The sequence below is a fragment of the Nomascus leucogenys genome, chromosome 12 (genome assembly GCF_006542625.1).
Source record: "Nomascus leucogenys isolate Asia chromosome 12, Asia_NLE_v1, whole genome shotgun sequence".
In the NCBI taxonomy this organism is placed as follows: domain Eukaryota; kingdom Metazoa; phylum Chordata; class Mammalia; order Primates; family Hylobatidae; genus Nomascus; species Nomascus leucogenys.
The window spans coordinates 7973631-8044700 of record NC_044392.1 but is presented as its reverse complement, the minus strand read 5'-3'; the positions used below and the strand labels follow the sequence as shown (position 1 = coordinate 8044700).

General features: G+C 45.6%; 1 protein-coding gene, 1 non-coding gene and 1 pseudogene across 3 annotated transcripts; 1 reads left to right on the top strand and 2 right to left on the bottom strand.

Moving 5' to 3' along the window:
• Positions 1-4457: 4457 nt before the first annotated feature.
• Positions 4458-5366, bottom strand: LOC100603001 (annotated as a pseudogene).
• Positions 5367-15143: 9777 nt separating this feature from the next.
• On the top strand, positions 15144-67867 carry RHBDL2 (rhomboid like 2). 2 transcript variants are annotated; one of them, XM_030823480.1, is made up of 8 exons: positions 15144-15292; positions 39217-39587; positions 42833-42981; positions 47062-47174; positions 57280-57380; positions 60049-60109; positions 65530-65591; positions 66848-67867. In XM_030823480.1, exons 2-8 carry the CDS (start codon positions 39342-39344, stop codon positions 67025-67027), a joined length of 912 nt encoding a protein of 303 aa, XP_030679340.1. In that variant the 5' UTR covers positions 15144-15292; positions 39217-39341; the 3' UTR covers positions 67028-67867. The 2 variants fall into 2 exon arrangements, with proteins under 2 accessions (XP_030679340.1, XP_030679339.1); XM_030823479.1 differs by lacking the exon at positions 15144-15292 and adding an exon at positions 27480-27604.
• Positions 30027-30134, bottom strand: LOC115837712. The gene has a single exon (XR_004032772.1). It is a non-coding gene; the product is annotated as a U6 spliceosomal RNA (small nuclear RNA).
• Positions 67868-71070: the final 3203 nt, after the last annotated feature.

Below are 71070 nucleotides of genomic sequence, written 5' to 3'. Positions count from 1 at the left end.
TCCTTTTTTAACGTATTTGACTGTGAATGAAATAGCACTAGAGACATAGAAAGAAAAGGTAGTAAGCAGAAGCCATGAGATAGTTGCATCTAGACGAAAGAAGAGATCAAGACGAATTTAGAAGGAAAATAGAGAGAGAAGCTACCAGTAGATGCAAGAGGAAAAAGTAGGGGCAAGGACAGAGCTGAACTGTGTCAGGACACTGAAGGAGTGGCTCTGGCAGGGAGTAATGGATAAACACCTATGGGTTGGGGTGGGGAATGATGATGGCAATTGCTATTCAGACACTAGAGCAGTTACTCCATCTTGATTGGCAAGGGTCCAGCATTGAGTTCTCCCCAACTTAGTTGTTCAGCTAGAGATGATAGTCACGTTGCCTCTTCCTCAATGCCTCTGGGGTCACATTGCCTCTTCCTCTGTCTGTATCTAATCTCTCTCTGCCTCCCTCATAAAGATATTGTGATTGTATTTAAGACTCACTTGGATAATTCAGGATAAACTCTCCATCTCAAGATCCTTAGCTCAATTACATCTTTTGCCACAGAAGGTAATATTCTTATACCAACTGGTGTACTACAATAAAATTCTAGCACTAACCACTTGAAGTTAGCACAGAACCCACAAATTATAGGTCATGGTCCCCAGTAAGACTGCCCTCATTTCAGATGCCAGCCACACATTAGGCATCCCTAGGTCACCCACATTTCTGACCAACTGGCTACAAATCTGGGGGTTCCCATACCCACTAGGGTTTGATAATTCACTAGAATTACTCACAGAACTCAGGAAAGTGATATACTTACAATCACAGTTTTATTATAAAGAATACAAGTCAACCAAATGAGGAGACAGGGTAAGGTCTGGGAGAGTTTCAAGAGCAGAACTTTAAGACGTGCCTTCTCCCTGTGGAATCAGGGCATATCAGCCTCATGACACATTGATCTGTACCAACCAGGAAATTCCACCAAACCTTATTGTCCAGACTTTTTTTTTTTTTTTTTTGAGACAAGAGTCTCGCTCTGTCACCAGGCTGGAGTGCAGTGGCGCAATCTTGGCTCACTGCAACCTCCACCTCCTGGGTTCAAGCGATTCCCCTGCCTCAGCCTCCCGAGTAGCTGGGACTACAGGTGCTTGCCACCATGCCCGGCTAATTTTTTTTTTTTTTTTGTATTTTAGTAGAGACAGGGTTTTACCATGTTGGCCAGGATGGTCTCAATCTCCTGACCTTGTGATCTGCCCCCCTCGGCCTCCCAAAGTGCTGGAGTTACAGGCGTGAGCCACTGCGTCCAGCCTGAGATTAAGTTTTCAACACATGTTCTTTGGGGAACATATTTAAACCATAGCATGTATCATATATACAACAGTAGAGGAAGAAGAGGGTAATCTTTTCATGGGCTTAATTATGTCCCTCCAAAATTTGTATGTTGAAATCCTAACCCTTAGTGTCTCAGAATGTGACTACATTTAAACGTATGGCCTTTAAGGGGGTAATTAAGGCAAAATGAGTTCATTAGAGTGGGCCATAGATCAATATGACTGGTGTCTTTTTTTGTTTTTTTTCTGAGACTGAGTCTAGCTTTATCACCCAGGCTGGAGTTCAGTGGCACGATATTTCGGCTCATTGCAACCTCTGCCTCCTGGGTTCAAGCGATTCTCCTGCCTCAGCTTCCTGAGTAGCTGGGATTACAGGTGTCTGCAACCACGCCCAGCTAATTTTTGTATTTTTAGTAGAGACAGGGCTTCACTGTGTTGGCCAGGCTGGTCTCAAACCCCTGACTTCAGGTGATCTGCCTACCTCGGCCTCCGAAAGTGCTGGGATTACAAGCATGAGCCAATGCACATGGACTTGACTGGTGTCTTTATAAGAAGAGAACCAGGCCAGGCTCAGCGGCTCAAGCTTGTAATCCCAGCACTTTGGGAGGCTGAGGCAGGCATATCACCTGAGGTCATGAGTTCGAGACCAGCCTGGTCAACATGGCAAAACCCCATCTCTACTAAAAATACGAAAGTTAGCTGGGCGTGGTGGCGGCTGCCTGTAATTCCAGCTCTTCAGGAGGCTGAGGCACAAGAATCTCTTGAACCCATGAGGTGGAGGTTGCAGGGAGCTGAGATTGCACCATTGTACTCCACCTCTGGGCGACAGAGCAAGACTCCATCTCGGGGGGAAAAAAAAGCTGTACCTAGCCTGGGCGACATGGCGAAACCGAGTCTCTAAAAAAAATACAAAAATTAGCCTGGCGCGGTGGCTCACGTCTGTAATCCCAGGACTTTGGGAGGCTGAGGCTGGCAGATCACGAGGTCAGGAGATAGAGACCATTCTTGCTAACACTGTGAAAACTCGTCTCTACTAAAAATACAAACAAACAAACAAACAAACAAAAATTAGACGGGCGTGGTGGCGGGTGCCTGTACTCCCAGTTACTCAGGAGGCTGAGGCAGGAGAATGGCATGAACCTGGGAGGTGGAGCTTGCAGTGAGCCAAGATCAGTGCCACTGCACTCCAGCCTGGGCAACAGAGTGAGACTCTGTCTCAAAAAAAAAAAAAAAAAAAAAGCCACGTGGTGGCGGGCGCCTGTAGTCCCAGCTACTGGGGAGGCTGAGGCAGGAGAATGGCGTGAACCTGGGAGGTGGAGCTTGCAGTGAGCCAAGATCGCGCCACTGCACTCCAGCCTGGGCTACAGAGCGAGACTCTGTCTCAAAAAAAAAAAAAAAAAAAAGAAAGAAAGAAGTCAGACAAGTTTGGGAAGTGCTAGGTGAAGCAACATTGAACAGACTTGTTTGTTGAAGGAATTCTTAGAAGCTTAGAGGCCTCATGATGCTGACATGTGCTGTGATTTTATAAGGCAGGGTTATGATATACAGCATTTTATATACTTACTCAAACAAGAACCTTGCCTTCAAAGATTAGCTAATGAGACCAGAATTTACGGAATATACTTGGACTACTTGAACTAAGAGAAATGACCCATGGAGTAAAATCTTCCCAATGCAGAATAATTCCCTGGTACCCCATCAGTCTTATCACTCAGTGATAATAATCTCTGCTCTCCACTTAGAGCAAACAGAATAAAACACTGTAGCAAATTGAGGCTGGTCTGAGTTAAGTGGTGTTCACAACTGATTGATCACAACCAGTTATAGATTTACTTGGCCTTTTCCACTTCCACTGCTTCACTTCACTAGCCTTACACAAATTTTAAAAATCAAGTTGTAAATTAAAGGCAAGTATAAACATAAAATTGTGAAAACTTGTAATGGCTTGCAACCATTTGAGGAGGTGTTCAAACTCTCACATTAGTCCGAGAAATTCGATGAGGCAAGGAACATCAAATTAAAATTCGATGAGACAAGGCATAGTGGCTCACACCTGTAATCCCAGCACATTGAGAGGCCCAGCGGGGAGGATTTCTTGAAGTCAGGAGTTTGAGACCAGCCTGGGCAACAAAGTGAGACCCCATCTCAAAAAAAAATTATTTATTTATTTATATTTTTGAGACAGAATCTTACTCCGTTGCCCAGGCTGGAGTGCCTTGCTGCTATCTCAGCTCATTGCAGACTCTACCTCCCAGGTTCAAGTGATTCTCCTGCCTCAGCATCCCAAGTAGCTGGGATTACAGGCGTGTGCCACCACGCCTGGCTAAATTTTTTTTTGAGATGGAGTCTCGCTCTGTCGCCCAGGTGGGAGTGCAGTGGCGCGATCTCAGCTCACCGCAACCTCTGCCTCCCGGGTTCAAGTGATTCTCCTGCCTCAACCTCCTGAGTAGCTGGGATTACAGGCGCACACCACCACGCCCAGCTAATGTTTGTATTTGTAGTAGATTCAGGGTTTCACCATGTTGGCCAGGCTGGTCTTGAGCTCCTGATCTCGTGATCCACCCACCTCAGCCTCCCAAAGTGCTGGGATTATAGGCGTGAGCCACAGTGCCCGGCCTGCCTGGCTAATTTTTATGTTTTTGGTAAAGACGGCATTTCACCATGTTGGCTAGGCTGGTCTCGAGCTCCTGGCTTCAAATGATCTTAAAATTTTTTTAAAAAATTAGCCAGGCATGGTGCCATAAGCATTTAGTCCCAGCTACTCAGGAGAATCACTTGAGCCCAGGGAGATTGAGTCTGCAGTGATCCATGATGGTATACCGCCCTTCAGCCTGGGTGATTGAGCAAGATCTCAATTCTAAAACAACAACAACAAAAACCCCACAAAAAAACAAGAAAACTTCAACGTGATTCTACTTTACACCCATCAGACCTGCAGATTCTTTTTTTTTTGTTTGAGACAGAGTCTTGCTGTGTCGCCCAGGCCGGAGTGCAGTGGCACCATCTCGGCTCACTGAAAGCTCCGCCTCCCAGGTTCACGCCATTCTCCTGCCTCACCCTCCCAAGTAGCTGGGACTACAGGCGCCCGCTACCACGCCTGGCTAATTTTTTTTTGTATTTTTTTTTCAAGTTCTATCAATTTTTTAAAATTCTTTTTGACTTTTTCTCCTGTCTTCTGTTATCCTTTCTGCAGGTCGCTTCTTCAACCCCTTCATTTTCCTGGTTTGTAGTTTGCTTAGGTCTTGCTTCTGCCTGTCAATCCTTCCATAAGTTGTACCAAAAGTATCATGGGAAATATTTTTCTTCTTCTTTGGCTTGAGAGCTTTTGGCATTTTCATAGATAATTTATAAAGGTCATCCGATGCCAGGTGTGTCCTCCTCAGAACCAGATCCAATGAGGGTCCCATCTCTTCCAATTCAATCCGTGGTGTTCTGCAACCAGATTTCTTCAACAGCAACTTACAGCTTCGAAAGTAAATCTTCCCATTCAGTGCAGTGAAGTGCAGAACATACTCTAATCCAGCCAGGTGGATATTTGATACTGTGAGGCCTCTGAAGAAATCAATAAGACTTTTTAGTCTTCTATAATCTTCTGTTACATCAAAATCATCACCAGCAAATATTAGCATGGGTTTTGTTCCCTCAGGACATTTACTGTTCTTATTGTCTTTTAGAGAGACAAAATTCTCAATACCTAATTCAATCATATCCAGCACATGGTAGTCATACATATGACCTATTACTAGATTATTTGGCCGCTTCTTATTATGGGAGCCAAACATGAATAAAGAACAATCTGACTTGTTTGAAAAGAATTCCAGTGATGTCTGATCCTCAAAAGGTCTTGTAATATTTTTCTTTTTATATAGTACAGCGTATGGTTTTTTCAGTGCATACACATCTTTAAGTACTTGTGTCATTGTTGCATTTGCATTTCCCCCTTTAATCAGCATGGCATTTTTAATATTTTCATTGAGTTTTGGTTCTCTCTTCTCAAGGAATCTCTTGGCTCTTTTCGTTTTGGACTTTACAACTCAATCCAGAGTGTCCATCGCTACCGCTACCTGCAACTCTTAACTAGGTGGATCTTTTTTTTGTACTTTTAGTAGAGACAGGGTTTCACCATGTTAGCCAGGGTGGTCTCGATCTCCCAACCTCGTGATCCACATGCCTCGGCCTCCCAAAGTGCTGGGATTACAGGCATGAGCCACCACGCCTGGCCAGATTTTTTTTTTTAAATGTTTTATTTACATAGGTTAATGAGGAACAAGTGTTTGGTCACATGAGTAAGTTCTTTAGTGGTGATTTGTGAGATTTTGGTGCACCCATTACCTGAGCAGTAAACACTGCACACAATTTGTAGTCTTTTATCCCTCACCCACTTCCCAGCCTTTCCCCTTGAGTCCCCAAAGTCCACTGTGTTATTCTTATGCTTTTGCATCCTCATAGCTTAGCTCTTACTTATAAGTGAGAACATACGATGTTTGGTTTTCCATTCCTGAATTACTTCACTTAGAATAATAGTATCCGGTCTCCTCCAGGTGGCTGTGAATGCCATTAATTCATTCCTTTTTATTGCTGAGTAGTATTCCATCATATCTATATCTATATATACCATAGTTTCTTTATCCACTTGCTGATGGACATTTGGGTAGACCTGCAGATATTAAGAAGACCCATAGTACCTATCACTGGAGGGGTTGTGGAGAAAAAGGAACCTCTCATATTGCTGATATAAAGGCAAATTTTTTTAGCATTTTTGGAAAGCAACCTGGCAGCGTCTTTTTTTCCTCCTTCCCTCCTTTCCTTCTTCTTCTTCTTTTTTTTTTTTCGAAACAGTGTCTTACTTTGTCACCCAGGCTGGAGTACAGTGGTGCGATCTTGGCTCACTGCAACCTCTGCCTCCTGGGTTCAAGTGATTCTCTTGCCTCAGCCTCCTGAGTAGATGGGATTACAGGTGTGCCACCAACACCAGCTAATTTTTTTTTTTTTTTTTTTTTTTGAGACGGTGTCTCTCTCTGTTGCCCAGGCTGGAGTGCAATGGTGCGATCTTGGCTCACTGCAACATCTGCCTCCCAGGTTCAGGCAATTCTCCTGCCTCAGCCTCCCAATGTGCTGGGATTACAGGCGTGAGCCACCGTGCCTGGCCATCTCTTCTTCTTACAAGGACACCAGTCCTAGCCCCCCACCCTTATGACTTTATTTAACCTTAATTTCTTTTTTCCTCCCTCCCCTCCCCTCCCCTCCCCTCCCCTCTTTCTTTCTGACGGAGTCTCACACGGCACTCCAGCCGTGGCACGATCTCAGCTCACTGCAACCTCTGCCTCCTGGGTCCAAGCAACTCTCCTGCCTCGGCCTCCCGAGTAGCTGGGACTACAGGGGCATGCCACCATACCCGGCTCATTTTTTTTTTGTATTTTAGTAGAGACAGGGTTTCACCATGTTGCCCAGGCTGGTCTCGAACTCCTGACCTGAGGCAATCCACCCGCCTCGGCCTCTGAAAGTGCCAGGATTACAGGCATGAGCCACTGCGCCCAGCCTAATTACTTCTTTAAAGGCCTTATCTTTGACCAGGTGTGGTGGCTGAAGAAATAAATAAAATAAAATAAAAGACAGGAATTGCAATAGGGAAAGAGTTTAATACACATAGAGCTGACTAAATGGAAGTCTGGAGTTTTATTATTACTAAATCAGTCTCCCTGAAAATTCATAGGCTAAAGTTTTTCAAGAATAATTTGGCAGGCAGGGGTCTAGGGAATGGGTGCTGCTGATTGTTTGGGGATGCAATCACAACCGTGGAAACCAGTCTTCTTGTGCTGAATTCGCTTCCAGGTGGAGGCCACAGAGGGTCTGATCCAGCTGGAATCATCTGCTGGTCAGAAATACAAAAGTCTGAAAAGCATCTTAAAAGGCCAATCCTAGGTTCTACAATAGTGACGTTATTTACAAGAGTAATTGGGGAAGTTGTAAATCTTGGGACCTCTGGAACAATGGCTAGTTATCCTTTAAGGAAGCCTATATCTTAGTGGAATTCAGGCCCCCTCATCATCCTAACCTGGTGGCCTTTCATTTTAGTTTTAGGAAGAGCTGTTAACATTTAAACTACATATTTCTCCCAAAGTTAGTTTGGCCCATGTCCAGGAATGACCAAGAGCAATTTGGAGATTAAAGGCAAGATGGAATTGTTTAGGTCAGTTCTCTTTCACTGTCATAATTTTCTCACTGTTATAATTTTTGCAAAAGCAGTTTCAGAACTCTACGGAGTTCCCAGGTTTACTACTTTTAGTTTCACCAAAAAGTAAGAGACAGAGTAGGGTTTTTCTGCCCCAGTTGCAAATTTTTAGGAAAGGGAAACTAATTGGCCCAACCTGGGTCAAATGTCCTGCTTTGGTCCAATCACTGTGACCAATGCTGGTCATTGAATGCATATATGGCAGCTAAAGTCCTGAGGGATGATATGGGGTAGGGGAAGCTTTCCAAGAGAGGGGGTTGTGATGAGCTGGAAATGTACCTGATCCTTGTCTTTCTGTAGCACCCAAACCTAAGTCAATCCTACCACTCTCCTGTTCTTTGCCTGAGCAGCCGAGAGCTGCTGGAGGGGTGGGGGAAAGCCAAACAACCATCTACAGAATTTTCAAATGGAAATTTTAAATGAGAAAAGCCATGATGTTGGTTGGATGGACAGGGATGGTGCTGGGTGGGGTAGCATTGCAAAGGACTGGGCTGGGTGTGGTGGCTCACCCCTGTAATGCCTGTACTCTCAGCACTCTGGGAGGCCGAAGTGGGCAGATCACCTGAGGTCAGGTGTTGGAGACCAGCCTGGCCAACATGGCGAAACCCCGTCGCTACTAAAAAATACAAAAATTAGCTGGGTGTGGTGGCATGAGCCTGTAATCCCAGCTACTCGGGAGGCTGAGGCTGGAGAATTGCTTGAACCTGGGAGGTGGAGGTTGCAGTGAGCCGAGATTATGCTACTGCACTCCAGCCTGGGTGACAGAGTGAGATTCCGTCTCAAAAAAAAAAAAAAAAAAAAAAAAAACAGGAAAAGGGAGAAGACTGGTTCTCTGGCCCCAAAGAGTCATGATCTTGGTGAATTCACCACAGTTCAGGGTCAAGCTCCGAATTTTGCAGGCTTAGAAATGTGAACTTGTGGCTGGCTGTGGTGGCTCAAATCCCAGCACTTTGGGAGGCCAAGGCAGGTGGATCACCTGAGGTCAGGAGTTCGAGACCAGCCTGGCCAACGTAGTGAAACCTCATCTCTACTAAAAATACAAAAATTAGCCAGGCGTGGTGGTGGGTGCCTGTAATCCCAGCTACTCGGGATGCTGAGGCAGGAGAATCACTTGAACCCGGGAGGTGGAGGTTACGGTGAGCCGAGATTGGGCCACTGAACCCTAGACTGGGCTACAGAATAAGACTCCGTCTCACATAAAAAAAAAAAAAAAAGAAATGTGAACTTGTCAATATCTCAGAACTGATACAATTTGTGGATACTGATTCACATTAATGAAATGTACACGAAACTCAAGTACAAATTCTAAATGAAAATTTATTTATTTTTATTTATTTATTTTTGAGATGGAGTTTCGCTCTTGTTGCCCAGGCTGGAGTGCAATGGTGTGATCTCAGCTAACCAAAACCTCTGCCTCCTGGGTTCAAGTGATTCTCCTACTTCAGCCTCCCAACTACCTGGGATTACAGGCATGCACCACCATGCCTGGCTAATTTTTTTGTATTTTTCGTAGATACAGGGTTTCACCATGTTGGTCAGGCTGGTCTCGAACTCCTGACCTCGGGTGATCTGCCTGCTTCGGCCTCCCAAAGTGCTGGGATTACAGGCGTGAGCCACTACGCCTGGCCTTTAAATGAAAATTTATTCATTTACAAATATTTAAGGGCATATCAGCCTCCTCCAGATATGTTTTGCAGACACCTTTTTGAACCAAACTCAATGCCAATCCCTGTTCTGGGTGCTGGAGACATCGAGATAAATAAAATATAGGGTTTGTTTTCTTTTTTATTTTCCTATTTCTGAATAGATCACAAGGCTTTATTTTCTGAGAGCTCCCTAACTTGTGAGTACACTGGGTGTGGGCAGACACCTTTTCTCTCTGAAATCACACAGCATAGAAAGTAGCTTGTTGAGCATCAAATCACAACAAGGGAGGCTGGCTGGAGGGCTGGAACAGTCAGTGGTGTCTTTGACAGCCAGGGATAACCAGATGTTAGAGTTGAGGTGGCCCAAGCACAACCCCGGTACAGTTCTGCGACCAAGCACTGCCTCCTGATACTCTTTGCACTCCCATAGCTGAGCAGGACCTTTATTCTGTAGACATTTTTCATCTGTTTTTTTTTTTTTTAGACGCAGTCTCGCTCTGTCGCCCAGGCTGGAGTGCAGTAGCATGATCTCGGCTCACTGCAACCTCCACCTCCTGGGTTCAAGCGATTCTTCTGCCTCAGCCTCCTGAGTAGCTGGGACTACAGGTACGTGCCATCACGCCCATCTAATTTTTTTGTATTTTTAGTAGAGATGGGATTTCACCATGTTGGCCAGGCTTGTCTCGATCTCTTGACCTCGTGATCCACCCGCCTCGGCCTCCTAAAGTGCTGGGATTACAGGCATGAGCCACCGCGCCCAGTTGACATTTTTCATCTTACGTGAAAGTTGTCTCCAGTCCTGGGTGCTGAATGATTGCTGGCGGCATTCGCCCGGCTCTCACCCACGCCGCATTGATCTTACTAACATATCACTCAGGACAGGACCTGGTTTCCCCAGTTTCTCACTCCTTGAGGGTCCCTCATTCTTGCCTGCTTGTTGATTTGTGCCATTCTGATGCGATTCTTGGCATCCCTCTGTGAGCTTCTACTTTGCTTTGGTCACTTTTCTCTCCTCTCAGCTGTTTTTTTTTTAAGCAGCTGTCAATTTCCTTCAATCTTCCACCCAGTCTCTCTCCTCCTAACTCGTAGCAGGTAACCTTGCCACCTGCTTTAGCTAGAAAATGCGGGTGAGGTGTAACTTCCTTATACATATGTAGGTATAAGCTCTCTACAGAAAGCCTCAGTGCCTGACATGAGTGCCCCAGGCGTCTCCCAGGTTCCTCCTTCTACTACTCTGTCCCTTCCAGTGCTTGGTTGCTTTTGTGCCATCTGAGTCCTTTCTCCCTGCCCTGTCCCTGTGGTGCACAGTGTGCTTGGCTCTCGGTTCTGCCCTTTCCTCTTATTTCCACTTGCTCTATACTCTGCATGGCCCCTGTTGGTGTGAAAAGAAACCAAAAATATTTCACCCCAAAATACACTTCTTTGACTTGTTTTGATGTGGCTATTCAGAGGGCCTGCAGACAGGAATAGCCCTGAAAAGCTGCTTTTTTGTGGAGGAGATTTATATCTGTAGAGGAAAAGCCACATTTGTGAAATACACAGGCTTTCCCTGAGCCCCACTTCCTTTCTCCAGATCTAGGAAAGACTAACTCAACCACAGGCTGCCATCTATTCTTTCTGAGATGACTTGAGATATTTTCTTTTCTTTTTCTTTCTTTTTTTTTTTTTTTTTTTTGAGACAGAGTCTCACTCTGTCACCCAGGCTGGAGTGCAGTGGTACGATCTCAGCTCACTGCAACCTCAGCCTCCCAGGTTCAAGCGATTCTTATGCCTCAGCCTCCTGAGTAGCTGGGACTACACTTACGTGCCACCAAGCCCGGCTAACTTTTTTTGTATTTTTAGTAGAGACGGAATTTCGCCATGTTGCTCAGTCTGGTCTTGAACTCTTGAGCCCAAGCAATCCGCCCGCCTTGGCCTCCCAAATTGCTGGAATTATAGATGTGAGCCACCGCACCCAGCTGACCTGAGATATTTTCATCTGCAGAATAAGATAACCTTTTCTTGCTTTCTTCTTTCACTCTCCCATTAACCTGTGTGGCCACCTCCCTCAGAGCCTGGAGCAACTTGGTCCCAGGCCATTGTTCTTTGGGCTTATTCATTTATCCTGAAAATAATTGACTCCAACAACCAGCCCTCCATCCATCTTTTCCCCAGTGAAGAGAATATTTAAGCGTCAACCATCTGGCCCTCCTTTGAGTTAATATCTTGTATGGCTCCCTTGCACAGGTGTGCATGTAATGAATCTGTTATGCTTTTCTCTGAGACCCTTTATAATGGGGAGGGAAGAACTCACCCTTTCTGCCCCTACAGCATTCCCTCGAGCCTTGTCTTAGCTCCTCATCTTTCTCTCTAATTTCTCTCCCCGAGTAACCTCACCCACTCCCATGGCTTGAGTTGTCATTTCTTTTTTTTTTTATTATTATAGTTTAGGTTTTAGGGTACATGTGCACAACGTGCAGGTTTGTTACATATGTATCCATGTGCCATGTTGGTTTGCTGCACCCATTAACTCGTCATTTCTATGCAACTCCTAAATCTCTTTTTTCCAGCTGTTTGCTGACTCCTCCCCCAACGCCCCCATCCATTCTCTGCCTTGTTCTGTGCCTTGGGGCACCTTGGCCTCTGGCTTCTGGTTGAGTTTAGCTAGTGAGAAGAATCAGGAATAGGAAGCCGGAGACTAAAGTGATTGGGATATTCCTTCCTCTGCTTCCTTTCTGCTCCAGTGGGGGCTGCCTTCTCCACAACTGTGGCTCTGCCAGGGGCCCTTATCCACAGCTGCAGCCCCCGCTGGACTCAGGGAATGTTGCATCTTCTCCTTGTCCCTTCAGGCCTAAGGCTTCCCACTGTCATTTATCCCTGGATATTCAATGTCTCTTAATGACTTCCTTTACCCTTCCCAGATCTTCAAATCTAGCTGAAGATGCCTTCTCCTTCCTGCTGGTACCCTGGCTGATACATAACTCCCATCTATCCCTGGAGCAACTGCTCCTTGAACATATCTCCACAGGTGCCCCTGACTCAACAAGTCCAGAACAGAATTCATTTCCCCCCAAATTGCTTTTCTTCCTGATCCTGAATTTTTTTTTTTTTTTTTTTGGAGACAGAGTCTTGCTCTGACTCCCAGGCTGTAGTGTAGTGGTGCCATCTCAGCTCAATGCAACCTCCACCTTCCGGATTCAAGTAATTCTCGTGCCTCAGCCCCCCAAGTAGTTGGGACTACAGGTACGTGCCACCATGCCTAGCTAATTTTTTGTATTTTTAGTAGAGATGGGCTTTCACCGTGTTAGCCTGGATGGTCTGGATCTCCTGACATCGTGATCCACCCGCCTTGGCCTCCCAAAGTGCTGGGATTACAGATGTAAGCCACCGTGCCCAACCCTTTTTCTTTTGAGACAGAGTCTGGCTCTGTTGCCCAGGCTAGTCTGCAGTGGCTTGATCTCTGCTCACTGCAACCTCCACCTCCTGGGTTCAAGTGATTCTCCTGTCTCAGCCTCCTGAGTAGCTGGGATTACAAGCGTGAGCCACCATGCCCAGCTAATTTTTGTATTTTTAGTAGAGACAGGGTTTCACCATGTTGGCTAGGCTGGTCTCAAACTCCTGACCTCAAGTGATCCATCCATCTCGGCCTCCCAAAGTATTGGGATTACAGGCGTGAGCCACCGCGCCTGGCCATTCTTCCTGATTTCTCAATCTTGTTTGTGGTCACCACTATCAACCTAGTTAGTTATTCCATTTGGAAATCTTAGAGTCATCCTAGATTCCTCCCTTACTCTTTTAAGTCCCATCAATGGTACTCCCTTAGCATCTCTTGAATCTGTTTCTTTCTCTCACTCGCAACCCCCACTCCCTAGCCAATGCCTTGATAAGGCCTGCATTATCACTTGCCCTGACTCATGCAAGCCTGACTGGTTTTCTTGCCTCTAGTCTTGCCTCCTTCAAACCCTTCTTTACATTGCAGATCTCAGTGATTTTTTTTTTTTTTTTTTGTAGGACAGGGTCTCACTCTGTCATCCAGGCTAGAGTGCTGTGGTGTGATCATAGCTCATTGCAGCCTCAACCTCTTGGGCTCAAGCTGTCCTCTCACTTCAGCCTCTGGAGTATAGCTAGGACTACATGTGCACACTACCATTGCCCGGATAATTAAAAAAAATTTGTTTTGTAGAGACAGGTGCCACTATGTTGCTCAGGCTGGTCTCGAACTCCTGGGCTTAAGCAATCCTCCAGCCTTGACCTCCCAAAGTGCTGGGATTACAGGTGTGAGCCACCACACCCGGCCCCAGTGATCTATTTTAAATGCAATCTGATAGTTTGTGTCCCTTGTTTAAGGCCTATCTGTGAGCTAGCAGGGTGTGGTGTAGCACCAGTAATCCCAGCGCTTTGGGAGGTCAAGGCGGGACGATCTCTTGAGGCCAGGAGTTTGTGATCAACCTGGGCAACAGAGTGAAATTCCATCTCTACAAAAAATTTAAAAACTGGCTGGCCATCGTGGTGGTGCCTGTAGTCCCAGCTACACAGGAAGCTGAGGTGGGAGGATCACTTGAGCCCAGGAGTTCAAGGCTGCTTCAAGGTATGACTGCACCACTGCACTCTAGCCTGGGTAACTGAGAGAGACCCCATTTTTTCTTTTTTCTTGAGATGGAGTCTCACTCTGTTGCTCAGGCTAGAGTGCAGCGGTGCAATCTTGGCTCACTGCAACCTCTGCCTCCCAGAGAGACCCTGTATTGCAACAAACAAACGAACAAACAAACAAACAAACAAACAAACAAACAAACGCCTTTCTATGACTCGCCAGAACCTATAGGACACAGTCCAAACTGTTTACCAAGGCGCACAAGGCCCTTCCTGATCTGACACTCCCTGCTCACAATTCTGAACTTTGAGTAGTTCCTGCTGAATTCTGTCTCTTCCCATGGCCTTTTCTGTCAGCCTGTGCTCCCCTTCTGTGTGCTCCCTGCTCACAATTCTGGAAAACCCCTATTCACCTTTCAAAACCCATCTTGTACGTCATGTCATCTAGGAGCTTTTCCAGAGCACTTCCACACAGGGGGATTCCTCCCTGGGCCCTTCTGCCTGAATTTTTTTTTTTTTTTTTGAGACGGAGTTTTGCTGTTGTTGCCCAGGCTGGAGTGCAATGGTGTGATCTTGGCTCACTGCAACCTCCGCCTCCCGGGTTCAAGCGATTCTCCTGCCTCAGCCTCCCTAGTGGCTGGGATTACAGGCATGCACCACCATGCCTGGCTAATTTTGTATTTTTAGTAGAGATGAGGGTTCTCCATGTTGATCAGGCTGGTCTCGAACTCCCGACTTCAGGTGATCCACCCACCTCAACCTCCCAAAGTGTTGGGATTACAGGCATGAGCCACCGTGCCTGGCCACCTTCTGCCTGAATCTTGAGCAGTGTCTACTTAGAGCTTCATTCTTTGTCTTCCTAGTAGAGTAGGAGGTCAGGGACCCCGTTAATCTACCTGTTCATCCTCGGGGCCTCACACAAGGCCAGTTATTCTCAAAATGCTTTGAATGAATAATCAGAGCTGGCAAAGCTATTTCACCAGGGGCCACGGTGTCACCAATTCTTCCGTGGACTAAATCTCTGCTGAGGATCATCAAGTCACCCACCCTGGTGCCCAGTACAGGCCTGGCTTCACACTGGAGTATAACCAAATGCAGAGTGATAGAGTCCACCCGGTTGAGGTGTCAGAGAGCTGAGAGTGGACAGCAGGGGACCCAGGCATGAAGCAGGAGGGCAGGACTTGGAGGAGGAATGGAGCTCAGTGCCCTGGAGAAAGAGCAGAGGCTGCCACCGGCTCCCTGGCTAAGACCCAAGCAGGCGAAGGGGAGGACTCATTCATCCAGGGCCAGCCCAGGAGCAAGACTGCCAAGCAGGCCGGCCCAGCCTAGCTGGGAGGGGATTTCCTCAGCCTCCCTCCTCCTGGGCTGGGCAGCTTTGGAACCTGTCTGGAGGATTTTCGTTTGGGGAGGGACGGAGGAGCGCCTGGCAGAGCGTGATCTTCAGGGCAGCGGGCAACCCCTTGGCCCAGGAAGCCTGGAACGCAAGGACCGGAGGGTGCGGCCTGGGACGCCCCTACCTTGGTGTTTCAGGGTAAGATGTGGGAGCTGGGAGGGAGTGGAGGGAGTACCATGTCAGGACAAGGGGGCAGCAGCAGGAAGTGCAGGGCCGAAGGGTGCTGTGCAGGAAGGAGGAGGGATGTGTGGGGTGCTTCCTTGGTAACCCCCCTTCTGGAGTGACCTCCTGGTGTGGCCGCTTTGGATCCTGCTACTTTCATTCTAAAAGTTGACAGCCTGTTGGGCCAGGAGTCAGGGGCTATCTTCCCGAGGGAAATGGCAGGGAAGGGCTGAGGATGAGGACAGAGTAATTCCATTCCTCTTCCCTGCCCTTCACACTGGTTTTCTCTCCAGCCATCACGTTCTCCCCAGCACCCCTCTACCCTCCTAAGTTTTTCTAACTCCACCTAAGCCAGTTCCTAGCCCTTCGCTGACCTGGACACTGTAGACCACAGCCAGGGCGACAGTCTCCACTTCTTCCTGCAAGGCGGCTCCTCCAGGGTTATTTGTTTCCTTCTTCCTGGTGTGGGTATCACAGAGATTTCACTCAATCTTTCATTTATTCATTAGTGTTCGTTTGTTTATTCATCACTGTTTGAGCATATACCTGGATTCTCTGGTGGGAGGGCTGCACAATTTCTGCTCCTCTTGGGAATAAGAAAACTGAAATTTATTGCTCAAACATTTGATGGTCGTCTACAAGCTGGTGGGCAGCACGGCAGAGTAGAAAATTATTTTGGAGTCACGGAGAGACTTGGCTTTATATCCCATGTCTCCTGTTTACCTCCTGAGCCTCAGCTTCCTCAGCTATAATTTTTTTTTTTAAAGAGACAGGGTCTTGCTACATTGCCCAGGCTGCAGTGCAGTGGCTGATCCTAGCTTACTACAACTTCAAACTCCTGTGCTCAAGCAGTCCTCTTGCCTCAGCTTCCCGAGTTAACTGAGCCAGGGGGGCCAGCACAAAATGATAGTTTTATGAAGATGACAGGGAACAATGCATGTTGAATACCAAGCCAGGTGCCAGGCTCCTTGTGGAGCCTTCCTAAACACCTGTGCTTTTCCCTTCCTCTTTGGCCGCCTTCTTGCCATGCCTCTCCCTAACCAGCAACTCCCTCACCTCAGGCTTGTAAAGATATGCTAGACAACCCCTGGCCTTGAATGCACGTAGGCAGCGTGTAAACAGAACTGGCCAGTGACGGGGGAGTGGTGAAGGGAGAGGGAAGGCTGGGCTCCATGGCTCGCTCCTGTAATCCCAGCACTTTGGGAGGCCAAGGTGGGAGGATTGCTTGAATCCAGGAGTTCAAGACCAGCCTGGGCAATAAAGTGAGGCCTTGTCTTTAAAAAATAAAATAAAAAAGAAGGGAGAGCCACATAGGCATGGGATTAGGGAAGGTATCAGGTGCTGGTTTGTGGTAAAAATACTGGACCAGGGCTGAGTCCAGACATGCTGTGTTTCTGAATTTGCACACTCAACACTGAGCAAGTGATGGGAACCACCAATTCCTAAGCTATGCATGCAGGCTAAGGGCTTTTAAATGCATTCTCTTATTTAATCGTAATCCTCTTATGATATTATTATTAACCCTATTTTATAGATGAGGAAATGAAGATACAAACAGGTTAAGGGATTTGCCTAAGGTCACATGGCTAATAAGTAATGGATCCAGAATTCAAGTCTAGGTCAGACTCTAAGCTCCATGCTTTTTGCTCTGGTGCTTGCTGTCTTTCAAGTTTCTCTGTATTAGAAAGACCAGGCTGGGGGCGGTGACTCATGCCTGTAGTCCCAACATTTGGGGAGGCTGAGGTAGGAGGATTGCTTGAAGCCAGGAGTTCAAAGCCAGCCTGGGGAACAAGCGAGACCCTGTCTCAAAAAAAAAAGAAGGCCTGGCACGGTGGCTCACGCCTGTAATCCCAGCACTTTAGGAGGCCAAGTTGGGAGAATTGCTTGAGTCCAGGACTTTGAGACTGGCTTGGGCAACACAGTGAGACCTCTTCTCTACAAAAAATAAAACAAAATTAGCCTGGTGTGGTAGTGTCCACCTGTAGTCTCAGCTACTTTGTTTTTTTCTTGAGGCAGAGTCTCACTCTGTGGCCCAGGCTGGAGTGCAGTGGCGGCATCCCCAACTCAGTTGATTCTCTCACCTCAGCCTCCTGAATAGCTGGGACTATAGGTGCACACCATCATGCCCAGCTAACTTTTGTTGTTGTTGTTGTTGTATTTTTTGGTAGAGACAAGGTTTCATCATGTTGCCCAGGGTGGTCTGGAACTCCTGGACTGAAGTGATCCACCCGCCTTGGCCTCCCAAAGTGTAGGGATTACAGCCATGAGCCACCATGCCTGGCCCATCTCAGCTACTTTGTAGGCTGAGATGGGAGGATCACTTGAGCCTGAGATGCCAAGGCTGCCGTGAGCTGAGATCAGGCCACTGCACTCCAGCCTGGGTGACCGAGCAAGACTGTCTCTCAAGGAAAAGAAAAAAGAAAGACCAAAAGGGCATCAGCATTCCCCAACTACCTCCCTAGACACTGGCCTTTCACTGCCTGTAGATCTGCTCTGGGCTGCTGCATCCAGACTCCTTCCCTGATTCGTTAACTCATTCACCCATTCCTGCATCATTCATTAAATCAAGTGCTCTGTTTATCCCCTGAGACTGCAAGGTTTCAAGAGGGCAGGGATCATAGGCATGATCCTGTTCATTCAGTTTTATAATCCTGTTCGTTCAGCACCTCATTCATTCCTGATACAAAAATTTTCAATGAATTCTTTCTGAGTAAATGAATTTGACAAATATTTACTGATGCATTCCATGGACTAGGTAATAGGGAGTCAAAGATGAATAACACAGAAGTCCTGTCCCCAGAATGCTCACAGCCTTGTAGAGGAGACAGTTATAATACAAAGAAGACAATGATGCTCTAGACGCAAGCAGAGGTTGCTGATGAAACTAAAAAGGGCGTTTAATTCTACCGTGCATCCTCAGTGCCTAACACAATGCTAAGCACGTGGTAGACGCTCAATAAGGCTTTGCAGAGGAGTTGTAAAGGACAGAGTCTTTTAGTTTTGTTTTTCTTTAATTAAAACATTTTCTTTTCTTTTCTTTAACTTAATCCCAAATGTGACAGTAAGGAACAGAGTCTTAAAGGGGGTGTTAATACTTCCCTGGGACAACAAATGGGGCAGGGGAGAAGATGTTCTAGCAAAGGGAGGAACTCATGAAAAGACCCCGTGGAGAGTGGGAGCTGGAACTGCTAGGGGCTCAGTGTGGCTGGGGCATAGGGTGTATTTGGGGAAATGGAAAGAAATGAAGATGGATAAATAGGCAGGGTTCAGGTTGTGAGGCCTTTCTGTGCCTCGTTAAGGAATCTAGGCTTTAAACCAAAGACATTGGATACCCATTGAAAAGATTTTGGCTGGGCACGGTGGCTCACACCTCTAATCCCAGCACTTTGGGAAGCTGAGGCAGGCGGATCACAAGGTCAGGAGCTCAAGACCAGCCTGGCCAATAAATATGGTGAAACCCCTTCTCTACTGAAAAAAAAAAAAATTAGCTGGGCGTGGTGACACGCACCTGTAGTCCCAGCCACTCAGGAAGTTGAGGGAGGAGAATTGCTTGAACCCGGGAGGCAGAGGTTGCAGTGAGCCGAGATTGCACCACTGCACTCCAGCCTGGGCAACAGAGCGAGACACTGTCTCAAAAAAAAAAAAAAAAATTTAGCAATAAGAGTGACACCACCTGATTTGCATTTCAGAAGTGAGGCTCAGGTGTGGGGGCCTAGGATATGATGACGCCAAGGTTTTCAGGCCTGATGGGTCCCACCTATCTATGGAAATTAGTCTTCCTTTTTAAGACTTCAGCATGGTTTGCTCATGAAGGGTCTCTTGAGTTGGCCTGTTCCTGATGGCTGGTACTTTGCCCTCAGCTGTATACTGGGTCACAGCGAATCTGTTCCTCCTAATAAAAGTTTGGAAATTTATAAATAGTTTCCTTTTGTATAATCTGGAATAAGTTCGAGGATACTACTTGGAATACCTTGTGCTTTCTTATGCCAGAGATCTAGAGATGGAGGTGTAGAAGGGTTTCCAGGAATTAGATCTAGCTCCAAATGTGCCCAGGGAGGGTGTGTCAAACTAACCAGTGGTCCTGGAACTACGGATGCAGGGGCACAGATAACAGTAAAGGAATCCATTTCCAGATTCTCAACTTCTGCAGGGACTCTTGCCTAAAAGTCATCTGCTTGTCTGGATTCTTTTTTTTTTGAGACGGAGTCTCGCTCTGTCGCCCAGGCTGGAGTGCAGTGCGCAATCCCAGCTCACTGCAACCTCCGCCTCCCGGGTTCAAGCCATTCTCCTGCCTCAGCCTCCCGAGTAGCTGGGACTACAGGCGCCCACCACCACGCCTGGCTAATTTTTTGTATTTTTAGTAGAGACGGGGTTTCACTGTGTTAGCCAGGATGGTCTTGATCTCCTGACCTCGTGATCCGCCCGCCTCGGCCTCCCAAAGTGCTGGGATTACAGGCATGAGCCGCTGCGCCCGGCCAAATACAAGCACCCACTTCGTCTGGGTTCTTTTAAGTTCTCCTTTTCAACTCTGTTTTCACTGTTTCTCTTCTTTGGCTTTACAAGAAGGTTACACCTCTGTCCATCCCAAATTCATTGAACAAGTTCCATTGTTCAAAAGGACAGTTGGAGAATGCTCTGTTCCTGAGAGATAGCAAATAAAGAGAGATTAGGCAGGAGAAACTAAAGGGTGCTGTGCCTCTACTACAGACTCGTGGTATTTGTTTTATTTAAGAATACTTGGCCAGGGGCAAGGCACAGTGGCTCACGCCTGTAATCCCAGCACTTTGGGAGGCCGAGTTGGGTGGATGACTTGAGGTCAGGAGTTCAAGACCAGCCTGGTCAACATGGTGAAAGCTCGTCTCTACTAAAAATACAAAAATTGCCGGGCACGGTGGCTCGCACTTGTAATCCCAGCACTTTGGGAGGCCGAGGTGGGTGGATCACTTGAGGTCAGGAGTTTGAGACCAGCCTGGCCAACATGGTGAAACCCCATCTCTACTAAAAATGCAAAAATTAGCTTGGCGTGGTGGCCAGTGCCTGTAATCCCAGCTATTTGGGAGGCTGAGGCAGAATTGCTTGAACCCAGGAGGCAGAGGTTGCAGTGAGCTGAGATCTCCCCATTGCACTCTAGCCTGGGTGACAAGAGCAAAACTCCACTCAAAAAAAAAAAAAAAAACCCAAAAAGCAAAAAACCAAAAATCAGATGGGCGTGGTGGCGCGTGCCTGCTATAATCCCAGCTATTCAGGAGGCTGAGGCAGGAGAATCGCTTGAACCTGGGAGACAGAGGTTGGAGTGAGCCAAGGTCATGCCACTGCCTTCCAGCCTGGGCAACAGAGTGAGACTCCATCTCAAAAAAAACCCCCAAAAACCAACAAACAAAAAAGAATACTTGTTTATTCAACCTGAGGAAGCTGATCAAGTAAAGCCAGAAAATAAAACATAAAATAAAAATAAAGAAATAAAAATACTTGTTTAGGCTGGGCACAGTGGCTCATTCCTCCAATCCCAGCACTTAGGAAGGTCGAAGTGAAAGGATCACTTGAGCCCAGGAGTTTGAATCCAGCCTGGGTAATGTGACAATACCTCGTCTCTACAAGATTTGCTGGGCGTGGTGGCATGTGCCTGTGGTCCTAGCTATTCGGGAGGATGAGGTGGGAGGATATCTTGAGCCCAAGAGGTCGAGGCTTCAGTGAGTTGGGTTTGCATCACTGCACTCCAGCCTGGGCAACAAAGCAAGACCCTGTCTCAAAAAACACGCAAATAGGGCCGGGTGTGGTGGCTCATACCTGTCATGTCAACACTTCGGGGGGCCGAGGTGGGCGGATCGCTTGAGCTCAGGAGTTCGAGACCAGCATGGACGACATGGCTAAACCCTGTCTCTACAAAAAAATACAAAAGTTAGCCAAGTGTGGTGGTGCACACCTGTAGTCCCAGCTACTTGGTAGGCTAAGGTGGGAGGATCGCTTGAACCTGGGAGGCAGAGGTTGCAGTGAGCTGAGATCATGCCACTATACTCCAGCCTGGGTAACAGAGCGAGACCCTGTCTCAAAACAAAACAAAATGAAAAATGTACTCAATGCTAATTATGTGCCAGACACTCTTCTAAGAATTTTACAGATAATAAACTAATTCAATACTCATACCGAATCTATAAAGTAGATATTTACCACCCTCCTTTTACAGATGATGCTCCCAAGGCAAAAAGAGGTTTCATAAGTTGCCCAAGGTTACAGAGGTGTTAAGTGGTGAAATCAGAATTTGAATTCAGACCACCTTTGAATTCCTCTAGAATTTGTGTTTTAGCCATTATGCTATATTAAACTTAAGTGCTTTAGCTCTTTATTTATGTATTATAAAATTAGAATTGAGACATGAGCCAGTTGTCATGGGGATGCAAATTAATGCATTTATGGAACCTTTTAAAAATAAAGGTAGATTTTCTTATGGACAGAAAATCTGTTTGATTTGGCTAATTGGTTTGACAGTGAGGACAGGCTTTGCCAGCTGGATTTTCCATAAACTGAACAAGTGAAATCTGTAGCTCTAAGGTTTGGATGAAAATGTATTTAAAACATGTCTCTAACAAAGACTATGACAAAAAATTTGATCTTGGAGACGATTTTAACTTGTAAAAAATAATTGTAGTTATTAACTTAAAAATGTATGAGACAGAGCAGAGCTTCTTAAAAAATTTTTTTTTTTTTTTTTTTGAGACTGAGCCTAGCTCTGTCACTCAGGCTGGAGTGCAGTGGCGTGATCTCAGCTCACTGCAACTTCTGCCTCCCGGGTTCAAGCGATTCTCCTGCCTCAGTCTCCCAAATAGCTGGGATTACAGGTGCCTGCCACCACACTCAGCTAATTTTTTTTGTATTTTTAGTAGAGACGGGGTTTCACTGTGTTGGCCAGGCTGGTCTCGAACTCTTGACCTTGTCATCTGCCCGCCTCGGGCCCCCAAAGTGCTGGGATTACAAGCGTAAGCCACCGCGCCCAGCCATTTTTTTTTTTTTTTTTTTGAGATAGTCTTGCTCTGTCATTCAGGCTGGAATGCAGTGGCGCGATCTCGGCTCACTGCAACCTCCGCCTCCCGGGTTCAAGCGATTCTCCTATCTCAGCCTCCGAGTAGCTGGGATTACAGGTGCCCGTCACCACGCCTGGCTAATTTTTTTGTATTTTTAGTAGAGACAGGGTTTCACTGTGTTGGCCAGGCTGGTCTCGAACTCCTGACCTCATGATCTTCCGGCCTCGTCCTCCCAAAGTGCTGGGATTACAAATGTTAGCCACCGCGCCGGGCCATTTTATTTGTATTTATTTATTTATTTTTGAGACAGTCTTGCTCTGTCATCCAGGCTAGAGTGCAGTGGCACAATCTCGACTCACTGCAACCTCTGCCTCTTAAGTTCAAGAGATTCTCTTGCCTCAGCCCCCTGAGTAGCTGGGATTACAGGCATCCGCCATAACGCCTGGCTAATTTTTTGCATTTTTCATAGAGATGGGGTTTTGCCATATTGGCAGGCTGGTCTTGAACTCCTGGCCTCAAATGATCCACCCGCCTCGGTTTCCTAAAGTGCTGGGATTATACGCGTCAGCCACCACACCTGACATCTTCAAAATTTTTATGGGGATTTATGAACAAAAAATTGTGAAGACTTGTGGGCCCAGCGCGGTGGCTCACTCCTGTAATCCCAGCACTTTGGGGGGCCAAAGAGGGTGGATCATTTGAGTTCAGGATTTTGAGAGCAGCCTGGCCTACAAGTGAAAGCCTGTCTCTACTAAAAATACAAAAATTAGCTGGGCATAATGGTGGGCACTTGTAATCCCAGCTACTCGGGAGGCTAAGGCAGGAGAATTGCTTGAACCCAGAAGGCAGAGGTTGCAGTGAGCCAAGATTGCACCACTGCACTCCAGCCTGGGCAACAGAGCGAGACTCCGTCTCTAAAAAAAAAAAAAAAAAAAAAAAAAAAATTGTGAAGACCTGTGAGGTATGACACCGATAAACATTGCTGGCCATGTGTTTGCTGGTGGGGATGAAGTTTCTGCTTAGGTGAGGGGAAGTGGCTTATCTATAGGTAAGCAGGGGCAGAATTGGAGCAAGGACCAGCATTTTCTGACTCCTGCAATGTCAAAGCTCTTTCCATGATACTTCCCTTTTCCTTCCTTCTCCATTCATGGGATTGTTAATTCAGCAAATACTTGCTGAGAAATATTTTCCACTTTTGTGGAGCTCATATTCTAGCAGAAAGAGACAGACAATAAATAAACTAACTATTTTTAGATAATGATAAGTGCTGGGAGCATATAAGTGGGGAAATGTAGTAGAGCATATAGGGGTGCGGGAAGGCATGGGCAGGGGAGACTTCCTAGGGACGTGCTACAGGTTGTGAAGGATCAAGACCAACCTTGTGTGTATGAGTTGTAGGGAAGGGAGAGGGCTAGGTAGAAGGAACAGCAAATACAAAGACCTTGGGACAGGAGAGGGTTTGGTGTATTCCAGGAACAGAAAGACATCCCTGTGGCTGCAGCACTGAGTCATTGGGAGAAAGTAGTAGAAAGTGAATTCCACAAAGAAGGTAGGAGTAGGTCATATAGGATCTTATCATTTGCCATTAGGATCCTATATTTATCCCAAAGACAATGGGAAACCATTGAAGGATTTTTAAGCCGAGAGTTGATACACTCTGATTTACAGTTTTGTTTTGCTTCATGTTGGAGGGAGGCAGGAGTGGAAACAGAGTGAAGACTAATTTGGGAGGGCAATTTCGGGTCAGACATCAGTAATCTACTCAATGGAAGAATACAAAGATGAACAATGTGAATGGAAAGAAAGGCAGAATGGTATGAGATGTCATTCTGTCTTCTGGTTCTGATGAGGCATGCTGGTAGCTATTACTGTGTAACAGAGCACCCCAAAATTTAGTGACTCAAAACAAGAATAGGTGTGGTGGCTCATGCCTGTAATTCCAGCACTTTGGGAGGCCAAGGTGGGTGGATCGCGTGAGCTCAGGAGTTCAAGACCAGCTTGGGCAACATGGCGAAATCCCGTCTCTACAAAAAATACAAAAATTAGTCGGGCATGGTGGCGCTCACCTGTATTCCCAGCTACTCAGGAGGCTGAGGCACAACAGTCCCTTGAACCGGGGAGGTGGAGCTTACAGTGAGCTGAGTTCGTGCCACTGCACTCCAGCCTGGGCGACAGAGTCAGACCTTGTCTCAAAACAAACAAATACCAGAAAAACCAAGAGCCGTTTTATTTCGTCAAAATTCTGCAAGTCAGGGATTTGGGCAGGGTTCAGCTGAGCAGTTCTTCTCCATGTAGTCATCAGCTATGGTCATTCATAGCTGTATTCAACTGGTGGATGAACTGGGCTGGTAGGTCAAGAAGGTTCCATTTATAGGTCTGGCACCTTGGTGCTTTTCTTTATTTTATTTTCACATGACTTTTTCTTTTTTTTTTAATCAGGCAACCTCCTGAGCCAGAGCAGGCTCAGAGAGACTCCTACCTTTGTATTCTTCTACGTGGCCTCTCTCTCCATGTGGGCACCTTGGGCTTCCTCATAGCATGGTGGCCTCCAGGTAGTGTTAGGTTATATGGTGTCAGGCTTCAAAGAGGAAGCATTCTCAAAGGAGCAAAAGTGGGGACTGCAAAGCTATTAAGACCTGGCCCTGCAAAGTATACAGCATAGCTTCTGCCACGTAGTATTGGTCAAAACCAGTCACAGGGCTGGCCCAGACTTAAGGAGAGGAGAAACAAACCCAAACCGTATCTCTCAGTGAGAGGAATGGCAAATTATATGCTCCGTCTTTAGTCTACCATTCTTGGCTTCTGGGAACTGAATAGCCCTAACCATGCTGATGGTGCTGACCCACTTTTAATTCTAAACCACAGTATACTATGTTGGAACAATTTATAGATCTTTATTCCCCAGTGAATACAGAGGGACTGGAGAACAGGAGGTGGTTTCTTTTTCTTTCTTTCTTTCTTTTTTTTTTTTTCCCCATGTGTTTCCAGAGCTTAACACATACAAGGCATTCAGGAAATGCTACCATTGGATGCACACATCACATAAGGATTCACTGGTTGTCAAAACATGATGTACATAAGAATTCCCTGGGAGCTGTTAAAAATGCATGCACATTTCTTTTTTCTTTTCTTTTTTTTTTTTGAGACGGAGTCTCGCTCTGTTACCCAGGCTGGAGTGCAGTGGCGCGATCTGGGCTCACTGCAACCTCTGCCTTCCCGGGTTCATGCCATTCTCCTGCCTCAGCCTCCCGAGTAGCTGGGACTACAGGCATCCGCCAACACGCCCGGCTAATTTTTTTGTATTTTTAGTAGAGACGGGGTTTCACCGTATTAGCCAGGATGGTCTCGATCTCCTGACCTCGTGATCTGCCCATCTCGACCTCCCAAAGTGCTAGGATTACAGGCATGAGCTACTACTGTGCCTGGCTGCATGCAGATTTCTGAACAAGACCTGAGCCCAGACCCTCTGAATCCAAATCTCTAGGGCAGAAGTTTTCAGTCTTGGCTGCACATGAAAAGATACGAGTGCCAGGCCTTCACCCCAGAGACCCAGTTTCTGTTGATCTGGGGTGAACTCAAACACATTAAAGTCTCTTCAGATGATTCTGATGTGAGGCCAGGGTGAAGAACCAGTGCCCTAGGATTAGAACCAGCAATCTCTGCTAACCTCCCCAGATGATTCTGATGCAGGTGGTCCATGACGGGGTGACCAACACCCTTGGCTTGCCCTGATTTTAGCACTAAAACTCTCACATCCCAAGAAACTCCTAGTCCTGTGCAAACCAGACAGTTGGTCATTATCAGTGGACCACTATTGAAAAAAAATTCTACCTGAAGCAGTGAAAGCCTTTTTTGAAAAATGCCCACAAATATCTATTGAAAGCCATGATTTTGTCTCCTTACTTAAGGGCCTGAGCCAACTGTCCTTGAATTAAGGGGGAAGTGGCTCAGGGTCACTGTTTTCCTTCAGCCCTGTGCTCTGGTGTGCTAGGTCTGTTAAGTCATGTAAATAGTGTGTCTGTCTTTGGGAATTCTTTCAGACTATATCCCTTAGTGCACACACCACAGCTTTGAAAGCCCAATCACAATCAACAAAGATGATGTGTTTAGGATAATACAAGATACAGGATGAAATTCCTATGTCTTCTACACCAGTGTGTATTATTATTACTACTACAAATACTATAATACGGTACACAAATATATGTAATATGTTAAATAGCTGTGGGGCGGCCCAGACTCTGGTCTGAGATTCCCTGGTTTGTGACCCAGCTTTGCTGTCATGTAATCATGGATGCCTCTTTTTTGCCCTAGTTGTTCACCTATAAAATGGGAATAATAAAGAGGTCTTCTTCACAGAGCAGATGGGAGGATCCAGAAAATAATATAAGCGAAAGTGATTCTGTAGAGTGAGAAGGCTGAGTATTATGATGGTCTTTGAATGGGAGGGACTTGAAGACATTATTCCGCTGAGAGGCCCTGCATGTGACTGGGGCTCTGGTCCCCCTATCCTGAACCATAGCCCACCTGTGAAGTTTCAAGGAAGAAGTTTTTGACACGGAGTGGACCGTGGAGAGAGCTCAGGAGGCAGAGTTCTCTATCTTAGTTGCCCTTACTGCTGAGGTCAAGTGTGCTTTGCTTCAGGAAAAAGCAAAGCTTTTGGAAACGGGGGTTTGTGAAGGCATTTTTTTGTTTTCAAATCTTTTGCCTATTTATTCCAAGTGTATCCTCAGAAATGTAGCCAAAAGAAAACAACCACAACCACAAACCTGTAATATTGAAAAGCCAGTTCTTAATTTCTGTAGCTAAAAAAGCATCCTTTCAGGCTGTAACCACAGAGAGATTGCTGCAGGCCTCTGGCATAATGATGGTTTGCAGTGTGATGAAGGAGGCTGCTAAGCTCTGTGGCCCAGAAGCCCAGTCCTGGCCTCTCCAATTACCCAGGCGCCTAGCAACACCACCAAAAGTCTCCCCGCCAGGCCCAGCTGGGCAGCAATTGGCTACACCCAGCACAGCCCGCTGCCCAGCCTCCTGAGCTCCCCAGCCACATCAAGGCGGGTCTCAGCCCCGGCAGGGGCCCGCCTGGTACCAACGAATGGGTGGGGCCAGCTGTTTAGAAGAAACAATTCAGATATTTAAAACCTCCCTGTTTGAATGCAGCTAGGCAAGCGGCACAAGCTCACAACTAAAAGTGTCTGCCATGGAAAAGGAGTTGTCATAAGGGTGTTGGCCTTGCCAGGGCCCTCCTGGGTGAGGCGAAGAAGGGAAGGTGAGCCTGATTTAGTCCCCTGGCTTCTCAAAGAGGCAAATCCTTTTCCCATCCTGGACGCTTGTGTCCATCTAGAGTCCTCGTCGTAGCAGTGGGGATGGTGGGAATTCCCAGCCCCATCTTCTCCCAGGGGTCATGACCTGCCACTTCCTCTACAGCTTCCATTTGAGAATTCCCAGGGTCTAGTCTGGGACTGTCTAGGCAGCTGGAGGAGAAAGAGGGAGATAAGAGTACAGGAAAGGATGGGATAAAAATAACGAAAAAGAAGATTCACACTTCTTTTGTTTAAATTTTTTTAAATTTTTATTTATTTAGTTTTTGGAGACAGGGTTTTGCTCTGTCACCCAGGCTAGAGTGCAAGTGGCACCATTGTAGCTCATTGCAATCTTGAACTCCCTGTTCCAAGCGATCCTCCTGCCTCAGCCTCCCGAGTACCTGGAAGTGCAGGTGTGCACACCACTGCACCTGTCAAACTTTAATTTAAAATTTTTTTTTGTAGACAAAGGCTTTCACTGTGTTGCCCAGGCTGGTCTCAAACTCCTGGCCTCAAGCAATCCTCCCGCCTCGGTCTCTCAAAGTGCTAGGATTACAGGCCTGAGCCACCATGCCTGGCCCATTATTTTTTATTTAATTTTTTTTTTACGTGGCCAGGCACAGTGGTTCATGCCTGTAATCCCAGCACGTTGGGAGGCTGAGGCGGGCGGATCACCTGAGGTTGGGAGTTCGAGATCAGCCTAACCAACATGGAGAAACCCCATCTCTACTAAAAATACAAAATTAGACAGGTGTGGTGGCACGCGCCTGTAATCCCAGCTACTCGGGAGGGTGAGGCAGGAGACTCTCTTGAACCCAGGAGGTGGAGGTTGTGGTGAGCCAAGATTGTGCCATTGCACTCCAGCCTGGGCAACAAGAGCGAAACTCTGTCTCAAAAAAAAAAAAAAAACCAAAAAAAAACAAGGCTGGGCGCAGTGGCTCACCCCTGTAATCCCAGCACTTTGGGAGGCCGAGGCCGGCGGATCACGAGGTCAGGAGATCGAGACCATCCTGGCTAACACGGTGAAACCCCGTCTCTACTAAAAATACAAAAAAATTAGCTGGGCTTGGTGGCGGGCACCTGTAATCCCAGCTACTTGAGAGACTGAGGCAGGAGAATCGCTTGAACCCGGGAGGCGGAGGTTGCAGTGAGCTGAGATCGCGCCACTGCAGTCCAGCCTGGGCGACAGAGCGAGACTCTGTCTCAAAAAAAAAAATAAAAAAAGAAAGAAAAAAAAGTTACGTTTTAAAATCTTAAATTTATTTATTTATTTTAGAGACAGGGACTTGCTGTGTTGCCAAGGCTGGAGTAAATTTTCATTTTTAACTCTAATCCCATGACAGATGAAAGAGTACCTTTCTATAACACTTGGTGCATAGAAATCACAGGGGCTGTGGAACATGCGGGCCTTTGGAGGCAGGCGCGAGACTCTTCTCCCAGCCCTCCCCTCATTAGCTGTGAGACCTTGAGCAAGTGACTTTGGGAGCCTGGGTTTCTTTATCCTTAAAATGGGAATGTTATTACCCTGCCTTACAAAGTGGTAAAAATTAATGAAGAGAATGCTCATAAAATGTTTAGCCTGGAAGCTGGCATACAGTAAGTGTTTATTATTCTAGTAGCTCTTTATTATTTTATTTGATTCTTACCACAATTCTGTTAAGATACTCAGGGCAGAGGTGAGCTCTGTTTTACAGCTGAGGAAACTGAGGCCCAGTGGAAAACTAAATGTGGATGCTGGGCGTAGAATTCAGGTCTTTACAGTGTCAAACACGAGGCAGGCTATTCTTCAAAGGCAGATGGCAAGGCCTTTTTTTGGTAGCCATTATGACATGGCGGCTTCACAGCGAAGGTGCCCAGTGATGGTAGAACGATAATGGAAGGGGTGCGGCCGTGCAGAGGAAAAGGTTGGTAGGAGGCTCTTTTCTTTTCTTTGTTTTTGAAATGGAGTCTCGCTCTGTCGCCCAGGCTGGAGTGCAGTGGCATGATCTCGGCTCACTGCAACCTCCGCCTCCCAGGTTGATGCCATTCTCCTGCCTCAGCCTCTCCGAGCAACTGGGACTACAGGCGCCCGCCACCACACCCGGCTAATTTTTTGTATTTTTAGTAGAGACAGGGTTTCACTGTGTTAGCCAGGAGAGTCTCGATCTCCTGACCTCATGATCCACCCTCCTCGGCCTTCCAAAGTGCTGGGATTACAGGCGTGAGCCACCGCGCCCGGCCCGGTGGAAGGCTCTTTTCAACATAAAGTCACAGAAAGACTTAGTCAATATGTGGTTGGAATTCCTCCTTCCCCTTTTTCCCTCCTCTCTTTCTCTCCCTCTCTCTTTCCCTCCCTTTCTTCCAGAAGCGTTCCTTTTAAAAAACATTTTTTTAAAAATAACTCTGATGTTTTGTATGGAATGCTTCACGAATTTGTGTGTCATCCTTGTGCAGAGGCCATGCTAATCTTCTCTGTATCGGTCCAGATTTTAGTGTATGTGCTGCTGAAGCAAGCACCACAGGCATTCTTTTATTGATTGATTGGTTGAGACAGGGTCTTGCTTTATCACTCAGGATGGAGTGTAGTGCCATGATCTTGGCTCACTGCAACCTCCACCTCCCGGGTTCAAGCGATTCTCCTGCCTCAGCCTCCCCAGTAGCTGGGATTAAAGGCATCTGCCACCTCACCTGGCTAATTTTTTGGGTACTTTTAGTAGAGATGGGGTTTTACCATGTTGGCCAGGCTGGTCTCGAATGCCCGACCTCAGGTGATCCGCCCACCTCGGCCTCCCAAAGTGCTGGGATTATAGGTGTGAGCCACTGCGCCCCGCCCATCAGGTTTTTTGATTGCAAAAGATGGGAACTGATTCTGGCTAATTAAATCAGGAAATGAATTTTATTGAAAGCACATTGAGTAAGTTACAGAATCACTTGAAGGCTGTAGAAACAAGGCTTGGGAAATAAGCAGAAACAGAGAGACCAGGTACCTGGAATTACACCAAATCCCATCACAGAGCTAGATAGGTGAGGACAGCCTCAGTGCCGCTGCTGCTGAATGCCCAGTGCCGCTGCCTTCGTCACAGCCACAGCTGGCGTTGGATGCGGGATGCCATGCTGACCCCAGTGGCAAGGCTGTCTGGACACTGGATACTGCTGCCACTGCTGCAACCACTGTAAAGAATTTTTTCCATCCCCACCTCCAGCCTCAGAAATCCTAAGCAAATGCAGCTGATTGGTCAAGCTGCCCTAGCTGCCTAGGGACATGCAAAAGTGAATATTGGGCATGGTTAATGTCTGTAGTGGGAGTCGTTTCCTGCTGCCCACCAGGAGAAGATAAATTCCCCAAGAAAACTGACAAATGACGACTATGTACATGTTGTCAAAGAATCCACTAGAAGTCCTTGACATTTGCAGATTCAACACTTGCAATTTCAGTAATTTATTAGTTACTCCCAAAGGCCCATTATGAATGAATATGAGTTGAATGATTGGCTTTGCCTGTTAGTGAGCCAGGCCTACCGCTCTGCCTGGACATCTCACACGACTGTTATCCTTTATGTAGTTTGCATGCAGTGATTAAAATATTTGTTTCTTGTTTGCAGAATAGAAAAGATTCATAAAATAAATAATCCAATAGTGCCAGTGATATAAACAAAGAGAAAGTGAGGAGGTATAAGACAGTAACTTTGTTTTTTGGCTACAAATAGATGTTTTGGATAAATTGGCATGCTGTGTCAAGTTCGGTGGTGTCTAAGATCCCTGATATCATTAGATCCACCATGTGTGTCACTGAGATACAAGGAAAAGTTGTTTAGTGAGTGCATCAGCCAGGCTGCTCATCAAGAGAGAGATTAACCTTTTTTTTTTTTTGAGACAGAATCTCACTCTGTCGCCCAGGCTGGAATGCAGTGGCAAAATCTCGGCTCACTGCAACCTCCACCTCCCACTGCAACCTCCACCTCCTGGGTTCAAGAGATTCTCCTGTCTCAGCCTCCCGAGTAGCTGGGATTACAGGCGCATGCCACCACGGCCGGCTAATTTTTGTATTTTTACTAGAGGCAGGGTTTCACCATGTTCGTCAGGCTGGTCTCGAACGCCTGACCTCAAGTGATCTGCCCGCCTCGGCCTCTCAAAGTGCTGGGGTTACGGGTGTGAACTACCATGCCTGGCCTAGCTATACTTTACAATGTAATTTTGGGAGACACTATGTGGTATGTAGTGCATTAGGGCATCTGAAAGGTCTGGAAAAATCTCTTGCAAATGTCAGGAGTCTCCTATGTAAATCTCTTTATGGAAATCTCTTTTCGGCTGGGCAGGGTGGTTTACGCCTATAATCTCAGCCCTTTATGAGGCCTAGGTGGATGGATCACTTGAGGTCAGGAGTTTGAGACCAGCCTGACCAACATGGGGAAACCCTGTCTCTACTAAAAATACAAAATTAGCCGGGTATGGTGGTGCATGCCTGTAACTCCAGCTACTTGGGAGTTTGGGGCAGGAGAATTGCTTGAACCTGGGAGGTGGTGGCTGTGGTGAGCTGAAATTGCGCCATTGCACTCCAGCCTGGGCAACAAGAGCAAAACTCCATCTCAAAACAAAAAAGAAAAAAGAAATCTCTTTTCAACAGATTTTTTTTTAAGGTAGTCACCTGTCCTGAGTAAATGAGCATAGTCCTGCTCTTTCAAGTCTTTGGCCAACACACTGCCTCTGTGCCTCTGTGATCGTTAACAAGTAATGCTTATTCCAGGCAAAGTCAGGAAGTAGGAAAGTTCCTTCCGTGTTTCCTTGTTTTTTTTTTTTTTTTTTTTTTGAGACGGAGTCTTGCTCTGTCGCCCAGGCTGGAGTGCAGTGGCGCGATCTTGGCTCACTGCAACCTCCGCCTCCCGGGTTCATGCTATTCTCCTGCCTCAGCCTCCCGAGTAGCTGGGACTACAGGCGCCTGCCACCACGCCTGGCTAATTTTTTGTATTTTTAGTAGAGACGGGGTTTCACTGTGTTAGCCAGGATGATCTCGATCTCCTGACCTTGTGATCCACCTGCCTCGGCCTCCCAAAATGCTGGGATTATAGGCGTGAGCCACTGTGCCCAGCCCTGTGTTTCCTTTTTTTTTTTTTTATTTGAGACGGAGTCTCGCTTTGTCACCCAGGCTGGAGTGCAGTGGCGCGATCTCGGCTCACTGCAAGCTCCGCCTCCCGGGTTCACGCCATTCTCTTGCCTCAGCCTCTCTGAGTAGCTGGGACTACAGGCGCCCACCACCACGCCCAGCTAATTTTTTTTTGTATTTTTAGTGGAGACGGGGTTTCACCGTGGTCTCGATCTCCTGACCTCGTGATCCGCCCGCCTTGGCCTCCCAAAGTGCTGGGATTACAAGCGTGAGCCACCGCGCCCGGCCTGTGTTTCCTTTTAAGAGTACTTGTGGCCAGGTGGGATCTTTCTATGTTTCCTCTTGAGAATACTTGTGGATTACAGGCTCTCTCACACCTGTAATCTCAATGCTTTGAGAGGTCAAGCAGGGAGGATCCCTTGAATTCAAGGGTTTGAGACTAGCCTGGACAACATGGGGAGGCCACCATTTCAAAATAATAATAATAATAAAGTTTAAAAACTTTTTTTTAAAAAAGAATACTTGCCAACCGTGAAGGAAAGGGTTTTGGTTCTTTTCTCTCCCTCCCCAATCCTTAGAACCCGTGAAAGGGTTTTGGTTCTTGGTGTGCATAAGGAACATTTCCATTTTTAACCAGAAGGCTAGAGACATTCTAACAATCTACCCAGTTGTTCCCTACCTGTAGGATGAGAACTTCTCACAGCAGTGCCACCCAGTTTTGATCTGTGTATGCCAGGCCTTTCAAAAAAGAGTGGGCAGCAACTTGCTGCAGATAAGAGGTAGGAGGTTTGCTTAGTGAGTAACAAAGCAGAGTCAGTGCAGTAAATCTCCACCCAGTGAATGACACCCAGTAAGTGAGTGCTCGAGTGCCAAGTAAATGAATGCACAGCTGTTGATGCTTGAATATTTCTTCGAGACTAGAATGTGTTGTAATCATTATTTTGTTTTGAGACTCCTGCTCCATTCAGTTGGGCTTCCAAAAATTCTGGTAATCTGAAGTGTGTTTTTCTGGACGTTATATCCCAAGTTTGACCTATAGAGCCCATGGAGTTTATATACAGGCCACGCCCAAGGAAGGACAAAATTAATGACAACATGACCTTCGATTAGATTTGCTTTGTGAGGCTCCAGGGAGGGAAACCTTGGACCCAGGAGCTGGTGAATAGATTCCAGCAGTGTAAGGAAGAACTACCCATGAATTAGAACTGTTAGAAAATACAGCAACCCCGCTGAAGTCCATCTAGGTTGTTTATGATTCTTCACGGCTATGAATAGTTCTGCATGAATATCCTTGTAATATACCATTGTGTATGTGCTCAAATACCTTTGAAGGGTGGATTTCTAGAAGTCGGATGGTTCTGTTGAAAGGTATATGCTTTTAATAGTTTATACACATTGGCCAATTGCCTTCCAAAAGGCTGCATTAATTTACACCTCATACATTGCACCCATTGCCACACACCTCATAAATATGGGATATTATCAGCCTTTTTTTTTTTTTCTTTTTTTTGAGATGGAGTTTCACTCTTGTCGCCCAGGGTTGAGTGCAATGGCACGATATCAGCTCACTGAAACCTCCGCCTCCTGGTTTCAAGTGATTCTCCTGCCTCAGCCTCATGAGTAGCTGGGATTACAGGTGCTTGCTACCATGCCCAGCTAATTTTTGTATTTTTAATGGAGATGGGTTTCACCATATTGGCCAGGCTGGTCTTGAACTGCTGACCTCAGGTGATCTACCGACCTTGGCCTCCCAAAGTGCTGGTAGTACAAGCATGAACCACTGCGCTCAGCCTAAGTCTTTTTCATTGTTACCAATCTAATAGGTAATGTTTCCCCAGAAATTCAGGAGTGGGTCAGAAGATAAACATGAGTAGGAGAGGTAAGGAAATGTCAGAAGCTGGAAAGAGCACCAGTGAGCATTATAGCACCAGGTATTGGAGATAAGATAAATCAGAGAGAGGCCCCTGTTCTCAGGAAACAGGGTGGACAGGTATGGAAGTTGGAGGATGACAGTAATTGACTGAGAAGAGAGGTAAAACCAAAATGCAGTGGCTCACACTTGAAATCCCAGCGCTTTGGGAGGCTGAGGCGGGGGGATCGCTTGAGCCCAGGAGTTTGAGACCAGTCTGGGTAACACAGGAAGACCCCATCTCAACAAAGAAAAAAAAATAGCTGGGTGTGGTGGCGTGTGTGCTTGCAGTCCCGGCTACTTGGGAGGCAGAGGTGGGAGGCTCACTTGAGCCGGGGAGGTAGAGGCTGCAATGAGCCGTGATCCTGCCACTGCATTCCAGCCTGGGTGACAGAGAGAGATCTTGTCTCAAAAAGATTAAATAAAAAAATTCCTGGCCGGGCTCGGTGGCTCACGCTTGTAATTCCAGCACTTTGGGAGGCCGAGGCGGGCGGATCACGAGGTCAGGAGATCGAGACCACGGTGAAACTCCGTCTCTACTAAAAATACAAAAAATTAGCCGGGCGTGGTGGCAGGCGCCTGTAGTCCCAGCTACTCGGAGAGGCTGAGGCAGGAGAATGGCGTGAACCCGGGAGGCGGAGCTTGCAGTGAGCCGAGATCGCGCCACTGCAGTCCAGCCTGGGCAACAGAGCCAGACTCCGTCTCAAAAAAAAAAAAAAAAAAAAATCCCAAATGTTTCTAATTGCTACCAATGTGCTCATTTGGTGCTAGAGCCTAAAGTAGCTAGAACTACATGTCTACTTTACAAGGCAAGGCAGAAAGCAGACATGCAATGAGTTTTGGCTAAACCGATTGGGTCAACTATCTTTGCAGCACAGGAAATATGTTTAGGCACTAACATACTTAAAATGGTGGTCTTGAAGTTGTAAAATTTCTGGAACTGTTGAAATCCCAAGATAAGGGCAAATGTAATCCTTATTTTTCTAGCTCCTTTTATACAGTTGTATTGTTAACAATGTGAAATTTTATTTCCTCATAAAATGATTATGTATGATATTTAGATTTACAATAAGGCTGATTTATACAATGTGAACTGTCCCTAATTGAACTTATTTTAAAATGCTTTAATATTTGTGGTTGAAAGCTGCTGATCTTAAATCTGCATTGTAGTTTCGTCAATTATGATAAGTGGCAAAAAACTAGAAAAAAATCGTCAGTCTTCAAGGGAAATTAATAAAAGAGTTCTATCTATGGACTGAATGTCTGACTCTGGGAGGTGGGTGAGTGGGTGTGTGAAAAATGCAGGGGAGAGAAAAAGCCTTTATTTTCAGAAAATTTGCTGGGGAAAAGAAAAATAAGATGCCTCTTCCTCAATTTATTGAATATAACCTATTCTAATGTGTGCCTAATGAGTTTCATTTGAAAATCCATTGAATTTGATCTGATTCCCAGTAACATGCAGTGTGAAAACAGGCCCCAGGCTCAGCTCCATCCCTTCCATCTATCCATCCATCCATCTAAAACTCATTCATCCATCCATAGCCAATAACAACTAATAATTATAGGGTGTTTACTACGTGCCAGATACTGTTCTTTTTTTGTCGAGACAGAGTCTTCCTCCGTCACCCAGTCTGGAGTTCAGTGGCATGAATTTGGCTCACTGTAACCTCTGCCTCCCGGGTTCAAGCGATTCTCCTGCTTCAGCCTCCCAAATAGCTGGAAGTACAGGCACATGCCACTATGCCCAGCTGATTTTTGTATTTTTAGTAGAGATGGGGTTTCACCAGGTTGGCCAGTCTGGTCTGAAACTCCTGACCTCAAGTGATGGGATTACAGGTGTGAGCCACCACGCCCGGCCCAGATACTGTTTTAAGTGCTTTACATGCATTATCTCAAGTAAGCTTCCCAGCAATGTTATGAGGCAAGTGCTATCATTAGCCCCAGTTTAAAATGGAATCTGAGGGTTTCCCAATAAGTTAAACATAAAATTAATTACCGTATGACCCAGCAATTCCACTCATAGGTATATGCTCCCCCTCAAACTGGTAACAGATGTTTAAAGAAAACTTGTGGCTGGTCGCGGTGGCTCACGCTTGTAATCCCAGCACTTTGGGAGGCTAAGGTGGGCGGATCACGAGGTCAGGAGATCGAGACCACGGTGAAACCCTGTCTCTACTAAAAATACAAAAAATTAGCCAGGTGTGGTGGCAGGCACCTGTAGTCCCAGCTACCGGGGAGGCTGAGGCTGGAGAAGAGCGTGAACCCGGGAGGCGGAGCTTGCAGCGAGCCGAGATTGCACTACTGCACTCCAGCCTGGGTGACAGAGCGAGACTCCGTCTCAAAAAAAAAAAAAAAAAAAAAAGAAGAAAACTTGTGTCAGGTGCGGTGGCTTATGCCTGTAATCCCAGCACTTTGGGAGGCCAAGGCGGGTGGATCACGAGGTCAGGAGATCGAGACCGTCCTGGCTAACATGGTGAAACCCCCGTCTCTACTAAAAATACAAAAAAAAAAAAAAAAAAAAAAATTAGCCAGATGTGGTGGCAGGCGCCTGTAGTCCCAGCTACTCAGGAGGCTGAGGCAGGAGAATGGTGTGAACCCGGGAGGCGGAGGTTGCAGTGAGCCGAGATCGCACCACTGCACTCTAGCCTGGGCGACAGAGCGAGACTCCATCTAAAAAAAAAAAAAAGAGAAAACTTGTACAGGGATGTTCATTCACAATAGCGAAAAGGTGGAAACAACCCGAATGTCCATAAACAGACGAGTGGATAAACAAAATGTGGCATGTCTGTACGACGCAATAGCATTCAGCCATTAAAAAAAGGAAATTCTAGGCCAGGTGTAATGGCTCATGCCTGTAATCCCAGCACTTTGGGAGGCCGAGGTGCGTGGAACACTTGAGGTTGAGAGTTCGAGACCAGCCTGGCCAACATGGTGAAACCCCCGTCTCTACTAAAAATACAAAAATTTTCTGGGTGGTGCCGGGCGCCCGTAATCCCAGCTACTAGGGAGGCTGAGGCAGGAGAATCACTTGAACCTGGGAAGCAGAAGTTCCAGTGAGCCGAGATTGCACCACTGGACTCCAGCCTGGGTGGCAGAGCGAGACTACATCTCAAAAAAAAAAAAAAAAAAAAAAGGAAAAGAAAAGAAAACATGTGAAGGAAGCCAACCACAAAAGGCCACCTACTGGATGGTACATATGTATTGTATGATTTCATTTATTTGAAATATCCAGAATAGGTCAATCCATAGACACAGAAAGCAGATTAGTCGTTGCCAAGGACTATGGTAAGAGGAGAATAGGAATTAACTGCTTAACGGGTATGGGTACAGGTACGGGTACGGGTACGGGTACGGGTACGGGTATGGGTACGGGTATGGGGTATGGGTATGGGGTATGGGTATGGGTACGGGTACGGGTACGGGTATGGGTGTGGGTATGGGGTATGGGTATGGGTACGGGTACGGGTACGGGTATGGGTACGGGTATGGGGTATGGGTATGGGGTATGGGTATGGGGTATGGGTATGGGTACGGGTACGGGTACGGGTATGGGGTGTGGGTATGGGATGGGATGGGATGGGTGTGGGTATGGGATGGGTGTGGGTGTGGGTATGGGTACGGGTATAGGTATGGGTGTGGGTATGGGTATGGGATGGGTATGGGATGGGTGTGGGTGTGGGTATGGGTATGGGTACGGGTACGGGTACGGGTATGGGTATGGGTATGGGTGTGGGTATGGGTATGGGATGGGTATGGGATGGGTGTGGGTGTGGGTGTGGGTATGGGTATGGGTACGGGTACGGGTATGGGTATGGGTGTGGGTGTGGGTGTGGGTGTGGGTGGGGGGGGGGGGGGTATGGGTGTGGGTGTGGGTGTGGGTGGTGGGTATGGGTATGGGTGTGGGTGTGGGTGTGGGTGTGGGTGTGGGTGTGGGTATGGGATGGGTATGGGTATGGGTATGGGGTTTTTGTGATGAAAAAGTTTTGGAACTAGTGGCTGCACAACATTGCAAATGTACTCGATGTCACTGAATTGTACACTTTAAATGGTTAAAAACAGGGCCGGGTGCGGCAGCTCACGCCTGTAATCCCAGCACTTTGGGAGGCCTAGGTGGGTGAATCACTTGAGGTCAGGAGTTCGAGACCAGCCTGGCCAACGTGGTGAAACCCTGTCTCTACTAAAAATACAAAAATTAGCCAGGGAGGGTGAAGCAGAAGAATTGCTTGAACCCGGGAGGCGGAGGTTGCAGTGAGGTGAGATCTCGTCATTGCACTCCAGCCTGGGCAAAAGAGCAAGATGACTCCAACTCAAAAAAAAAAAAATATATATATATATATATATATAATGGTGAAAATGGTAAATTTTGTGTTATGTGTATTTCACCACAATTTAAGAAATATGTAATTTGAGGCTTGGAGAATTTAAGTGATTTATCTGATGTTAACTTATAGCTGATACGTGGTAGAGCTGCGTTTTAATCTCAGTCATCTGGCCCTTTTTAAAACAATTACAGAGAAAACTTTATTTTGGGCCATTTAGGAGGTTTAGATCATTTTGATCATCTTCAGCTGTCTTCTCTTCACATACAGGAAAGGCCTTGGAAAGCGGTGGTTGCGCCAGACAGCCCAGGGAAGAGCTGCAGCCTGAGGACCTAGGGCCACCTGCTGTTCCCTGGGATTCATGTCCTTCTGGGGAGGAGGGAGGACCCAGGACAATGGCTGCTGTTCATGATCTGGAGATGGAGAGCATGAATCTGAATATGGGGAGAGAGGTGAAAGAAGAGCTGGAGGAAGAGGAGAAAATGAGAGAGGATGGGGGAGGTAAAGATCGTGCCAAGAGTAAAAAGGTCCACAGGGTCGTCTCAAAATGGATGCTGCCTGAAAAGTCCCGAGGAACATACTTGGAGAGAGCTAACTGCTTCCCGCCCCCCGTGTTCATCATCTCCATCAGCCTGGCCGAGGTGAGCGGGGAGCGGGGTGGGCACGGGGTAAATGGCACAGGGAAGTTGCGAACAAACTAGGGGGCAGATCTAGAGAAGAGACTGGGAACATGGGAGAGAGCTCGGCGGGGATGGGGACAGCACACACCTCACCTCTGCCTCCGCCCTCCCCACAGCTGCCTTTGAGGCTTTCCCTGTACTCGTAGTCACTGCCAACCCAGGGTGGAGTTTCATTTGTCAGACAAATCTGCCCAGCTGTGGCTGCAATTTCAGTGGCTTCCTTTCATTTTAGTCGTGAGGTCTTTAGGAACCAAATCATCCTGGGGCTGCACGAGGGCTTTCTCTCATGAACCGATTTAGGCTTGTTGGTAAGGCCTTTCTGGGAGCCCAGGTTTAGAAGTGTTAGAGAATGCTTCTGAATTTCAGTAGGAAAAAAACGGGATCCTTTAACAACGTCTCCTTCAGGCAGCGCGTGGTGTGTTTTCAGGCTCTGTTCTAGTCAGTCCTCTTGTTTTCCAGAAAAGATTGCAAGGCTCAGAGAGGTGGGATGACTATCAAGGTCCCATCATAGTCACTGGGCCAGGATGAGGCTCCCCTGTACCTCGTGGCACCTAGTTTTTGCCCCCACACTTGGTGTCCTATAAAGGAATTGGCCAACCATGGCTGCCTGTGGATTGTGACTTCAGGGGCATTAGGAAGTTCCTAACGTAACCCTTTTAGTTCCCACTGATGCACTGATGCCTCAGCTTCCTTCTCACAAACTGTATTAGTCAAGAGTTCTTCAGAAAAACAGAATCAATAGGTGTGTGTTTCCTGGGGGAAGAGAGATTAATATTTATTTTAAGGAATTAGCTCAAATGATTATGGAGACTTGGCAAGTCCAAAGTCTTCAGGGAAGGCTGGCAGGCTGGAGGCCCAGGGAAGACTTGCCATTCAAGGCCAAAGATAGAGTTCTGCTGGCAGAATTCGCTTTTCCTAACAGGACAGTCTTTTCGCTAGCAAGGCCTTCAACTGATTAGACAAGGCTCACCCACAGTATGGTGGGAAATCAGCTTTACTCAAAGACTACTGATTTAAATATTAGTATAAACCATACCCTCACAAAAACACCTACGATAATGTTTAAGCAAATGTCTGGGTGGCATAGCCTAGCTACGTTGACACATAAAATTAACTGTTGCAGGCACCAAGCCTCTTATGGCTCAGATAAAGGTAAGGCTAAGGTGTAAGCATCCCAGGAGATGCTGTGGTCAAGTCTGTTTAGGTTGAAGGGGCACAGTTCTAATTTTTTTCACAGGATTTTACTGTGGACTGCTTGCAACTGGGAAGTCGTCCGGAGCTGAGACATCTGTATCTGTTTTTTCTGCTTCTCCTTCCTGTTATCCTTCTGGCCTATGAGTTGTCTTGTATTCCAATCAGCTGTGTGTGTGTCTTCTCCAGGTGAATGGGGAAGAATGAGATAAGGTATCGTGGTACAAACCACAATTACCTAGGCAATGAGTGCTATGGAGGAGGGCTGTTTGCCATAGGAGGCTCATGGAGCAGGTGCTGAGATACCTGCCTCTCACAGAAAGAACAATTTTTAAATTAAAAATTTTAATTTTGGAATAATTTTACCTCTATAGAAATATTGTAAAGATAGAACAGAAAGTTCCTGTAGGCTGGGCGCGGTGGCGCACGCCTGTAATCCCAGCACTTTGGGAGGCGGAGGTGGGTGGATCACAGGGTCAGGAGATCGAGACCATCCTGGCTAACACAGTGAAACCCTGTCTCTACTAAAAATACAAAAAATTAGCTGGGCGTGGTGGCGGGCACCTGTAGTCCCAGCTACTTGGGAGGCTGAGGCAGGAGAATGGCGTGAACCCGAGAGGTGGAGCTTGCAGGGAGCCGAGATCGTGCCAGTGCACTCCAGCCTGGGCTACAGAGCAAGACTCCATCTCAAAAAAAAAAAAGTTCTTGTATGCCCCTCACCCAGTTTCTTCCATTGTTTATATCCTACATTTCCATAGTACATTGTATTTTTTTTCTTTTTTTTTTCAAACCCAGGATAATCTCAGTATACAGTACATTACATTTCCATAGTATTTTTTTTTTTTTGAGATGGAGTCACTCTGTTGCCCAGGCTGGAGTCACTCTGTTGCCCAGGCTGGAGTGCCAGTGGCGTGATCTTAGCTCACTGCAACCTCCACCATCTAGGGTCAAGCGATTCTCCTGACCCAGCCTCCCAAGTAGCTGAGATTACAGGTGTGCACCACCACGCCTGGCTAGTTTTTTTTTTTTTTTTTGTATTTTTAGTAGAGATGTGGTTTCGCCGTGTTGGCCAGGCTGGTCTTGAACTCCTGACCTCAGGTGATCCACCTGCCTCAGCCTCCCAAAGGGCTGGGACTATAGGCATGAGCCACTGCGTCTGGCCCCATAGTATATTTGTCAAAACTAAGAAACTGACATTAGCATATTCCTAACTAAACTCCATATTTACCTGGATTTTTACCAGTTTCTCCATTAATGTCCTCCTTCTGTTCCTCTGGTACCCACTCCATTTAACTGCCATGTCTACCCAGGCTCCTCTGATCTATGGCAGCTTCTCAGTCTTTGTTTTTCATGACTCTGATAGTCTTGAGGGGGACTGGCTAGGGATCCTGTAGAATGTCCCCCAGCTGGGGTTTGACTGATGCTTTTCTCGTGATTTAACTGGAGTTATGAGTTTGGGAGAAGAATACCACGGAGGTGAAGGGCCTTTGCCATCGCATAGCCTCAGAAAGTTGAGGACATCACATGGCATCACTGGGACATTCACCTCCATCCCTTGGTTAAGGCAGGGTTTGCCAGGTCTCTCCCCTGGCATGTGACTATTTTTCCCTTTCCCTGCTCTATTATTCGGAAGCCAGCATTGACCTACTTTCATAGCAAGTTGTAAATGAAAGATCAGTTGGTGCGACGATGAGGGCAGTGGGTATTTAAGAGGGAGAGGGTAGTAGAGAAAGTAGTGCCAGAGAGCAGGGTGTCCAAGAGCAGGGCAAAAAGGGTTCAGAAAGTCTTCCTTACAATGTGAGCTAGCACTGCTCCCAACCACTGGAGGAAGTGGGGTATGGTGGAAACCATCACAGTGGGGGATGGTGAAGAAGTGTATTTCATGTCACCTTCTGGCACTATGGTGTGGCCCACTTGAGAGCTGAATCATCTGAAGCAGTTACTGCCCACGGACTTGAATGGGGCGCCTCTCTGGGGAAGGTGTGGTTAACACTCTTGTCTGCTCCCTCCATCAGCTGGCAGTGTTTATTTACTATGCTGTGTGGAAGCCTCAGAAACAGTGGATCACCTTGGACACAGGCATCTTGGAGAGTCCCTTTATCTACAGTCCTGAGAAGAGGGAGGAAGCCTGGAGGTTTATCTCATACATGCTGGTACATGCTGGGTAAGCAATGACAGTTAAGCCCCTGGTATCAGAGGTGATTATATCATTGTAACCTCTAACATTTGTTGAGTGCTTTATTATTCACAAGGGACTTTTATGTCCATAATCTTCACAGCAACCCTAAGAGGTAGGTATTGCTCCCACTGTTTTATGTCTGAGGCTCAGAAGATGTAGTCATGGAGGCCAAGGTGGGCAGATCACTTGAGGTCAGGAATTCAAGACCAGCCTGGCTGATATAGTGAAACCCCATCTCTACTAAAAATAAAAAAATTAGCCAGGCATGGTGGTGCATACCTGTAGTCCCGGAAAGCTGAGGCAGGAGAATTGCTTGAACCTGGGAGGCAGAGGTTGCAGTAAGCCGAGATCGCGCCACTGCACTCCAGGCTGGGGGACAAGAGTGAGACTCCATCTCAAAAAAAAAAAAAGGGTGTAGTCACTTGCTCCAAGTCACACAGCTAAGTTGCAGAGCTAGGACCTCAGCCCACTAGTGCTAATTCTAGCAGTATACTTTACTTTTTTTTTTTTGAGACGGAGTCTCGCTTTTGTTGCCAGGCTGGAGTGCAGTGGCGTGATCTTGGCTCACTGCAACCTCCGCCTCCTGGGTTGAAGCGATTCTCCTGCCTCAGCCTCCTGAGTAGCTGGGATTATAGGCATTCACCCCCAGGCCGGGCTAATTTTTATACTTTTAGTAGAGATGGGGTTTCACCATGTTGGCTAGGCTAGTCTCAAACTCTAACCTCAGCTGATCCAGCTGCCTCGGCCTTCCAAAGTGCTGGGATTACAGGCGTGAGCCACTGTGCCCTTAAGGCCAATATACTTTATATTGCATTATAACTGCTGGATATTGGTATTTATTTAGGAATATTAATGAGAAGAGATCAAATCATTGCAAAACCAAAAGCATGTTCCCCTAGTTGTCTAATGTTGTTAAATATACTCTTTAGGCTATGAAAATGGTGGTTCTGAATCACCAGTCTCCTCCTCCACCACCATACATCAAACAAAATTTAGTTCATGGCCGGTCACAGTGGCTCACACCTGTAATCCCGGCACTTTGGGAGGCCAAGGTGGGTAGATCACCTGAGGTCAGGAGTTCAAGACAAGCCTGACCAATATGGTAAAACCCCATCTCTACTAAAAATACAAAAACTAGCTGGGTGTGGTGGTGTGCGCTTGTAATCTCAGCTACTCGGGAGGCTGAGATAATATAATTGCTTGAACCCAGGAGGCGGAGGTTGCAGTGAGCCAACATCACGCCACTGCACTCTAGAGTAGATGACAGAGTGAGACTCTGTCTCAAAAATAAAATAAACTTAGTTCATGAACATATTGATGAGTGTGTGATACTGTTATCCATCCGGAATAATACTGGTAATAGGAGATGCAGTGCCCACCATTTAGTTTTGACTATAGTTTCTTTCTTTTTTTTGTTTTTTGAGATGGAGTCTGGCTCTGTCACCAGGCTGCAGTGCGGTGGTGCGATCTCGGCTCACTGCAACCTCTGGCTCCCTGTTTTAAGCCATTCTCCTGCCTCAGCCTCCCGAGTAGCTGGATTACAGGCACGCACCACCACGCCCAGCTAATTTTTGTATTTTTAGTAGAGGGGGGTTTCACCATGTTGGCCAGGATGGTCTCAATCTCCTAACCTTGTGATCCGCCTACCTTGGCCTCCCAAAGTGCTGGGATTACAGGCGTGAGCCACTGTGACCGGCCACTTATAGTTTCTTAAATACTGATGGCCTTTCATGAACTCACTCAGCATCCATGATCCACCATGCCCACTGCAGACAGCGAGCAGCTTCCTGTTGGCCCGCCTATCCAGTGGACTCTTGTGGTCTCAGGTGGGGCCAACCTTGTCTGTGCAGTCTACCCAGCCCTGGACTTGAAAACGACTCGTAGCTGAGGTGTGGTGGTATGTGCCTGCAGTCCCAGCTACTTGGGAGGCTGACGAAGGAGGATCACTTTGAGTCCAGGAGTCTGAGACCAGCCTGGGCAACATAGAGAGTGTCTCTACAAAAAAATAAAAGTTAAAAATAAACAAAAAATAAAATAGAAAGGATGACACTTTTGCTTGGTGGTTAAATGGGCATCAGGACACATGGCTTAGAGGCTTGACAAATCAGGGGCAAAATCACCAGTTGCTCAGTTTCCATTTAACAAGTATGTTCTGAGCAAACATGGCTCCTGCACACAAGGACTTTAAGATGATAAGAGGGAACATGTCCGTTAAATAGCAATGTCAGGCAGTACAGTATTATAGTATATAATAGGCTGGGTGCAGTGGCTCATGCCTGTAATCCCAGCACTTTGGGAAGCTGAGGTGGGTGGATCACCTGATGTCAGGAGTTTGAGACCATCCTGGCCAACATGGCGAAACCCCGTCTCTAGTAAAAATACAAAAATTAGCTGGGCGTGGTGGCAGATGCCTGTAATCCCAGCTACTTGGGAAGCTGAGGCAGGAGAATCGTTTGAACTCAGGAGGCGGAGGTTGCAGTGAGCTGAGATTGTGCCACTGCACTCCAGCCTGGGTGACAGAGTGAGACTCTGTCTCAAAACACACACACACACACACACACACACACCACACACACACACACACACACGTGTATATGTATATGTACACACACACACACACACACACACATATATATGGTATATGGTAGTTGCTTAGCTTCCTTGTCCTTTAGTGTCCCCCGGTGTAAAATGGAGTAATATGAATAGTACCTACCTCATAAGGTCGTTGTGATTAAATGAGACAGTGGCTATAATTTTCACTGTGCCTAACACATAGTAAGGCACTTAAAAAGAATTTGTGGCCAGGAACAGTGGCTCACACCTGTAATCCCAGCACTTTGGGGGGCTGAGGTGGGTGGATTGCTTGAGCCCAGGAGTTCAAGACCAGCCTGGGTGACATGGTGAAACCCCTATCTCTACAAAAAATAAAATAAAATAAAATAAAAATTAGATCTGCACAGGGTGTGTGCCTGTAGTCCCAGCTACTGGGGAGGCTGAAGTGGGACGATTAAGGAATCCCCAGGCCCAAGAGATGGAAATTAGTGAGTCGAAATCGAGACACTGCACTCTAGCTTGGGTGAAGGGAGTGAAACCCTGTCTCAAAAAACAAAACAAAACAAAACAAATACAAAAACAAAAAGGCCAGGCATCGTGGCTCATGCCTGTAATCCCAGCACTTTGGGAGGCCAAGGCGGGTGGATCAATGAGGTCAGGAGTTCGAGACCAGCCTGACCAACATGGTGAAACCTCATCTTTACTAAAAATACAAAAATTAGGCCGGGCACAGTGGCTCACTACTGTAATCCCAGTCTTTGGGAGGCCGAGACAGGTAGATCATCTGAGGTCAGGAGTTTGAGACCAGCCTGACCAATATGGAGAAACCCTGTCTACAAAATTAGCCAGGCGTGGTGGCGCATGCTTGTAATCACAGCTACTCAGGAGGCTGAGGCAGGAGAATCGCTTGAACTCGGAAGGCGGAGGTTGCAGTGAGCCGAGATCATGCCATTGCACTGCAGCCTGGGCAACAAGAGCAAAACTCCATCTTAAAAAAAAAAAAAATTAGCTGGGTGTGGTTGCAGGCACCTGTAATCTCAGTTACTAGGGAGGCTGAAGCAGGAGAATCGCTTGAACCCGGGAGGCGGAGATTGCAGTGAGCCAAGATCATGCCATTGCACTCCAGCCTGGGCGACAGAGAGAGGCTTCATCCAAAAAAAAAGAAAAAAAAATTAGCCAGGAGTGGTGGCACATGCCTGTAGTCCCAGCTACTTGGGAGGCTGAGGCATGAGAATTACTTGAACCCTTGAGGCAGAGGTTGTGGTGAGCAGAGATTGCACCACTGCATTCCTGGCTGGGAGACACAGCAAGTCTCACACACACACACACGCACACACACACACAGAAAAAAGAAAAATAAAACAAGAGTTGTCTGCTAAGAAAAATTAGAAAATGGAATTCTAGTTAAGCCCATCCTTAGCTAGAGAAAACACATGAAAGTCTGTTCATCTCCCAGGGAAATATCTGCTTGGTTTAGTCATAATATTTGACAACTATCGTTTGTCTTTGCAGAGTTCAGCACATCTTGGGGAATCTTTGTATGCAGCTTGTTTTGGGTATTCCCTTGGAAATGGTCCACAAAGGCCTCCGTGTGGGGCTGGTGTACCTGGCAGGAGTGATTGCAGGTCAGTGTTCTGAGGTAACACAGAATCAATATCTCTGGGCGCTTAGGATTAAAAGCAAACGAAATAGACACTTATAGTAGTAGGCTTCTTTAAGACAAGGTTTACTGCACTCCTAATATGTGCTAGGGAACACACTAAGCCTTAGAGATCATTGAATTAGTGATACTATCAGCAAGCAAAGACAAGTCATTGTGCCTGTCCTCAGGTATCTCACACTCAAGACAGGGTTTTGCATAATTGAAATTACAAGTATGCCTGGTGCTCCTGCCTGTAATCCCAGCACTTTGGGAGGCTGAGGTGGGTGGATCACATGAGGCCAGGAGTTCAAGACCAGCCTGGCCAATATGGTGAAACCCTGTCTCTACCAAAAAATACAAAAATTAGCTGGGGGTGGTGGCTTACCCCTGTAATCCCAGCTACTCAGGGGGCTGAGGCACCAGAATCGCTTGAACCTAGGGGGCAGAGATTGCAGTGAGCCAAGATTGTGCCACTGCATTCCACACTCCAGCCTGGGCAACAGAGTGAGACTCTGTCTCAAAAAAAAAAAAAAAAAAAAGAAAACGAATAAAGAATACTGCAAGTAGTTTAGTGTACAGGTACGTATTTGAGTAAAGGTCTAAAGCCAGATCATGGAGGGCCTTATATGTCAGACTAATGATTCTGAGAAGTAACATGATCAGATTTGCATTTAAGAAAGGCAACTTTAAGAGAATGTAGAGAATAAGCAAAAGAGCTCTAAGACTGGGTAGGTACAAGCAGCATATGTCAGTGATCCCTAAATCTGGGTGTGCCTAAGATGATCCATTATGGCATGGGAAGAAAATATTAGAACTCCCATCCATCCATTTGTTTATTTATTGGAAACATTTTTTTTTTAAATTAAACTTTTAGTTTTGAGATAATTGTAGATTTACATGCAGTTGTTAGAAATGATGCCTAGAGGTCTTATGTACCCTTTAAACCAGGGATCCCCAATGGTGACATCTTGCAAAACAGTAGTACTGTATCACAATTAGGATATCCACATTGATATAGTCAGGGTACAAAACATTTTCAAACCATATGGATCCCTTATGATGCCTTTTTTTAGCTATACCGTCTTCTGTCCCACCCTCCTTTACCTCTGGCAACCACTAATCTGTTCTCCATTTCTATAATTTTGTCATTTGAAGAATATTATATAAATGGAATAATGCAGTATATACCCTTGTGGGATTGATTTTCTTCACTCAGCATAATTCTCCGGGATTCATCTAGGTTGTTGCATGTGTCAATAGTTTATTCCTTTTTATTGCCCAGTATTCATTCCATAAAATGGATATAGTACGACTTGTTTAACCATTCACTCATTGAAGGTCATCTGAGTTGTCTTTAGTTTTTGGCTATTAGGAATAACACCACTGCAAACACTTGTGTATATGTTTTTATGAACATAAGTATGGGGTTTTGTGAACAGAGTTTTCAGTTTTCTAGGATAAATGTCCAAAGGCACAGTTGTTGGATCATATGATAGTGGCATATTTTATTTTTTAATTTAATTTAATTTAATTCATTAATTTATTTATTTTGAGACGGAGTCTCTCCCCGTCGTCCAGGCTGGAGTGCAGTGGTGCGATCTCGGCTCATTGCAACCTCCGTTTCCCAGGTTCAAACGATTCTCCCGCCTCAGCCTCCTGAGTAGTAGCTGGGATTACAGGTGTCTGCCACCACACCCAGCTAATTTTTGTATTTTCAGTAGAGATGGGGTTTCACCATGTTGGCCAGGCTGGTCTCGAACTCCTGACCTTGTGATCCGCCCACCTTGGCCTCCCAAAGTGCTGGGATTACAGGTGAATTTTTAAAGAAAATTCTTTAAATATTAAACATTTAAAGAATGTTTTCTAGAATGTCTCTCCCATTTTACATTCACCCTAGCAATGCATAAATGATTCAGATTCAGCATTTGGTGTTGTCATGATTTTTTATTTTATCTATGCTCGTGATATGGAAGGGGGGAAGGGAAGTGCTGGGTAGAGGAGGGCATAGTGCCTGGCTAGGGCTCCACCCCCAGGCCTGTGCCCACGGACCTAGGTGAGGACAGACATTTTTGTTTTCCTGCCCAAATGTTGCATTTTCCAATACCACCCTGACTTGCCACGCCCCCATCCTGTGCCTGTAAATACCCTGAGACCCTAGCCGGCAGACACACAAACAGCTGGATGTCGAGAGGAACACATCGACAGAAGATGACAGGACAGACGCCAGCACGCCAGCAGGCCACTGACCAGCAGAAGGATGCGGAGTTTGGCTGGGGCAGTCAGAGATCCCGGGCTGCTGAGTGGCCTGACTCCAGGGGAAAACCATTCCCCTTCTGGCTACCCCATCTGCTGAGAGCTACATCCACTCAATAAAACCTTGCACTCATTCTCCAAGCCCACGTGTGATCCATCCAATTCTTCCTGTAGACGAGGCAAGAACCCTAGGATTACAGAAAGCTCTCTGACCTGGAGATAAGGCACAAATATAATTGAGCTGACTAACAGAAGCCACCTACGGACTGCTAAACTAAAAGAGTACGCTGTAACACATGCCCACTGGGGCTTCAGCTGTAAATTCACCCCTAGACACTGCCGTGGGGTCAGAGCCCCACAGCCTGCCCGTCTGAACACTCCCCCAGAGATTTGAGCAGCAGGGCACTGAAGAAGCGAACAACACCCCCATCGCATGCCCTGTGAGGGGGACAAGGGAACTTTTCCCATTTCATTCCTAAGTGGGTAGTGATATATGAATATGGTTTTTTTTTTTTTTGGTTTTTTTTTTTTTTTTTTTGGAGACACAGTTTCACTCTTGTTGCCCAGGCTGGAGTGCAATGGTGCAATCTCAGCTCACAGCAACTTCCACCTCCTGGGTTCAAGTGATTCTCCTGCCTCAGCCTCCCGAGTAGCTGGGATTACAGGTGTGCACCATCACACCCGGCTATTTTTAGTAGAGACAGGGTTTCTCCATGTTGGTCAGGCTGGTCTCAAACTCCTAACCTCAGATGATCCGCCTGCCTTGGCCTCCCAAAATGCTGGGATTACAGGCATGAGCCACTGCACCCAGCTGATCATGATCTTAATTTGCATTTCCCTAATGGCTAATGATGTTGAATATCTTTTTTTTTTTCAAATTTGGAGGGACATTTTGAGATGCATTATTGAATACCTTTTTATGTGCTTATTTGTCATTTATCTTTTTAGTGAAATGTCTCTTCATGATTTTTGCCCATTTTCTAACTTTTTTTTACTGTTGAATTTTGAGGGTTCTTTATATATTCTAGATGCTAGCCCTTAGCTGAATATGTAGTTTATAAATATTTTCACCCAGTCTGTAGCTTGTCTTTTTATCCTCTTACCAAGGTCTTTCAGAGAACATGAATTTTAAATTTTGATGAAGTCTAATGTCAATTTTTCCATTTATGAATGGTACTTTTGGGGTTGTGTCTTAAAAACCTTTCACTGAGCCTTAGGTCCTGAAGATTTTTTCCAATGTTATCTTCTAAAAGTTATAGCTTTATGCTTTACATTTATTTATTTGTTTGTTTGTTCACTTTTAGAGACAGGGTCTCACTTGGTTGCCTAGGCTGGAATGCAGTGGCACAATCATAGCTTACTGCAGCCTGCAGCCTCGAACTCCTAGGCTCAAGTGATCCTCTGGCCTTGGCCTCCTAAAGTGTTGGGATTACAGGCATGAGCCACTGCACCAGGCCTTATGCTTTACTTTTATTTCTTTAATTTTATTTATTTGTTTATTTTGAGATGGAGTTCTGCTCTTGTCGCCCAGGCTGGAGTGCAATGGCGCGATCTCGGCTCACTGCAACCTCCACCTCCCAGGTTCAAGCAATTCTCCAGCCTCAGCCTCCTGAGTAGCTGGGATTACAGGCACCCATCACCATGCCCGGCTAATTTTTGTATTTTTATTAGAGATGGGGTTTCGCCATGTTGGCCAGGCTGGTCCCGAACTCCTGACCTCAGGTGATCTGCCCGCTTCGGCCTCCCAGAGTGCTGGGATTCCAGGCATGAGCCACCGCGCCTGGCCTTTACTTTTAAATATGTAACCCATTTTGAGTTTGAGGTTTGTTACGTTTGTTTGGCCTGAAGATATCCAGTTATGCTAGAATAATTCATTGAAAGGACTTTTTCCTCCTTTGTTGAATTGCTTTTACACCATTACAAAAATCAGTTGCCTATAGTTTTCTGGGGTCTATTCTGGGTTCTTTTTATTCTATCAATCTCTATGTCTGTCCCTCCACCAAAACTACATAGGCTTGATTACTGTAGCTATATAATAAGTTTCGAAATCAGAATGATTCCTCCCACTTTATTCTTCATTTTGAAAACTGTAGCTGTTTTAATTCCTTTGCCTTTCCATGTAAGCATTAGAATAATTCTGTTTATAGCTATAGAAATTATTGCTGTAATTTTGATAGGAGTTGCCTTAAATCTGTACATCAATTTGGGGAGAACTGATATATTTTCTATATTGAGTGTTTCAATCTATGAACAGTGTCTTTTATTTATATCTCCTAAATGGTGTTGTATTTTAAATTGTAGTGTCCATATGTTGATTGCTAGTATATAGAAACGCAATTGATTTGTGCATGTTATTCTTTTTTTTTTTTTTCTTTTTTGAGATGGAGTCTCGCTCTGTTGCCCAGGCTGGAGTGCAGTGGCGCGATCTCCGCTCACTGCAAGCTCCACCTCCCAGGTTCACGCCATTCTCCTGCCTCTGCCTCCCGAATAGCTGGGACTACAGGTGCCCACCACCACACCCAGCTAATTTTTTGCATTTTTAGTAGAGACAGTGTTTCACTGTGTTAGCCAGGATGGTCTCGATCTCCTGACCTCGTGATCTGCCCACCTCAGCCTCCCAAAGTGCTGGGATTACAGGCGTGAGTCACTGCGCCTGGCCTGTGCATGTTATTCTTGTACCTTGCAACCTTGCTGAACTCACTTGGTAGTAGGGTTTTTGTTTTGTTTTAGATTCCTTGGGATTTTTCATGTCATCTGCAAATCATCATGTCATCTGCAAATCATCATGTCATCTATAAATAGGGATATTTTATTTCTTCCTTTCCAATCTATATGCCTTTTGTTTCTTTTTCTTGCCTTATTGTGTTGGCTAGCACTTCAAGCACTATGTTGATTAAGAGTTAAGAGAACAGATTCTTGCCTTGTTTCAATCTTAGGCAGAAAGCAATTAATATTTTGCCACAAAGTGTAATGTTAGCTGTAAGTTTTGTTTTTTTTTTTTTTGAGTCAGAGTCTCGCACTGTTGCCCAAGCTGGAGTGCAATGGCACGATCTTGGCTCACTGCAACCTCTGCCTCCCAGGTTCAAGCGATTCTCCTGCCTCAGCCTCCCAAGTAGCCAGGATTACAGGTGCTCGCCACCATGCCCAGCTAATTTTTTGTATTTTTAGTAGAGATGGGGTTTCATTATGTTGGCCATGCTTGTCTCAAACTTCTGACCTCATGATCTGCCTGCCTTGGCCTCCCAAAGTGCTGGGATTAGAGGTGTGAGCAACCACGCCCAGCCTGAGCCATTGCGCCTGGCCAGTTTTTTTTTTTTTTTTTTCTTGAGACAGAGTCTCTGTCACCCAGGCTGGAGTGAAGTGGCATGATCTCAGCTCACTGCAACCTCCACCTCCCAGGTTCAAGCAATTCTTGTGCCTCAGCCTCCGAGTAGTTGGGATTACAGGCATGCAGTACCACATCTGGCTAATTTTTTTTTTTTCTTTTCTGTAGAGACAGGGTTTCAACATTTGGCCAGGCTGGTCTCAAACTCCTGACCTTAATGATCCACCTGCCTTGGCCTCCCAAAGTGCTGGGATTATAGGTGTGAGCCACAGCACTCGGCCCAGGGGGTTCTTGTGTCTCAGCCTCCCGAGTAGCTGGGATTACAGGTGCACACCACCATACCCAGCTAATTTTTGTATTTTCAGTAGAGAAGTGGTTTCACCATGTTGGCCAGGCTGCTTTTGAACTCCTGACCTCAAGTGAGCTACCTGCCTTGGCCTTCCAAAGTGCTGGGATTACAGGTGTGAACCACCGCGCCAGGCCATAAATACTTTTTAGATTTGTTTTGTAACTCAGTTATGTTACTTGGAAGCAGTTTGATTCTTTTTGGTAAGATGGTAATTATTCCCACCACTGGACCCTTTTGTGTACTCTAAGCAATGCCCCATTAATTATGGCGTTTTCCAGTACACATCCCCACATTACTTGGAGGAAAGGACCTAGAGAAAAGTCGCAGGGCAGATAAGCAGCGGAGGGGGGCCCTGGATTTGGCTTATCAGTCCTTGGGGCCCTCCTGCCCCAGGAAGGGCAGCGAGGACCATGGTGTTGCCGCCATCATTATCACCCTGGCCATGAGCTTGCAGGACTGGGGCAGACTCAGAGGAGGACTGGAAGGGCCAGAGTCAGCCAGGAACACAGCAGCTCAGCTCTCAGCTGTTGGCAGGTGGCCTTGATGGCTTTCCAAAGGCAATCACTCCACCCAGGACAAAGCTCATTTTTCTCTGGGGCAAAACACATTGGTTCGTTTGTTCAGTTCATTAATTCAACCAGTCTGTTTCTAAGGGAAACCTGGCTGTGGCCAGTCCTGCTCCCACGTCCGTAGGTGCCCAGTGTTCCTAAGGGACCTGAATTCCAACCCCAGTTAGGAGTTCAGGGATCAGCATCCCTGTGCCCCAGATGCCTGTTAGGGAGCACGGTGAAGGCTGAGCACTCTTGGACTCACCAAACACCAGCATTGAGAAACCGCCCCCCATCTTCCCTAGGTAAGGTGACCTTGTAGGACAGTTCATGCTATTGGGGTGGTCTAGGTAAGGTGGCCACGAGGACAGGGGACCAAGGTCTGCCCCACCTTTGACCTTAGCAGCATGCCCCTGATTGCCGGGCCCCCCTCTGGCTGCCGTCTGAGTCCCTTTTCTGGGGGTGCCTGGGCCTTGCTGCACTTCCTTTGTATGCTGACTTCATCCTGATCACACTTGATTTTCCTGCTGTGATTTCCCTTCTTTCCAATTTCTTCATCAAGTTAAAAAAATTCTGTATTGAGAGCAGTTTCCTACATTACCTCAAATCCTGTTCAGAACAAGGATCATTCCTAGAAGTCAGACAGGAGGGGATAACATGCTTAGTCACAGAAGACTACTCCATACTTGAGCTTCTGTTTCAAGAGAAGTGAGTAACTGGTGGTGGCACCCTGCCCCTCTGCAGCGTGTGGTTTTGTCCTGATACATTTTAAGATTGAGATGTAACTTACCTGTCATAAAATGCCCAGACTTATGATGTGTGGAAACAAAAGAGTTTTCCAGTACAGAAAGTTACTTAGCCTCTCTGGTGCTGTGTAAGCAACAGGTAGTCTTCCCACTTCATTTTTGGTGTAATTTCCTTGCATGCTCCTTTCTGGAGTTTTCTGTATGCAGCTTTCTGCTCTCTGGTACTCTGTCTTGTAAACTCCAGCAGTCCAGATCTATCTGGACTCTAAACTTCATCTCATCAACTTAAAGTTTGCTGAGATCTGGCTGGGTTCCTGCTTCATGAACTGTATTCTGTAATCTCCCTCAAGGTAGTACCTGGGCAATCAGATAAAACTCATCTATTAATAACTGATTCCCTGTTTTGTTTCCTGATGTCTAGTATCTTGAAGACCATTCTTTCCTATATGTTGCCAGTGCTTTTGGCTTTTTCAAGTGAGACAGCAAATCCTATTCTTATTACCTTCTCATGGTCAGAAGTAGACATTTGTATCTATTTAAAAAATAAATTTCTGATATGATTATGATACAATCACCCCAGCCCTAGTCTATAGGTTAGCATTTGAGAATCATTGCTCTAAGTTGCTCTGGACTACTTCTTTGTTATTTGAGACAGAGTCTCATTCTGACACCAGGGTGGAGTGCAGTGGTGCAGTCTCAGCTCCCTGCAACCTCTGCCTTCAGGGTTCAAGTGATTCTCGTGCCTCAGACTCCCCAGTAGTTGGAATTACAGGCACATGCCACCACACCCAGCTAATTTTTTTTTTTTCAATTTTTTTGAGACAGTGTCTCACTCTTGTTGCCCAGGCTGGAGTGCAGTGGCGCCATCTCAGCTCACTGCAACCTCCGCCTCCAGGGTTCAAGCTATTCTCCTGCCTCAGCCTCCCAAATAGCTGGGATTACAGGTGCCTGCCACCACGCCCGGCTAATTTTTGTATTTTTAGTAGAGATGGGGTTTCACCATGTTGCCCAGGCTGGTCTCGAACTCTTGAGCTCAGCTGATCCATCCCAAAGTGCTGGGATTACAGGCGTGAGCCACCATGCCCGGCCTACTGGACTACTTCTCACTGATCTTCAGTCATCCATATACCTGTTTCTATGCCATTGCTTTTCCAGTTCTCTAAGTCCTGAATACCTTCTTCTCTTTTGTTTTTCTTATCCAATCCTTTTCTATGTGGGAGTGAGGGGAGAGGTCTTCCTCTGTCACCCAGACTGGAGTGCAGTGGCACGATGATCGCTCACTGCAGCCTCAAACTCCTGGGCTCAAGTGATCCTATCAGCTCAGCCTCTTGTGTAGCAAGGACCACAGGTGTGTACCACCATGCTTGGCTAATATTTTTCTTATATTTTTTGAGACGGGTATCACTCTGTGGCCTGGGTTGGTCTCAGACTCCTGACTTTCTGGCCTCAAGCAATCTCCTGCCTGGGCCTCCCAAAGCACTGAGATTATAGGAGTGAGCCACCATGTCTGGCCAAGCTTAAAGATTCTTCAAAGTTTAGGCTGGGTGCGACGGCTCATGCCTGTAATCCCAGCACTTTGGGAGGCCGAGGCGGGCAGATCACGAGGTCAGGAGATCGAGACCATCCCGGCTAACATGGTGAAACCCTGTCTCTACTAAAAAACACAAAAAATTAGCCAGGTGTGGTGGCGGGTGCCTGTAGTCTCAGCTGCTCGGGAGGCTGAGGCAGGAGAATAGCATGAACCTGGGAGGCAGTGCTTGCAGTGAGCTGAGATAATGCCACTGCACTCTAGCCTGGGCGACAGAGCAGGACTCCATCTCAAAAAAAAAAAAAAGATTCTTCAAAGTTTAACCAAAATGCTATCTCCTCCTTCTCAGAATAGCAAGGACTCCACCCTTCTGCTGAGAAAATCACTCCTCCCTGAGTGCTTCTACAATAAATTTATTTTCGTCATAGTAGTTGTTATATTCTGCACTTTATAATAGTTGTTTGCTCATCTTTTTGTGAAATTACTAAGGACAGACACTTTTTCTTTCGCAAAGTAGGTACTGTATTGTTTTGTATTATACACTAAGGAAATGAAAGACAACCTTGAAAGGAATAGACCAAGTAATAGAACTAAGCAGTACAGAGAGAATATTTTAGTCTTTGCATAAGGTGGTTTGTAAAGCCTTGTTTTGGTCCAGTAAATCTAGGATTAGGTTAGCAATTAGGATTCATCTTGCTTGGGGAATCTGATTGGATGGTATGTTGAGAAGGATTCTGAGGGCACATTATGGCTCATTGAGAAAGATAGCTATTAGATAATAAAATGTTGGATTGTCTCAGGTATTTTGATTAAACATAGGATATTTTGCAATAATATTAGGTTGATGCAAAAATAATTGCAGTTTTTGCCCTTAAAAGTAATGGCAAAACCGCAATTACTTTTGCACCAACCTAATAGCTAACAAATATATAATACACATCAAGCAGTATTCTAAGCACAAAACATACATCAACTCATTACGTCCCCGACAATCCACTGAGGTGAGTTCTATTAATAGCCCCATTTTGCAGGTAGGGAAACTGAGACACAGAGAAGTCAACTAACTTCCTCAAGTCACACTGCTGGTAATTCTGGCTCCAGACGATTCTGCCATTGTCACTGCTATGTTGCTGTTCTAATGAACATTCTATGTTTTCAGAAACACTGTGGCAGTTAGCAGACACAGCTATACTTCTAAGGTATGAAAGGGACAAGATAGATTTGTTGCTTGCTAAGGTGGTAATAGGCCGAACTTCCCAAACGTCTACCTTAGATTAGAAAGATTTATCGTTCCTGATCCATATAGACATGTCTGATCCTTTGTGTTTGATTTCTTTAGGGTCCCTTGCCAGCTCCATCTTTGACCCACTCAGATATCTTGTGGGAGCTTCAGGAGGAGTCTATGCTCTGATGGGAGGTTATTTTATGAATGTTCTGGTGGTAAGAACCATGGGGATGGAGTCCACGAGTCTCTTAAAAAAACAGAAAACAGTAACTCTTCTTTGGTTCAATGAATCTTCATTTATCAATATTTACTGAGCACTCAATTTTCTGAGAATTGTATGGCAATGCCATTTTGTTTCCTTTCTTTTCTTTCTTTTTTTTTTTTGAGACAGAGTCTTGCACCATTGCCCAGGCTGGAATGCAGTGGTGTGATACGGGTTCACTGCACTTCTGCCTCCCGGGCTCAAGCAATCCTCCCACCTCGGCCTCCTAAATAGCTGGGACTACAGGTGTGGGCCACCATGCCTGACTAATGTTTTTATTGTTTGTAGAGCCAGGGTTTTGCCATGTTGCCCAGGCTGGTCTCGAACTCCTAGGCTCGAGCAATCTGCACACGTTGGCCTCCGAAAGTGCTGGGATTGCAGGCATGAGCCGCTGCACCTAGCTTCCTTTCATATTTTATCATTTTTTTTTCTCATTTCAAAAGTAATGAGTACAACATAAAATTTTAAATAAAAAAGTAGAAAGTTAAGATCCTCAATATAGTATCTGTTAACAGTTGGGTGGGTGGTGAAAGACGTTGTTGACAGTTTTATATATTTTTTTCAGCCCTTTTTATTTTATTTTTTTAAAGGAAACCAAGTTTATTAAGAAAGTAAAGGAATAAAAGAACCGCTACTTCATAGGCAGAGCAGCCCAGACCTTTTTCTACATGTATTCAAAATCCTACCAATGTTAATCTTATAACAATGACACCACCCTTATATTGTTCTGCATTTTATCATAGAGCATCCTGACCATCTACCCATGTCAGTGCTTAGAAATCCTCCCAGCTTAGCAGCTGCTCCCTAGCATCCTCTATATAGATGCACCATGATTTATTTAATGAATCGCTCATTGAAAAAAATTTGGGGTGATTCCTGCTTTTCATGTTTACAAGTAATGCTCTAAGAAATGCTCTTGGCTGGGTGCGGTGGCTCATGCCTGTAATCTCAACACTGTGGGAGGCCAAGGTGAGTGGATCATGAAGTCAAGAGATCGAGACCATCCTGGCCAACATGGTGAAACCCCGTCTCTACTAAAAATACAAAGATTAGCTGGGTGTGGTGGCGCGTGCCTGTAGTCCCAGCTACTCTGGAGGCTGAGGCAGGAGAATCGCTTGAACCTGGGAGGTGGAGGTTGCAGTAAGCCAAAATTGTGCCACTGCACTCCAGCCTGGTGACAGAGTGAGACTCCATCTCAAACAACAACAACAATGACAACAACAAAATTCTAGGCAGAAAAGTGTAAAGCAATTATAAAACTGTTCCAAATATAGAAATCACTAAGAAAAGTGGTTTTTTCAACTTTGGATTGCAACCCATTAGTGGTTGTAGACTCACTTTAAGGAACTGTGGCCAAAAGTTAAACCCAAGAAAAAAAAAGTCAGTGTTATTGTTTGATTTATGTGTGTACTGGGTTGTTTTGTAAATTATTTCTTACTGTAGGTCATGGTCACAAGAGTTTGAAAATAATTGATTTAGAGTAAACATGCCTATTTCAGCATCTTTACTCCTTGGGAAGAGAGTTACTAGTTTGAAAGGGAAGGGACAAGTAATTCAATAAATTATATTAGAAATGTCTCACTCAGCAGTTCGCCAGTGACACGTAAGGGACCCAAAGCTAAAATCCAACAATGAGCCAGGTGTGCTGGCGTGCACCTGTAGTCCCACCTACTCAGGAGTCTGAGACAGGAGGAAGGCTCGAGTCCAGGAGTTCGAGGCTGCAGTGAGCTATAGATTGCACCACTGCACTCCAACCTGGGTGACAGAGTGAGACCCTCCCTGTCTTCTACCTCCCCTCACAGAACCCCCCAAGAGCCCCCCCAAAAAATCCTGCAATAATTTTTGATGAACATTTTCAATGTTTTTGAAATTACCTCAAAAAATTAAGGTAATACTCAAATCTCAGTTAAGTCTTTGCTAAATACTACTGGGAACAAGGATGAAGAAACATCAAATGAATATTAATCAAAAATCTTAGGAACATTTCATCAATCTTAGTTTAACAGCATTTATCTATCTATCTATTTATTTATTTATTTATTTATTTATTGAGTCAGAGTCTCGCTCTGTCACCCAGGCTGGAGCGCAGTGGCGCCATCTCAGCTCACTGCAAGCTCCGCCTCCCGGGTTCACACCATTCTCCTGCCTCAGCCTCTCCGAGTAGCTGGGACTACAGGCGCCCGCCACCATGCCCGGCTAATTTTTTGTATTTTTAGTAGAGACGGGGTTTCACCGTGGTCTCGATCTCCTGACCTCGTGATCCGCCCGCCTCGGCCTCCCAAAGTGCTGGGATTACAAGTGTGAGCCACTGCGCCCGGCTGTTTATCTATTTATTTATTGACATGTTAAGTTGATTTTATATTACTTTTATCGAGATTATTTCTGGCTAGCAAAATTGTGTCATTTACATTATTAAATTAAATATCTTGTCATTTTATTCTCCAAAGTGCATTGTACTTTCCAAATACATTTAAAAACTCGACTGTGACACTCATGCTTTGTTTTGCAAATATTTGATACTGGAAGATTATTTCAAATGAAGAGCAGATGAAGAGGGAGTAGAGTTGAGGTTTCATTTGTCCATAGATAGCTTATATAATTATTATTTATCTCTTTTTAAGAATTTTCAAGAAATGATTCCTGCCTTTGGAATTTTCAGACTGCTGATCATCATCCTGATAAGTAAGTGTGTTTTGTGAATACTTCATACTGTCCAAGTGAAAATAAAATATAGAGACAAATCTCTAAACATTTTATTTGGGAATCACAGGATTGCAATTTGGGGCATACACACAGACCTGGGAGGTCTATGGTATATCTGAAGTACAAAAGAAAAGCCTGGGGGTTTTATTAGAAAGATAAAATTTACATATTATTTTGAAAGAAAGCTCATTGGCACTAGAGCAGCCTTTTGGAGCTGGTTGGTGAGTGATGGTAGTGGGGAGAACTAGTCTTAGACTTGTGTTGTTTAGACCTGATTCTTAGACTCAATTTGTTTCAGCAGCTATTAGGTAAAACTAGTCTTATGGTTAGAGCAGGTAGTTTCAGCAGCTGGGCTTGTGGAGAGTTCAACTGTTGGAGCAGTGCTACATCTCTGAGTGCTTTTGTCCCCTGGCCCCTCAACTCTGATTTAGTTGGGTTTGACAAGAGTGACCTATTTCACATAATCATCTCACATAATATTTTCACAGTGTTATTGGTTTAGCCTTCAGAAGGCCTTTCCACATTTCCCAAACACTAACATGGAGAATAACTGCAAGCCTACAGTTAGAAAAAAATTGTCCACTTCACAGCACAAAGCAGAAAGAAGTAAACAAAGGAGTTTTACAGGCTCTCATGGGTGGTTCTTAGACACGTCTACATGACGTATTTTTGCTTTTTGTATCTTTATGGAGTGGAGGAAGCCAAGAGAATAGAGCCCTAGGCACCCCCTCTACTTGAACCACAATAGCTTCACTTATATTTTATATACTGGACTTTTTCATATATTCGAAGCTGTATGTGATTTTGTCTGCAAAGGGAAAACTTGGAAACCACTGATATAATCTCTTTTCTTCCTCAATTTCTAAATTTTCAGATTAAAAAAAAACTGATCCAGTAAGTATTGAGTGATAGCTGATAGTTGAGGATTAATGATAGAGAGTTGGGGGAGCGGGGGGCGGGCGGCGGCGGGCAACCGTTCAAGAAGCCCAGACCAAGAGGGTGACTAATGTGGCTTTTGAAATCTCCAAGAATTCTAGAATCACATGCTAAAGGAGGTTAGGAAGAATTCTGTCTGGAGAGGGGGTGGAAGTGCAGCTGAGTCTGAGAGGAAAGGTAGATTCCAGATGACAGCAGGCCATAGAGCATGGAAGAAACCAAGAGCAAAGGTGGGGGTGGTAACTGTTGTTGACGGACCTGCTCCAGTGGAAGTTCTCTCCACCTGGCGGGCTGTGGAAGAATGACAGACCCTGGGGTCAGACCTGAAAGCCAAGGCAGAGGTTATACCTGATAAAGCCTAAGCTGTTGGTTGTCCACATAGTAAGAAAACAGGATTTTGCAATTTCTTTCTTTCTTTTTTTTTTTTTTTTGAGACGGAGTCTCGCTCTGTCGCCCAGGCTGGAGTGCAGTGGCGCAATCTCGGCTCACTGCAAGCTCCGCCTCCCGGGTTCACGCCATTCTCCTGCCTCAGCCTCTCCGAGTAGCTGGGACTACAGGCGCCCGCCACCACGCCCGGCTAATGTTTTGTATTTTTAGTAGAGACGGGGTTTCACTGTGGCCTCGATCTCCTGACCTCGTTATCCGCCCGCCTTGGCCTCCCAAAGTGCTGGGATTACAAGCGTGAGCCACCGCGCCCGGCCAGATTTTGCAATTTCTATCAAGGGTTCAATGATCTCCATTACAGGAACAGAGGCAACTATGTGTGTGGGAAGGGACTCTTTAGTTTATTGACCATTTAAATGTAAGAACACTAATATTTCACTCTGAGATAAAATAATTCACTTGTTTATAGTTTATACTATTCTTAATTTTTTTCTTCATAACAAATTCAAAACCTGAGAGAAGGGAGAGTGAGTATCTGGGAGACAGCCGAGCCACTGCAGGAGCTGAGCTGCCTCCTCAGTTGTTCAGGGGCACACCCAGAATCAGAGGACACATTGTTTGGGCACAGAAAGGTTGTCACCCGAGATAGGGGGTCTTCAGTCAGTCTGCTTCATTTCTAAAAGTTCTTTGGCCTGGTTTACCTACTATTGAAAATGGGAAGAGTTACAACACATACCAGATTAATAAAATATAAGTGCATCTGTATTTGAAACGTGTTTCTTTGGAAATGTATATAATTTTGTAATATGTAATATGTAATGTATATAAAGTTGTAAATCTTCTTTTTTTTTGAGATGGAGTCTCGCTCTGTTGCCCAGGCTGGAGTGTAGTGGTGTGATCTTGGCTCACTGCAACCTCCGCCTCCTGGGTTCAAGCAATTGTCCTGTCTCAGCCTCTCCTGTCTACAGGTGCATGCCACCACGCCCGGCTAATTATTGTATTTTAGTAGAGATGGGGTTTCACCATATTGGTCAGGCTGGTCTCGAACTCCTGACCTCAGGTGATCCACTCACCTCAGCCTCCCGAAGTGATGGGATTACAGCCGTGAGCCACTGCGCCCAGCCAAGTTGTAAATATTCTTCTTAATTGTGAATGGCAATTGCCCTAAAAAACATTCCTTCATCAAGCATTATGTTCGAGACCAGCCTGTGCAACATAGGGAGACTCTGTCTCTACAAAAAAATTGGTCAGGTGTTGCGGTGTGGGCCTGTGGTTCCAGCTACTCAGGAGGCTGAGGTGGGAGAATTCACTTGAGCCTGGGAGGTCGAGGCTGCAGTGAGCCGTGATCACACCACTGTAGTCTCGTCTGGGCAGCAGAGCGAGGTTGTCTCAAAAAAAAAAAAAAAAACAAATCCATATGAAGGCAACTCTTTTAAAGTAAATGTTAAATTTTTAAGGAGGACAATGGTTTGGCTTCTTGGAATAAGGGCTTATTTTCAGTGGGAAGACATGTCTCAGTTTAGAGGCTGCAGCAACCCAGAAGAAAAGTCCCCTAGGAAACAAAGAGGAAAGAGCCAGACTCAGATATAGGAAGGGGCAAGATGGAAAGAAACTGGTTGGAGAAATTGACATACTAATGGTTACAAAAACTTTCTGAGAGGAGGTCTCCTATTGTGGAAGACTAAGCCAAAGTAACTGTTTCCAGTTATGTGGCAGTGTTTTTTAAAAACACTTTCCTAGACCCATGGGCATGTTATTTACGTGGACCAGGAAATGCAAATGATGATTGAAAATATGGGCCAGGCATGGTAGCTCACGCCTGTAATCCCAGCACTTTAGGAAGCCGAGGTGGGTGGATCATGAGGTCAGGAGATCTCATGATGAAAACCCATCTCTACTAAAAACACAAAAATTAGCCAGGCGTGGCGGCATGGGCCTGTAGTTCCAGCTGCTCAGGAGGCTGAGGCAGGAGAATGGGGTGAACCCAGGAGGCGGAGGTTGCAGTGAGCTGAGATTGTACCACTGCACTCCAGCCTGGGCGACAGAGTGAGACTGCGTCTCAAAAAAAAAAAAAAAAAAAGAATATTATATAGCCTCATGAATCTAGCACTTTGTGTAATAGTCATTTACAATTAAATGAATATTGAATACTTCCTCGACCTCAATTTCTGTCCAGTGACTTCAACATCAATCAATACAGTATTGAAAGGGAATCTAGTCAGAACACATGTCCTGGTGCTATTTTCCCAAAGGCAAGGACTAGGTCTTTTCATCTCCTAGGACACAGTGGCTCACTAAGTAGAGCACAGGGAATTAGGGGATGGGTGTGGAATGTGATAGCTGCAAGAGATGTTTCCAAGCACTACACATATAGGGCAGAGTTCTTCTAGGCCGAGAAATCGGAAGCTCCTTTCGCAGCGCAGATCCGACTTGCTTGAAGACTGCCTAACTTCTGGCTCTCACAGTTTTATTGGAGAAATTGGAATGATTTCCTTTCATGGCCTGACACCTTCAGAACTCCCGATGGTAATTACAGGCAATTAGTGTGGTGGCTGAGAGTGCAGTCTTGGTGTCTTGGTTTCTTTATGTATAAAATGCCACCATCCTTCTTCACTTTGATTGCTACAATAGTATTCTTCCAGCTGGTCTTCCAGTTCCTGTTCTTGCTCTCTTATAGTCTGCTTCCTGTATGGCAGCTAGAATAATCTTTGTAAAACCACCGGCGTGGTCACTCAAGCCTGTAATCCCAGCACTTTGGGAGGTCGAGGTGGGTGGATCACCTGAAGTCAGGAGTTCGAGAGTTGGAGACCAGCCTTGTCAACACGGTGAAATGCTGTCTCTACTAAAAATACAAAAATTAACCGGGCGTGGTGGCACATGTCTGTAATCCCAGCTAATCAGGAGGCTGAGGCACGAGAATTGCTTGAACCTGGGAGGCGGAGGTTGCAGTGAGCTAAGATTGCACTACTGCACTCCAGCCTGGGCCACAGAGTTGAGACTCTGTGACAAACAAACAAAATGTATCATGTCACTCCTGTGCTCAAGAGCTTTCAAAGACTTCCTATCACTCAGTAAAAGTTGAAGTGCTTACAATGGGCCATATAGACCCTACATAATCTGTCCCCTGCTACCTGTCTGACCTCATCACCCACAACCTTATCCCTAACTCTAGTCCAGAGTCACCTGGAGGTCTTGTTGAAACGAAGTTGTTGGAAACAACTTTACCACAATTGGTAGTTGGAAAACACAGCCATGGAAGTAGGAATCTGCTAAGGAGCGTACAACTCACCTTCTGAAAACAAAAACAGAAAGCTGAGTCCCACCCTCAAGTTTTCTGGTTCAGTAGGTCTGGGGTGGGTTTAAGAGTTTTCATTTCTAATAAGTTTCCAGGTGAAGCTGATGCTGCTGGTCTTGGTAAAAACTACTTTGAAAACCACTGATCCAGCCAGCTCAACTGCTTTGGTATTTTTCAAACACACCAGGCACATCCCTGCTTAGGGACTTTGTACTTGGTCTTCCCTCTCTCTGAAACACTCTTGTGTCAAATAGCAGCATGACTTGGACCCTTACCTCTCTGTCCAGCGTCATATTCTCAAAGAGATCCTCCTTGACACCCCTATTGGAAATCACACTCGACATCTGGCATTCCTAGTTCTTCCTCTCTTTGTATTTTCTCCATAGCACTTAGCACTATTTGACATACTGTATGTTTTGCTTATTTGTTTGCCTCCCTGCCAATCATCCCCCCACATACCCCCCAACAGTTTGTCAGCTCCATGAGGCTGGGCTGTTAGATCTGTCCATTGCTGCCTATCTACCAGCTAGAATAATACCTGACACATAGAGGACAATGAATGCTTGTTGGATGAATAAATCTGTAAAATGGGATAATGATAGTTCCTACTTCATAGGGTTGTGATGAAGATTAATGAGTTAAAAGATCTCTTAGGAAAGGACCTGTCACAGAGTTAAGTCTCAATAAATGATAGCTAGTAGTATTATTATTAGAGGGGAACCAAAAACATTTAGTGTACTACTGTGGAGATTCTGAGCCTTTATCAGTGTGTTTTTCCTTCTAGTTGTGCTGGACATGGGATTTGCTCTCTATAGAAGGTTCTTTGTTCCTGAAGATGGGTCTCCGGTGAGTTCAGTTTCTTTCTTTTATAAAACAGAAATTAGTTTACTGTCAAAAAGGGTCATCAAATAGGAGTTACAACGCTGTGATTTAGGGCAGCCAAATTTCCATTTGGAAGTTAAGAAAATGTTTAAGGAAATCAGACTTTTGAATTGTCCTTCCCACTTAACTCTCTCATAGCCCTGATCACTGGCTCTACTTCACTGCGCCTGCCATATTGGTAGCTATTCCAAAACAGGAGAGAATGGCCAGGCGTGGTGGCTCACGCCTGTAATCCCAGCACTTTGGGATTTGGGAGGCCAAGACCGGCGGATCACAAGGTCAGGATTTTGAGACCAGCCTGGCCAATATGGTGAAACCCCGTCTCTACTAAAAATACAAAAATTAGCTGGGCGTGGTGGCAGTCACCTGTAATCCCAGCTACTCAGGAAGCTGAGGCAGGAGAATCACTTGAATCTGGGCGGCGGAGGTTGCAGTGAGCCGAGATCGCACCACTGCACTCCAGCCTGGGTGATAGAGTGAGACTCCGTCTCAAAAAAACAAAAAACAAGAGAGAATGGATTTTCCTGTCCACATAGAATAAAAAGCAGTTGGTTTAGCCAGGCATGGTGGCATGTGCCTGTAGTCCCAGCTACTTGGGGAGCTGAGAAAGGAGGATTGCTTGAGTCCCAGAGGTTGAGTCTGCAGGGGCGACAGAGTTGAGACCCCATTTCAAAAAACAAAACAAAACAAAACAGCAGACTGGAAAACAGCAATGAAAGATTGAGTTCTATAAATTGACAATAAAGAAAATTGACAAAAATTTCCAGTTTTGCTGGGATTTGTCTTTGAATTTGGTAGTTTCTGTTTGGGTATTTCTTGTGTATGTTATTACTTGTGTTTTAAATCTGACACCCCATGTATGTGGAGTCAGATTATGCTGCTATAGAGATCCTTCATGGCAACTCAACCATTCTCTTAGTTGGCATTATATAGAATTATTTTAAATGCAGTGATGATCAAGAGTGAGAAACAATTTCTCTGTCTTTTGTACTCTAAGAATGGGTGAAAATGACATTTTTAAGCTTTGTATCTTTCAGAGTATCTCCTTCTGTCTGTGCACATGGAGTTTTGTGTCTCTTTTCCCTTACCCCTAGTTCTCTAGACCTTTAAGACTCTTGTTTAACTGTGATGGTATTTGTGTTTGAATAAGAGAGATGCAACTGAAATACACAATTAGCATTTTCTTCACTTATTTCCATTTTCCCCCCTTTTCTCCCAAGGTGTCTTTCGCAGCTCACATTGCAGGTGGATTTGCTGGAATGTCCATTGGCTACACGGTGTTTAGCTGCTTTGATAAAGCACTGCTGAAAGATCCAAGGTTTTGGATAGCAATTGCTGCTTATTTAGCTTGTGTCTTATTTGCTGTGTTTTTCAACATTTTCCTATCTCCAGCAAACTGACCTGCCCCTATTATAAGCCAATTAATAAAAAGAGCCATCTGGAGGAAATAAAAAAAAAAAGGAAGACGCTATGAAGAAACAGAGAAGTCTCAGCAAAGGCTAACAATTTTATGTAGAGGCCAAAACAGCATTAAACTCATCAGTTGCAAAGATTGCCTATAAAAGGACTTTAGGATTTAAGGAAGGGGCTTCTTCATGTAGAAAGGGAAGAAGAAGAGAGAAAAGAAGGGTAGTCAAAACTAGAGATTGGGGCCAGGTGCAGTGGCTCACGCCTGTAATCCCAGCACTTTGGGAGGCTGAGGCGGGTGAAATCACCTGAGGTCAGGAGTTCGAGACCAGCCTGACCAATATGGTGAAACCCTGTCTCTACTAAAGAAAATACAAAAATTAGCCGGGCGTGGTGGCATGTGCCTGTAGTCCCAGCTACTTGGGAGGCTGAGGCAGGAGAATTGCTTGAACCTGGGAGGCAAAGGTTGCAGTGAGCCGAGATTGTGCCACTGCACTCCAGCCTGGGTGACAGAGCGACACTCAGTCTCAAAAAACAAAACAAAACAAAATGAAACAAAACAAAACAAAACAGAGATTGGGTCTTTCCCAGGCATATGGTATTCTATAAAACAGACTTACTCTCCTTGGAGGATATATTTTGGAGAATGCTTCATAAAATCTATGAATACTGTATGATGCTGATAATAAAAACTTTTTATACCTCTGTCAGACTCCTGATAATCACTTTAAAATAGATCACTGTTTGAGGAGATAGATCACTACTGTTTGAGGTGTTTTACACACTTTATTGATAATATTATCAACAGCCCAGAAAGGTAGTTACTACTCTGCATCTTAATCTTAAAGATTCCCTTAAAGGAACCCTTAAAGAATTAAGTACTTGTCTGAGGGGAGCAGAATTTAAATGTAGATAATGACTTGGAAACCTGTAGTCTCCCCTATAGGTCCAACAATGCTGTGTTCCCCAAATACTGAAGGGTATCATAGGAGTACAGGAACAAACATCTATGCGGGGTACACCATGAATGGTGGAAATAACTCACAGAAGAAGACTGAGGATTTTCTGGACTGCTAGTTGAAGATTCTGATACCGTGTCTAAGATCCCAAGGAACCTGGCACTGGCTTTCTGGTGCACACTATATACCTAGACTTCAGATTCTCATTTGTGATGAGACTGTCATCCTTCGTGTGGGTCATGGCTCTCCTAGGAATGGGTAGGATTTATTTACAGAAGGTAAAATGTCATACCTGAAAGCTGAGAAGCATGTGTCATTTTCCTGTATAGAATTCAGACTGCGGTTTATTATGTTTTTGGAAATGGTAGTTTTAGGTCATCTGAATATAGGAAATATAATTTTTTCTTTTATCATCAATGTATTTATTAAACACCCATCTAAACATGTCACTGCATCTGAAAGGGGCATATACACTTAGTTAGATGTAGTGAGAAAAGTTAATACTTTAGTATTTTGAGAAAAACTGATCAGAAATTTGTTTAAAAAGTTAAATTTAAGTATGAACATGGGAATATGAGTGGTTTTTTTTTTTTTTTTTTTTTTGAGATGGAGTCTCGCTCTGTTTCCCAGGCTGGAGTGCAGTGGGCTGATCTTGGCTCACTGCAACCTCTGCCTCCTGGGTTCAAGTAATTCTCCTACCTCAGCCTCCAGAGTAGCTGGGATTACAGGCATGCGCCACCACACCTGGCTAATTTTTTTTTTTTTTTTTTTTTTTTTTTTGAGACTGAGTCTTGCTCTGTCACCCAGGCTGGAGTGCAGTGGCCGGATCTCGGCTCACTGAAACCTCCGCCTCCGGGTTCAAGTGATTCTCCTGTCAGCTTCCTGAGTAGCTGGGATTACAGGTGGCCACCACCAAACCTGGCTAATTTTTGTATTTATTTATTTATTTTTAGTAGAGATGGGGTTTCACCATGCTGGCCAGGCTGGTCTCGAACTCCTGACCTCAGGCCCTCAGGCGATCTGCCCGCCTTGGCCTCCCAAAGTGCTGGGATTACAGGCGTGAGCCACTGCGCCCGGTCTCTATTTTTTTTTTTTTTTTGAGATGGAGTTTCGCTCTTGTCATCTAGGCTAGAGTGCAATGGTACGATCTCGGCTCACTTGCAACCTCCACCCACTGGGTTCAAGTGATCCTCCTGCCTCAGCCTCCTGAGTAGCTGGGATTACAGGCATCCGCCACCACGCCTGGCTAATTTTTGCATTTTTAGTAGACATGGGGTTTCACCATGTTGGCCAGGCTGGTCTTGAACTCCTGACCTCAGGTGATCCGCCCACCTCGGCCTCCCAAAGTGCTGGGATTACAGGTGTCAGCCACTGCGCCCGGCTAATTTTTGTATTTTTAGTAGAGACGGTGTTTCACCATGTTAGCCAGGCTGGTCTCAAACTCCTGACCTCAAGTGATCCACCCGCCTCAGCCTCCCAAAGTGCTGGGATTACAGGTGTGAGCCACCAGGCCTGGCCTTATGAGTGTGTTCTTGGTTAAACAAAGATTCAAACAAGAAGTTAAAAGATAAAATCTCAGCCAGGTGCAGTGGCTCATGCCTATAATCTCAGCACTTTGGGAGGCCAAGGTGGGAGGACTGCTTGAGCCCAGGAGTTTGAGAACAGCCTGGGTAACATTCAAGAACTCTACAAAAAAATAAAAAATAGCCAGGTGTGGTGGTGCTTGCCTGTAGTTCTAGCTACTCCAGAGGCTGAGGTGGGAGGATCACTGGAACCCAGGAGTTCGAGGTTACAGTGAGCTATGATCATGCCACTGCCCTCCAGTCTGGGTGACACAGTGAGACCCTGTCTTAAAAAAATCTCCTTTTGCCTTCTCACTTCAAACCTGCTGTTTTTCCCTAGCGATGACCATCATCAGTGGTCACAACAGTATGGTGTGTATCCTTGCAGAATTTTTTCTATGTAGGATGAGCAGAAAGGAAAATGGATTTAAGTTAATGGCCAATTCATCCACTGTATTGAACTTCACTGAATCTGCTCTACACCCCCAAAGGGACAAATTTGAAGAACAAATTAGAGGTGTCCATGGTATAACTCCTCCTAAGCATCATTTGCTTCTCAGATTTATCTCAACTAGCAAAAGTTTTTGTTAATCGATTTTAGCTAAATATGTGTGTGTGTGTGTGTGTGTGTGTGTGTGTGTGTATAATTTTTTCTTGAGATAGGGTCTTGCTCTGTTGCCCAGGCTGGAGTGCAGTGGTGCCATCTTGGTTCACTGCAACCTCTGCCTCCCAGGTTCAAGCAATTCTCCTGCCTCGGCCTCCTGGGTAGCTGGGATTATAGGCATGCACCACCATGCCCGGATAATTTTTGGTATTTTTAATAGAGACTGGGTTTCACCACGTTGGCCAGGCTGGTCTTGAACTCCTGACTTCAGGTGATCCGCCTGTCTCGGCCTCCTCCCAAAGTGGTAGGATTACAGACATGAACCACCACGCCCAGCCTCTAATTAGATATTTTTATAAAATGTAGGTTTTAACAGGATAAATGTGATACATGTATTGTTCTATAACTTGCTTTACAACGTGACCTAGGGACCTTTCTCTATTAGTTCATAGAAATCTTTATTCTCTGAATTGCTGAATGATATAGATGTACCATAGATAACCATTCCTCTGTCGGACATTTAAATTGTTGCTGCTTTTGTGTAATTACCAACAGTGCTACGTGAACATCCTAGCATGTGCAGTGGGTCTCTGAATGTCTATGCTGAATGAATATTTCAAGTATCCAGAAGCAGAAATGCTATACTAATTTTGATAGGTTTAAACTGCCTTTTAAATAGCTGTATCCATTTATATTCTTACCTATAGGATATGAGGGTAACAGTGTCTCCCTACTTTGCCAAAAGAAGGTATTATAAATCTTGAAAATTTTGCATTTTGATAGTTAAAAAATAATATTTCACTTAAATATGTAGTCTCTGACTACTGAGGTTGAGGAAGTTTCAAGTTTATTAATAATTTATGAGTTACACGTATGTAATTCAGATAACACATAATATAGAAACATGAATA

What these genes read in the sequence shown, in the direction of transcription:
- RHBDL2 (XM_030823479.1), top strand. Translation starts at nt 27,490, where the DNA reads ATGCAGCTAGGCAAGCGGCACAAGCTCACAACTAAAAGTGTCTGCCAT. An exon ending in CCTGGCAGGAGTGATTGCAG is followed by an intron (nt 47,175 to 57,279) that starts GTCAGTGTTCTG and finishes TGATTTCTTTAG; the next exon opens with GGTCCCTTGCCAGCTCCATC. An exon ending in GCTGATCATCATCCTGATAA is followed by an intron (nt 60,110 to 65,529) that starts GTAAGTGTGTTT and finishes TTTTCCTTCTAG; the next exon opens with TTGTGCTGGACATGGGATTT.